Consider the following 72089-nt stretch of genomic DNA (forward strand, 5'->3'; position numbering starts at 1 on the left):
TGCTCGGTCGCTACGTAGCGATCGAGCTCGAGCCAAGCTCGGTCGCTACATAGCGACCGAGCGTCCGTCCGCTCAGTCGCTACGTAGCTACCGAGCTCGAGCCTAACTCGGTCGCTACGTAGCGAGCGAGCGTGCGTTCTGTTCGGTCGCTACATAGCGACTGAGCTCTTCCGAAACGTCGATACGACACCAATCCATGCATTCTCGTCAAAACCTTCAAATACTATTTCCCGAAGACCGTGGCAAGCTCAGTCCATGTTTTCCGCTATTCTAAATCATCGATCAAACTTTGATTAAAAACCGCGGAAAGTTCGTTCTTTATCGAAAGAACTCGTAGTAAGCGTGTCGAGTCGGAAGACGGCCCAAAGGGACCTAAAACACGACTCGAGGCCCATCCTATGATTTCTTAACCAAAAGCCCGTAAACCACAGCACGGTTTACGCTTGGTCCAGAAGGAAGGATAAATGTCAAGTTTCCGCGGATAAATACGTAAGTTTTGAAGATAATTGTGAAGATCGGGAAAAATGGAATATCTCCATTTTTATGCTATGACGGCTTAAGGGCAGAAGAGTAAAAGCGTAAACCGACCTTGGAGCTAGTATATAAGGAGTCCTAGGCGAGGAGCATAAAAAGAACTTTTTTCAGAGCAAACTTAGCACTTAGAGCAATTAGGCAACTTTCCGTTTTTGTTATTTCGAGCTGCGACTCAATTAGGTTTAGCCGTCTTAGGGTTACTAGAACTAGGAATCTCGCCGACAGCTCTCGAGCCCCGGCTTATACCTTGTTGTAAACGCTCATACGCAAATTCGGAATAAGACTTCTCTTTGCTCTCTTTTCACGATTTTTATACGTTGTCGTTGTTATCTCGTGTTCTGATTGCTTAGCGTGTGGTATTAGCAGATATCCGGGACCTCTGGGAAACTAGGGTTCTCCTACTTTTCTAATTTAAACGGAAATCGACAGTGCGAATTTCGGTTCCCACAGTGATGCTCCACCTTCGATCACTGAGCTCCACGAACGTCTCCTCAACTACGAAGCTAAACTGCTCATTGCAGGAGATGCCATCATACCACCAAGTCCTGTCACAGTCAATATGGCTCAGCAGCGCCACAACAACAACTCCTACAGAAACCAAACCAAGCCAAGGAACAACAACCAGTGGGCCTCTCAATCATATCAGTCCTCTCCGCAGGGTTCTCGCTCTGACTCGAAAGGACCACGTCCCTATCTTGGCCGTTTTCAGATCTGTGGTGTCCAAGGCCACAGTGCAAAGAGGTGTCCTCAACTCAACAGCTTTCAAACATCCTCTCCAAATCAGAACACCCCTTTCACTCCATGGACTCCTCGTGCTAACTACACTGCTGCAGCAACTTACAACCCCACCAATTGGATCATGGATAGTGTTGCCACCCACCACATAACCTCAGATCTCTCGAACCTGTCACTACACCAGCCCTATCACGGTGGCAGTGAGGTCATGATCGCTGATGGCTCCACCGTCCCGATACAACAAACTGGTTTCTCTACTCTTCCCACACCTACTCGTCCTATTGCTTTACATAATGTCTTATATGTTCCACATATCAACAAACATCTCATATCAGTCTATAGACTCTGCAACTCTAATGGTGTTTCTGTGGAATTTTTCCCATCCTCTTTTCAGGTGAAGGATCTGAAAACGGGGGTCCGGTTACTCTGCGGCAAAGCTAAAGCCAAACTGTATGAGTGGCCTCTGTCTACGCCTCAAGTCAATGCTGCCTCAGCCTATCCAACTTCAAAGACCACTCTCAGTTCCTGGCACTCAAGATTCGGTCACCCATCTTATTCTATCCTACAAAACATTGTTTCCAGCTTTACTCTTCCTGTTTCTTTACCATCACAAAAACAGTTTTCTTGCAATGATTGCTTTATCAATAAAAGTCATAAGCTACCCTTTTCTCAATCATCAATTACCTCAACTCAACCTTTTCAATACCTATTCTCAGATATATGGACCTCTCCTATTTTATCTTCTGATAACTACAATTATTATCTAGTAATCATTGACCATTTTACCCGATACTCATGGCCTTTTCCCCTTAAGCAAAAATCCCAAACAAAAGAAACCATTATTGCTTTCAAAAACCTTGTCGAAAACTTCTTCCAGACAAAGATTCGTACCTTCTACACTGACAATGGAGGTGAATTTATAGCATTGAGACAGTTCTTTCAAACCCATGGAATCTCTCATTACACATCACCGCCCCACACCCCGGAACATAATGGGATTTATGAGAGAAAGCATCGCCATATTGTTGAAACGGGCATGAGTCTTTTCTCTAAAGCTTTTGTTCCGAAACGATACTGGCCTTTTGCCTTTGCGGTTGCGACATATCTGATCAACCGTATGCCTACACCGAACTTGGAAATGCAGTCGCCATTCCTAAAACTCTTTGGCAAATCTCCTAACTACCACAAGCTACACATCTTTGGATGTGCCTGTTACCCATGGCTCAAACCGTACAATCGCCACAAACTTCAGGATCGATCCATTCAATGCGTCTTTTTCGGATACTCTGCAACCCAAAGTGCATTCTTATGCTATGATCGCAGCAATGATAGACTGTTTGTCTCTCGCCATGTTCAGTTTGATGAGCATATGTTTCTGTACTCTGATCGAAATGAATCGCCGACATCATCAAAACCCACTCCCGACCAAACACCATTTTACCCACCGGTTTCTCCGCTTCAATTGGCTCCGCAGCAACGACCCCAGCCATTAGATCCTCACCGCACCGCCGCTACGACCACAACTCCGCCACCGTCGTCTCTGCAACCCCAGGTATCAGGTATCGTCTCTGAACCCTCAAACACCTTCTGTTTCTTCCTCCTTTGAGCCCACTGCTCCAATTCAAAATGGGCCGCAACCCAGGGTCCAGACAACCCCAAACACATTTAATCAAATCCCAGCCCAAACAACACATAACCCACCGATACAACCAAGCCCAATAATGACCCAAACTGAAAACCCAGAAACAGAGACACAATCGTCTCCACACTCGGCTTCGCCCTCATCATCCTCTTCACCAACGCAACCACAGACCCAAGTACCTGACCTTGATCCCAAACCTCAAAATCATCACCCTGTGTCTACAAGAGCAAAAACGGGTATCTCCAAACCAAACACAAAATACCTTTATGCTACACAACTACAAACCCCAACAACCTGAACCTTGCACCATTCTACAAGCGCTGTCTGATGGAAAATGGAGACAAGCAGCAACTGCAGAATTCAATGCTCATGTCCGAAACCACACCTGGGATTTAGTTCCACCACCACCTTCGCACCACACTATTGTTGAGAACCGTTGGCTCTTCACAACAAAATACAATCCGGATGGAACCGTTAAATGTCCGAAAGGTCGTCTCGTCGCCAAAGGTTACAACCAACGCCCAGGTCTTGATTACGCTGAGACTTTTAGTCCGGTTGTCAAGTCAACCACGAAACGTCTTGTCTTGGGTGTTGCTGTTGATTTTAATTGGCCGGTGCGACAACTAGATGCCAATAATGCATTTCTTCAAGGGACACTGACCGATGAGGTTTACATGGAGCAACCTGCAGGCTTTGTCGACGCTGACAGACCGAACTACGTGTGTCACTTACGCAAGGCCATCTATGGTCTCAAGCAAGCGCCACGCGCCTGGTACGTTGAACTACAAACATATCTCCTTGACTCCGGCTTCACGAACTCTATAGCTGATACATCCCTCTTCATCCTCAAGCACGGTAAATCGATTGTCTACATACTTGTCTATGTGGACGACATTCTAGTAACCGGCAACGACAACAATCTGATCCAGCAGACGCTTACGGCCCTTGCTACTCGATTCTCAGTCAAAGATCATGAGGAGTTGCACTATTTCTTGGGTATAGAAGCAAAGCGCGGTCCTCATGGTCTTCATCTCAGCCAACGACGCTACATATTAGACCTTCTTGAATGCACCAAGATGATGGGAGCCAAACCCGTGACGACGCCGATGGCCACTTCACCCAAGCTGGTACTTACTTCGGGAACACGATTGTCTGATCCTCATGAATATCGAAGTGTGGTTGGAAGTCTCCAATACCTTGCGTTCACACGACCAGACCTCTCCTACACAGTCAATCGCCTTTCCCAGTTCATGCATGCTCCCACTACTGACCACTGGAACGCTGTTAAACAGACTCTGCGTTACTTGGCAGGCACGGCAGATCATGGCATCCTACTGCGACGCGGTAACACTCGAACCTTACATGCTTTTTCTGATGCTGACTGGGCCGGCGATGATGATGACTATGTCTCTACAAACGGCTACGTCGTTTACATTGGAAACCATCCAGTTTCTTGGTCCTCCAAAAAGCAGAAGACTATTGCTCGCTCCTCCACAGAAGCGGAGTATAGGTCCGTTGCCAACACATCATCTGAGCTGAAATGGATCATGTCCCTTCTCCATGAACTAGGTATACAGCTCATACATCCTCCAACAATCTATTGTGACAATGTCGGAGCCACATATTTGTGTGCGAATCCTGTTTTTCATTCTCGGATGAAACATGTGGCTCTAGATTATCACTTCATCAGAAATCAAGTCCGTTCTGGTACACTATGCGTTATTCATGTGTCTACTCGAGATCAGCTTGCCGATGTTCTCACCAAACCATTATCAAGACCGGTGTTCATTTCTTTTCGTGACAAGATTGGAGTGGCAAGACCCCCTCCATCTTGAGGGGGCGTATTAGGATATCATCATATCAATGATTGATTTAGTAGTCAATGTAAATATGGATACTCAATATATTGTCATTAATTCTAAATGTAATACCCTAGCTAATAGCCATGTATATAAGGCTCCTATGTACTCACGTTATATGCAAGACATTCTTTACACCTTTACACAAAGGACCACGATTACAAACAATAACATCTATGATGTTTCTCTCTTCCTTCAATTTCTTAGTCAGCTTTTCAACGCCATTGCCTTTGAAAGTAAACGACTTTGCCTCAATAGAATTATCTTTCACTTTGCCGTCATCGTCCAAAAGGATCTATGAGGAATGTCGTGACTCCGGAGTTTCTCCCCGGAGGTAAACCACTGTTTACCACAAAGGTAGTAGTGACCCTAACGAGTCATGACATTGACCAGAGCACCGTCTCTGATTGGTTCTCAAGCTAGAGACGAGTCGAGGGAACAAATTCTAATGTTTTTTTTCTTAAAACACAGAATTTCACTTATTTGAGATGGTCCGATAGAAAGACAATATAGCAAAACAGTTTGTGGTTAGAACAAAACAAATGTAATAACAAAACATTAAAACAGAAAAAAATTCCCGTAGGTACCATCAAAAGTCCATATAGAGCACCCAAAAGAGAAAGTGAATCTTATAAAGAGTGAGCAGAGAAGCATGAAAGGATGAAGATGTTAGTGTATATCCTATATTAGATAATTACGGTAGATAATTATCTGTACCTTTTGTTGTTATCCTATATCAATGGAATACACTTTGAAATCTATCTTACATGGTATCAGAGCACACGATCCATCTCTAAAATTTTTTTCTTCTTCTTTCGATACACATGGCAAACACAAACAATGCCTCAGCCATAATGGCTCTTGTTTTCAATCCTACTGATACGAAAACGTCGCTCATCTCGCTCAATATGAATCGGATCACCAAAATTATCTCAACAAACTTCATAACCTGGAGGCTTCAAGTCAAAGCGTTACTTGAAGCACACGAACTCCATGTATTCGTAGACGATACGGATCAAACCCCTCCGGAGACAGTCACAGATGCAAACAGAGTTACAACACCAAATCCGGCGCTCACAGTATGGAAACAACAAGATCGTCTTCTCTATAGTTCCATCCTTGGAACTCTGACTCTCAACATTCAACCAGTTGTTGCTCGAGCAACAACAACTCGTGAAATATGGACTCTTCTTCACAATACCTATGGCAAGCCATCAAGAGCACACATCAAGCAACTCAAACAGAGCTTGAAAAGAAGCAGCAAAGGAACACAAACGATCACTGACTACATGCGTGGTATCTTAGTTAAAGCCGATCAGCTGGCTCTGTTGGGAGCTTTTCTTGAACATGAAGATCTCCTTAACTACATCATTGAAGGTCTCTCTGACGACTACAAAGCAATCATTGACATGGTGAATGGACGGGACATTCCCATAACCTTGGAAGAACTCCATGAAAAACTTCTCATCGGAGAAAACTCTCTTGCAACTACAGAAGAGACCACTAACTCCTCTGCTCAAATAACAGCAAATGCAACTCAGAGTCGTCCGTTTCAGCAAAACCAGAGACCTCAATACCGTGGAACAATACCAACCCGTGGAGGCCATCAAGGAAGAGGCCGTGGCTATCTTTGTAAATGCCAAATCTGTGGTGTTCAAGGACACAGCGCAAGACGCTGCCCACACTACTCCTCTGCATCTACCATGCAATACCGTCCAGGAGCACCACAAATGCAAACGTCGCAATGGCATGCTCCTCCACCTATGCCACCACCTCAGTGGAATCCTCAAACTCACTACACTGCCGCAAGTCCTTCTGACATGTCTATGTTGCCTTGGCTTGGAGCCTCACATCACATTGCATCGGATCTCAGCAACATGTCTCTCCACACACCTTATGAAGGAGGCGACAACGTCATGATTGGGAATGGCACTGGACTCCCGATCACTCATACTGGTTCAACTAAACTTCCCTCTTCATCTAGATCCTTAGTTTTAAACAATGTGCTGTGTGTTCCTTCGATGAAGAAGAATCTCATTTCGGTAAACAAGCTATGTAAAACTAACAATGTCATGGTTTAAATGTGTCCCTTTGATTTTCAGGTGAAAGATCTCAGAACGGGGGAAACACTGCTCAACGGACAGGCCAGTAAAGGAGTCTATGAATGGCCGACTGAATCATCTTCTTCTTTCAATAATGTTTTGACTTTCTCTTGTTTTAAAACCTCCAAATTGGGTTGGCATTCTCGTTTAGGCCATCCGAATTCTCAAACACTTAATCAAATGCTTTTTTGTTTTCATTTACCAGTCTTTTATATGTTATCTCCACCCTGCAACTCTTGTTTCAGTAATAAAACACACAAGCTTCCATTTTCAAATACTACCTTATCATCTTCTCGTCCACTAGACATTCTTTTCTCTGATGTCTGGACTTCTCCCATTCACTCTGTTGATAGTTACAAAAAATGAAAACCAATCAAATAATAAATACACTAAAGCAGAAAATCAAAATATGCTTACATTCGTACCGGTACATACATATCTCTAACATGGAGATAAAGTTGGAAAGGTGGAATTTATTGGTTTTTGCTTTGAAATTTAGAAGTGTCATTTTGTTAAAGATAACTTGTCTTCTCCAAATGCTGAATTGTATAAAACAGACTGTTTTGATTGGTTTTCATTTTTTTTTTATTGACTAATGTGTTAACCTCCAAAAGCTTGAAAATGCAAGAGTGTCATTATCTATAGATACTTGTGATATTGTGGTGTTAATTTATTGTAATAGCAAAAAAAAAAACTGTATCTGAATACATCCCCTTGCAATAGTTTTAAGATCTAATATTTGTTGTATATAAGACATCCTCTAGAGGATGTTGTGTTTTTGACCCCTTTTTCTGTTTGTTTTTTTTCCTCTTTCCTTCTGTTTCTTCTCTTCAGTATTCTGCTCTTGGACTGACCTGAGTAGCAAAAATCGTTATTTCATGTTAGCCTCAGGATAACAACGAAAAGATAGAGGAAAAATGTTTTGGTGCAATCGTTTTTTACTCTAATTTTCCCAGTGGAGACTCATGAGAAAAATCATCGACTAGCCATAAACCAAAATCTTGGAAGCGTTTCAACTTTTGGTTGTAGCCGACAATGTAATTATTGTGAACTATCACATGTTTCCCATTCGTCTCATTAACCCATTTCTTGTTCTTAAAGTACAATCCTCCTGACGGGAAAGCTGATTGTGGAAGCAAGTAGACATCTACCTGGAGAATATAAAATCACAAAAGAGCTGACAATGGACAAGTAGTGAAAAACTAACTGAGATCGAAACCAACAAAGTCATCGAACATTCATGAGTTGATAAAATTAGAAGTCTCGAAGTACCAAAAAATAGTATAAATTTTATGTGTGATTCTAATATGTTCCATCAGGATGATGGATTTCATGGGAAATCTTGAACTGAATCACATCTAAAATCAACAATACATCTTACTTAGAAAATCTGATTTGACTTAACAAACTAATTATGATAATATTTTAAATTCATGGACATCTAACTTAATATCAATTGTGAATTTGTTCACTTATCACACTTTGGCTTTCTTCTAACTTCCAATAGTCATAACACATTCTTTTAAGATTCAAAGCTTTAATATCATTAATTGGGTAAACGAATCTTGGCAAATAAGTAAATGTGGAACATAGAGGAAGCAATTGTATACCTGATGAGTTGTTTTGTGAAGTGCCCGATTAAAAGCAGGTTGATCATGTGGTTTCTTTGCTTCGGTGTTAGACCAAGGCTGAGTTCGAATTTCTTCAACCCATTTCTTCAATAGAAGCTTTGCACCACTAGTGCAACGCAGGAAAATCATGCAGCTACATACATAAGTCACTCCGTTCCGGCTCGTTGGTAAACCATGAGAGTGATTTAAAGGCTTAATCTGGCAGCACCAAAATCAACCAATACTAAGGATAAATAAATACTCTAACATGCAAAAGCTGCAATTGCGTACCGTTGTCATGTCATCCATGAAGTATACGTCGTGGCCTCCCTGTAAATACTTAAATGGATCTTGTAGCCAGACCATATCAACATCATTGTACATAACATTGTAACCTAGCTCCAGAATGTCCAAGAGATGTTGTGGTCTTCGAGAAGTAAGGTTGTAGAAACCCTAATCAGAGATAATGAAATTTGTTAGAAGGTGGAATGATTCACATACACGTTATTTCTGTAGATTATCAATGGGTAGAGCTGGTTTTGGTATAAGCCCATCAAACATGTTATTCGGACAAATAAATTTAAACTAGGATACTATCCGCGTTAAAATGCGAGATATGTTTTTAAAATTTTTATGAAAATAAATTATTTTAATTCAACATGGGTTATGTTCTTCTTACAAAATCGAAAAATTAATTATTTAAGTGTATAAAACTAGTAAAGCATCTTTACTAATTTTGACTTTAAATTTTATTTGATTTGAATATAAATTCACGATTCTATTTTCTATTATTAGTTTCAAAGATTTTTCTCTGACAGTTATATACTATTTATATGAATAAATAATTTAAATTGTATTTCCGGACCTATTTTTAAATGTGTGAGATATATTAACTGTTTTGAAGAATTCGTTAAAAAGTTCTAACAATTTTTTAAAAAAAATTGGAATAAATTTAATATTTTAAGAACATTTAATACTCATATGATGGTTTCTAACTAAAAATATATTTACAGTTTATAAATTACACTAAAGTGTAGATTTTTATATTCTTAATTTAAATGATGAAAAATTTATATGTAATCTTGTTGATATAAGATTATAAAGTATTTTTATAAAAAAATTACTTTCATAGTTTAAAACATTTGGGATAAAATATATTAGAGTAATTTTATTTAACAATATAAATTTTTTAATTTGAATATTTTATATAACAATACATAACAAAAGATAATTATGAATTGCAGTTTTCATTTTAGATTATAAGATATACATATTGTTACATAACTATAAATATATATTACAAATAAAAACATATTTGAATTAAATATATATTTCTAAAGTATGATTCTTGGTATAGAGATATTATCATTTTATTAAAATAGAGAATTTAGAATATTTAAATATATATTATTACACATACATTTGATATGGATATAAGAAATCTGACTTTTTTTGTGGGGAAATTACATGTTTACCATTTCTATGCTACCACTTTTCATTTTTACCATCACTAAAGGGACATTTTCAAAAATGTATTTTTTATTAAATGACAAAAGACTCTTATGCATTTATTCTTTATATACATAATAAATAAAATTTTAAATAAATAAAAATCTGAAAAAAAAAAATTTAAACATTTTTTTCGAATTATGCTATTTCGAAATTCAAACCTGAAACCCTAAAACTCAACTCTAAACCCTAAACCATCAATCCTAAACCCTTTTTTTTGAAATACGAACCCTAAACCCTAAACCATCAATCCTAAACCCTATTTGTTTTTGAAATACGAACCCTAAACCCTGAAACATCAACTCTAAACCCTAAACCCCAAAACATCAACTCTAAACCCTAAACCCTAAACCTTCAACACTAAACCATGAAACATCAACTCTAAACCCTAAACTTCAACTCTAAACTCTAAATCATCAACACTAAACCTTAAACTATCAACACCAAATCCTAAACCTTAAAAACTAAACTCTAAACCCTAAACCCTAAAAAATTAACCCTAAAACATCAACTCTAAACCCTAAACCCTAAACGTTAAACTCTAAACCCTAAAACCCTAGAGTTGATGTCTTAGGGTTTAGATCTGAAGGTTTAGGGTTTTAGGGTTTAGGGTTTAGAGTTGATTTTTTAGGGTTTGAGTTGATGGTTTAGAATTTTAGGGTTTAGGGTTTGGATTTCAGAAAAATATAGGGTTTAGGGTTTAAGGTTTAGATTTGATGTTTTAGGGTTTAGATTTGAAAGTTTAGGGTTTAGGGTTTAGAGTTGATGTTTTAAGGTTTAGATTTGAAAGTTTAGGGTTTAGGGTTTAGAGTTGATGTTTCCTGATTTAGGGTTTAGAGTTGATGTTTCCTTGTTTAGGGTTTAGAATTGATGATTTAGGGTTTAGAGTTGATGTTTTAAGTTTAGATTTGGGGTTTAGGGTTTAGACTTGATGTTTTAGGGTTTATATTTGTAGGTTTTGGGTTTAGGGTTTAGAGTTGATGTCTTGGGGTTTAGGGTTTAGAGTTGATGTTTGATTGTTTAGGGTTTAGAGTTGATGATTTTGGGTTTAGAGTTGATGTTTTAAGTTTAGATTAGTTAACCATATGTTTTTTTGTCAAAGTTAATCAAAAGGTTATAAATGTCTTTTACCTTTCATTAAAGATGAATGTAAAAATAATTAGTGTAAACATGAAAAGTGGTACTTTGAAAATTGTATTTTTGGTAATTTTCCTTTTTTTGTTATAAATATTGATAATTATATAAGATATTTATATAAGTAGATTTCAAATCTTAATATATACTAGATCTTGAACTTCATATCTGTGCGGGTTCAATTCTTAGGATCTTAAAGAAAAACAAGATGATATCAGATCAACATATTAATTTTCAGAAATCTTCAATCCATTTTGGATATAAGATTGAGGAATGTATTCGACAAGATTTGAGGAATATTCTGGGTATTCAAAATGTAGGTGGAATGAGGACATATTTGAGATTACCACAAAGCTTTGGAAAATCCAAAATACAAGTCTTTAGCATTGTACATGATCGCTTGAACAATAGGGTCAATGGATTGGATTTTTAAATTTTTCACTAAAGGAGGAAATGAGGTGATTATAAAATTGGTGGTTACGTCCCTACCAAATCATAGGATGTCTTGTTACAGAATATTAAAGGCAATAGCGAAAAAATTGACTAATGCAGTATCACCAGTTTTGGTGAAGTCCGGGAGAAAGTACATAAGGTATGCACTGGAAGTCATGGGATAAATGATATGTAAATAAGGATGATGGAGGATTAGGATTCAAAGACCTTGCTGATTTAAATAAATCAATGCTTGGAAAACAACTGTGGCGTCTAATAGAGAAACCAAATACTTTATTTGCTAGAGTATTCAAAGGACGGTACTATAGGAATGCATCACTGCTGGAACTGATCCGTTCATACTCTCCGTCATATGGCTGGAGGAGTATTGTATCTGCTAGATCTCTGGTTAGCAAATGACTAATCAAAAGGGTGGGAACATGTTAATCTATCTCTGTGTGGAATGACCCTTGGCTCCCAACCACTCGCTCGAGACTAGCAAACAAAAATCTACAACACCATTACCCGGACCTCACTGTGGATTCTCTGATTATTCTGGAATCCCGAACTTGGAATTTACAGGCAATTAGGGCTTTGGTGGATCTCCATGATGTTAAAATTATTGAAAGTATCCCACTGAGCAAACATAAATTGGTGGACAGGAATGGATGATATTTTACCAACAATGGGAAATACACGGTCAAATCGGGATATCAAGTAAAATGAGTCTATCCAGACAAGGAAAAACCACAGGATTTTCATGGGCCAACTGTGGATATTTTAAGAGTGTTCTGTTGGAAGGTGTGATGCCTTCCAAAGATAAAGCATTTTCTTTGCAAATTGTTACGGGGTGTATAGCTGTCAAGAAAAATCTGAAAGCAAGAGGGATATATTTTGTGATCGATGTGGAGATCCAGAGGAGTCCATAAATCATGTATTTTTTGAATGTCCTCCAGCATGTCAAGTATGGGTGCTTTTCAAAGATACCATCAAATCCCGATATTTTTCCTACTAGGTCTTTTTTCGCAAATATGGATCATCTTTTTTAGAGTGTTATCCCGAAAATGGAAGACCATCAATTTGCATGGATTTTATGGTACATCTGTAAAGGAAGGAATAATAAAGTCTTTAGTAATGTGGAAGTTGATCCAAGAGAAACACTATAGATAGCGGAAACAGAATCAACACTTTGGACAGAGTCACAAGTGATAAACACTCAGCGGAGAGCTCCTCAAACACAGGATATGACCATACCTGTAATTCCAGAACGATGGTCATTCACGGATGGATCCTGGAAAGATAACGATATTTTTTCAGGTCAAGGATGGTACATCACCCTAGAGGTTTTGATGGACTGTTAGGAGCAAGGAATGTAAGTGCAAGTCTTTCACCTTTACACTCGGAAGTGGAAGCACTAATTTGGGCAATGGAATGTATGAGGAACTTACCGCAGTTTCGGGTTACGTTTGCGACGGATTGTTATCAATTGGTGAAGATGGTTTTGGAACCAAAAGAATGAACTACTTTTGACAGCTACCTGGAGGATATTAAGATCTTGAGAGCAAGCTTCCTCAACTCAGAAATCGTTCATGTACTTCGGACGAAGAATTTAAGGGCAGCTAATCTAGCACGCAGTGCTAGGAAACAACCGTCTTTTGTCGTTCACATGGATGCAAAATTACCGGGATGGTTCACAGAGTCAGTATGAGTCTGTTTGTGTTGATGTCAAAAAAAAGATATAATCTTTTTATTTTTTTATATAACTATTATTATCTTATTTTAATTGAGAAAATCTAGGATGATTCGAAAACAATCAAATATTAGGTTAAAACTTAAAAAAATTTGATTGGCTATATACTTATATTTTTGAACTTATATTATTAAAAAAATCAATTTTAGTTGGACTGTTATAACTAATTTGATAGTCCAAAAACTTGTCGATAAAATAGGACTATATTTAAATAGAGTAGATATAGAAAAAATGATTTCTACCTACAAGAACAATAAACCACTACATAGTCATACATCTGAAAAAGTATTGTATTGAATCTAATGAATCTCAATCCGTGAAATAATATGTATTATGTTGTTAATACAATAAATAAAATTTTGATATCGGAAATGTGTCAGATCTGAAATTTGACATCACTCAATAATTTTTTTGTTTGAGAAACGGATCATAACACATATTCAAATGATCATAAAAAATGGACACACATATATTAAGCATTCAAAAATTTCAATGTTATACACCAAAAACATGAAATAACATATTAAAATATGTTAAGCATCTTATGAGATATTGCTGGCTTATAAGTCCAACACACTTTAATAGCTATCGGAATTATATTAATGTTGTTAGCATCATAACACCCAATAGTTCATTGATCTTTTAATGTGATTCATATACTTCGTATAGTTTTTAATAAATCATTTTTGTCCAGATCTTTGGTCATATGGTGCAATATTTGTTAGTGTAGTAGCAATCATTTTTCTTAAATATAAAAAAAAGCCTTTGGTTTCTAAATATGGTTTCCGAGTTTGAAAGGGCCAAGTTGCGGTTTATATATTATTTTAAAATATAATATTCAAAAGTAAAAAATAATACTACCAAAATAGAATACATCATGATAAGTCATGGTAAAAAAAACTTCTTTTAACTTTCAAATTGTTTCTTGCATAAGTTTTTTTCCCCAGCTTCCTCTGTTTTATTTCTTTCATACAATTGATCATCTGGAGCATTGCAAATTTTTTTTTCTTTTTTTGATTAATAATTACATTTCAACAAAAATTAAAAACGTTCTAGAGAAAAAAATAAAAAGCTATATGAGGTATTACACTATTTTAGAAAAGGTATATAGATGATTGAATATTTTATAAAAGGTGTTGAATGGATTGTTGATTGTGTCAATTTATAAGATTAGGATTCAGAAATTCATCATAAAAGTTTGATGGATAAGTTTGCACGTCATATTAATTAAAATTATATACCAACATGTATTTTGTTTTAATATTACCTAATATATATTATTATTTCAAGAAATATATCTTGGATCTTCTTCAGTAAAAGATTTAAGATGGCCAAATATTTTCTAATCTCTTCTAACCAGAGAAGTTTCTAAGTAAATCAATCATTTTGGTGTGTATATAATAGTTAGCCTTGCATATTCGGTTTTCAATTCGGTTCTGATTCGGTTCTTTGGGTTTAGAGGTTTAAGATGCGTTCAGCTATTTAGAAAAAATCATTTTGGTTCAGTTATTTGGTTTTCGGTTTGGTTTGGGTAACAAAATTAGAAACCGACTAATATTCTAGGTAAATTTGGAACTTGATTTTGGCTTATAGGTTAATTCGAGTTTAAAAAAATTAAAAAATAGGTTTTTGGGATTAAATATCAGATTTGTTGGGTTTCCGAATAAATTTTTGTATATTTTTTTAATTATATTGGATAAAAGTATTCTGGGGATTCTTTTTTGTTTGCATTTCGGTTTGTAAATGATATTTTTAAATTATTTGAATGTTTTAAAAGTATAAGTACCTGATATTTATATGTATATAAGCTATATTATAAAAATATGGGTACCCAAACAATTTTCCGTTCGATTTCGATTCCATTTTGTTTGTTTTTCTTTTGGTTCTGGTTATGGGTAATGTCATTGAGGTTAAAGTTGTAACTGCAATGGAATCAGTACCGCATGGTAAAAAAGAGAGCTGATAATAAATAAGTAGCTACTAGCGCGGAGTTGTTGGATTATATTATAATACAAAGTTTTATTATATCGAAAAACATAATTTTTAACAGCTATATAATCTACAAATTAGTTTATTTGAGATTTTATATGTACACTTTTACGTAAGTTTCTTTTCGACATGAGAATTATATCCAGATCAAAAAAATAAAACGAACCGACCCAAAATTATAGGTTTAGTTCAGGTCCGGAGAAGATAACCTATTGGGTGCTGACAAAAAAAAAGAAGATAACCTATTGGGTTTTTTTTGACCCGCATGTCTTTGTTTGAGTCCGGGTCCTACCCTAGACCCGATCATAAATATGTGTTTATTAGGTATATTTGGATATTCCGAATATGTTTCCGGTATTGTGGATATTGTTTTTAAGTTTTTGGTTTACGATTAGAGTTTTGATTTCAGGTAAATTTTTCAAATTAAAAAAAAAAATTTGGTATAATATCTTAAACAAAGGGTATGCAAATATCATTAAGAAATTCAATCAAAAAGGGGATGAAAACCATTTAACAAATTTATGATCCTGAGTTCAAGCTCTAGACATTGCATACGAAAAGGTGAAACATCTCGGCGTACCTGGGAACCAAAATGATGTGCGGCTTTTGGATCCAATGCCGGAGGAATGAGAACGGCATGACCTGGCCACTTCTCGTTGACTTTGTACAGAAGAGCGTAATCTTCAGCGATCACTAGAACTTTTTCATGATGCTTCTGTCTAGAAATGCTAATCAACCAGTTATTAAGAAAAGGCAAGAAAGGATAACTAACTGCACAAACGATCACTGTCCCGTTCTTGGCCACAAACTTGGCTGCTTGGGCAAGAGAATAATAGCGCCAGTCAGAGACCACAAAAGAAGGAGAAGGAGGAGAAGAAGAAGAGGTTCTGTTCTGAAACATGAATAACGGAGACTCTGATAATGGTAAGTATACGCCGAGGAATACCAAGAGAACTAGAAGGAGGAGGAAAAGACCGTTGCGGTTTAGAAATGAAATGGGACGGTTTGAGATTGGGCGTTGTTGCTGCTGCGCCATTGTTGTAACCGGAGATGAATCAAAACTGGTGAGAAAATTTTCAGAAGTTGGGATCGGTTTTGAAAATTGGAAAATATAAGAAACAAAAAAGTCAGCAACAACGTGTAGAGATACTCAATCTCCATTCTTATTAATTTATTAATTTAAGAACGTACACCAAAATCAGTGATAACCTACAGTATTATACATGTGTTATTTTATAAGCAATATACATTATTATGTGGGTTTGATGTTTAGTGTTGCGTGCATTTATATGTGTAGATAAAACATTACAATAAGGCGAAAATGGAGTGGGGATTGGCAGAAAATTCTTCCTACTTCAGAGTTCAACAATCCAAGAAATGAATACATTAACCACGAGCGTGTGTTCCAATGGTTTGCATGAACAGAAGATGACTCATCACGATAAACAAATAAAAAAAAAACAAATCCAGTTAGTTGTTGGTACGTCTGTGTTACGTGCTTAATTCATTACGAATTAAATATTTTAGTGAAAAAGTTTGCTTGTCTGTATCTCTGTTTTCTTCTTGTTATCTTGAGATTAAAATTAATTTTCAGTTTACTGCATCTAAGTAATTGTAATTTATGTGTACCGTTTCTTGATAACCAGAGAAAACAAATTATTGAAAGATTAAAATAAAACTTGAGATTAACTAAATGGTAATCTCACAAAACGGGACAACAGAAAATTATTTATTTGAACGGTAAACAATGAGAACATTAGTACTGTTCGTTTGGTGGACGCAGTTTTCGGCGTCAGCGTCGGCGTCAGCGTCAATGAAAATAGTTGTTGTTCGTTTCGTAGATGCCGAAGCCGACGCAGATTATTGTTTGTTTAGAAGACGCAGGAAGTTGAAGCTGACGCCGACGCCGACGCAGGAAACATATTTTCATATTTTATTTTAAATTTTTTGTAAAATTGTATTTTAAATAAAAAATATAATTTAAATATATTTACATCCATTAAAATATTATGTTTACTTGGTATATAAATTTTTGGTCAAATATACGAATATAAAAATATTTTTTTATCATAAATTATAAGCTAAGTTAAAATAAAAATAATACTTCAAAATATTTATCATTAAACAAAAGCTAAATAATACATCAAATCTTAAATAATAAAACAAATATTTTAATATCAAGTAGAAATGATAAGCTAAGTTATAAGCAAAGAAAAACTAAGTTATTAACTAAAACATTTTAAATAAATTAAACAGAAATAATATATCAAAGTTATAAGTGGATATTCTCCTCATATATATACAAATCAGTCATCAATATTATCTAATGATGCTTTCCATAACAGAATTTTGACTGCAACTCTTTTCTTTTTATTTGACTGTAACTTTGGTGAACAGATTTCATTAGATGTGCCAGTTTGAGATTATGTTTACATGTTTATGGGTACAAAAATTTATCGACTGAAAAATACATCAGTTACACAATGTTTGGCTGTCTTCTTCAAAATCAAAAGACAAACAAATGAAAAAGAAAGGACACAAAAGAAGATATACACACTTCTACAAGATGGTTAGAAAACTGTAGGCATGCTTTTTCTCCAACCATACGGTTTCTGAGATGTCAACAAGGAATGATGCGTGAAGGCCAGACCAAACATCTGCACTTTCCACAACCTGAGTCATGTCCAAAGCTCGTTCACAAGTTGTAAACGCCTGCGTTTGGTGTTAACAGCGATGCCAAACTTCTGAAAAACCTTACAAGTACATCAGAAACAAGAGCAATAGATGTACACAAATCAAACAGATACATGAGTACTATTGATCAGAGAAAGCAGTTCCCTACAATACTATTCTAGCAACAACAAGACTACAATATGTACCTTCAACAACAAAGTATGTCTCATTTATAGCTCTTTTCCACTTAACTCAGTAGCAAGTGGCAACCTCTTCAGCTAGAACAAAACAAAACAAAAGCTTAGAACCTTCAACTTCAGATTCTATACGAGGAATACCAAGTATTCTAGATTCAGAACTTCAAGTAACATTAATATTCAGTCCCCATAAACTTCAAAAACAGTAGCAAGACACTGATAACAGAATCAAAATCAACACAAATCAACACATAAAATGAACAAAGACATTTGCTTAATCTAGAGAATCAGCTTAATTGTACACAAAAACAACACAAATCCTATCAGTCTATCACAAAAAGTATTCAAGACACAAAAGATTACATCAGAACAAACCCATTCTCTTGGATCCCCATCAGATCCAAAACCCATTCTCAAAAACTCATGAAACACAAAAACAGCTTCTTCTTGTCTCAACAATACTTGAAACCCAAATCGGAGGAGATGAGAGAGCTCGTGGTCTGCGTCAGAGAAGAGAGGGCTCGAGTCGGAGAAGAGAGGGCTCGAGTCGGAGATGAGAAATCTCGAGGTCTGCGTCGGAGATGGAGAGGAGAGAGCTCGAGCCGGAGAAGATGGAGATGATAGAGTCGATGCGTGAAACGAGATGAGATGGAGCTGCGTCTTCCCGTGAGATGGAGCTGCGTATGCGTCAAATTAGGACTTTATTCTATTATACCCTACTACCTCTTACAAAAATTCTTATATGCCCCATCTTAAAATTGATTTTCTTTTCTATTTTTTTTCAAAGCCGAAATGTGGTTAAAGACTCAATAACCCTTAATGAATCAGTATAATTACTGACCCAACCACACCAAACTTCGGGTCACCCACCCATATTGAATTAATTTTTTTTCTTAAAAAAAACAAACTCTAAAATTATTTTCTCCTTGGTCTGTCGTCGTCTTCCTGCTTAGATACTTCGATCTCAGAATTTTTTTCTGACGATGAACTGGTCTGATCGATTCAGACTCCTTCGCGTGCTCATCTACACTGGTCTGATCGATCCGGCGTCGCATCGGTTGGAGGATATCGACGCTCGCTCAGCGAAATGTGAAGTTCAGATCGCAGAGGAATGGCTCGAGAAGCTCTCTACGCGTACGTACGTACGTACGACGAGGAGTACGTGCTGAAGCGTAAGTTGAGATCTCGGGTCCTGAACAAGCACTCACGTGTTGGCTGCCAAGTTGTGTTAAGGCAGGAGCTCCAAGGAATGGTCGTCGCTGCCCCTGAAGCCAAGCCGTGTGACATTGCGTAAGTCTTTCTTTACTTGGATTTTCTATTGTTATTTAGCTTTGTGCCAATAAATCGCTTTGGAAAGCTCAGTACTTTGTAGATGATTCCCTGCTTCAAGTATGGGATGCCTTTCAATTGAATGTTGTTTTCTTGGTTGATTCTTCTTCCATTTGTTGGTTTCAATCTCTTAAGGGATTTTGTTTAAACTCTAGCAACACGATTAAAGTTGGAGGGGTTAAAGATTATGGTTTTATATCAAGTTTGGTAAACGCAATTTGGAAAGTTCAGGAGGATAATGAACACGTTGTATTGAATTGTGGCTACATGCTTTTATAGTTTTGGTGGTCTTTTCCGCTCAGTTCGCCAAGTAGTTAAGACATGATCAGCATAGATTTCGAGAAGAGTTTCCCATGTAGAATGATGTGTTAGAACTTAGAAGCAAGTATTGTTTCAGTAATGTTGTGTGTTTATGTTTGCAGAGTTTCATGTTGTGTGTGTTGACTTGTGGTTAACCTCATGGAGAACTTTCTGTCCAGTGTGCAAACAGGACAAAAAAAACTAGCAATGGCAAGCCACTAGCTTCAGAGAGCACCCCATTGCTCTCTACCGCTGCGTCTTCTTTCCACTCTTCCTCTGCACTCTCTTCATTCAGATCATCAGCAGTGTTGATTGGTCATTTTTGGGTTCTGATCCTGCTGTTAATTGATACTGATTAGGTAAATTACGATTTGTTCTAATTATGAAAGATTAAGACTTTATGTTATTCACTCTCTTATGAATGGTTTAAGCTTATGTGTCTAAAATTGTTGTGTTATCTGTTTGTTGTAATAACTTTCAATTGTGTTCTGTTTTTTTTTTTTTTGTGTTCTGTTTTTTCATGTGATTCAGTGATTGTTAGATCAATGAGGGGAGGAAATAAGCATAATAATCACCACTCGAGAATCATTTTTCTTTGTCATATGCAAAACAGAGGCGAATACAAGAGGATAATAAGGCCTTACGTCAGCCAATTCCTCGTTGAGATTATTGTGTTAAAGAATAAGCCTAAAATACGAGAGGTTAATAAGGCCTTACCTGAGCCAGTAACCAGATGCATTTTCTGTCACTTGCAAGTTGCAACTAAGTGGTGTGACAGATGAGGAAGTAAGCAACATAAAAGATGACATTGTTCAACGAAGCTGTCTAAGCTCTAAGATATGTATAATCATTGACTATTACAAGATTTTAGAGTTTTTTTTGGAGGAAGAGTTGTACTACTAACTTTATTAGGTATAATTAAGATAAATAAAAGCTATTTTTTGTTTGATCAAAAAATAAAAAAACTACTAAAACATTTCTATGAAACATATTCAACACATGTTTGAAAAACTATTAAACATTTCTATAATGTATAAAATATATTATCACTAAGAAAACAAAAAAAAAATGAATTTGTCTAAAGCGTGTCAAAAAAATTCAACAAAAAATTTCAACAAAAAATATATATCTAAAACGTGTTAAAAAAGAAATAATACATATTTGAATATTTACACTTAGTAGTACACAAGGTAGTAGTAATATTTTCTTCTTCATAGTAATACTTTTGCAAAAGACAATATTTTTTAGTAATACAATATCAAAAAATCAAATTTATTAGTAATACCAATGTGTTTAGACAGTTTTAGATTGTATATAACACATTGCCAAAAAGAAGTTTCAAAAAAACAGATTTTTTGTTATTCATCTCATTATGACATTCCCATCAAAACATTAGTATGGAAGTATAAGGATATTTTCTATGGAAATGAAATTTTTTCTATCAACTAGAGAAATTAAGAGTATCTTATGTCTAATTTGACAAATAAACACATATATGAACATATTATCACGTAATATATGATATATATGTTCCAAAAATAAAAAATAAGACAAAAATTAAAGTTTTTATAAACATGCATAATACATAGTAATTCAAAGTATTTTAAGGTAGTTCACAATAGTACATAGTAGTTCATATTAGTAGTACTAGTAATTCCAGTAATTTTTAGAAATTTTCATTTTCATTGATTTAATTTTTTTTAACTGACCACGAGGATGTTATTCCCACCACTGAATGTATTATTTTGGTTAAAAAAAGTGCAAATAAGCATAAATATACAAAATAGTCCTTAAACATCATTTTCGTTTTTGTAGTCAAAACATATGATTGTCATAGGAGAGGCCATAGAATTCTCTAGAAAAACAAAATTATGATTAGTTGACCATTTAGTGAATCTATGTTGTTCTAGATCTTTGGTACATAGTCGAACCAGTAAATACTAGTAATATGTTTCACTCATAGAATGTAATTTTGATATTTTTCACAAAGTTTAAAAATGATTTAAATGCATTAATGTTTTCAATAAATACATCTATCTAATCAAAAATCAAAAATTAAACAAATTTAAGACAAATATATTTATAAAATCAAAGCATGGTGTAAATAATATTAAAGTAAAAATAGATATAGCTAAATTGGAATCTTAAATGATACTCTTTACATAACAAGAAAAAGTGTCAAAATTACCTTTTATGAAACAATGAGAATATTATTTATAATTTATACAGATTGTTAATTTAATTACAAATATAAATAGTAAAACTATGAAATATCTTATTTTAAATTAGAAGGCTATATAAAATATATACAAAGCTTAATTAAGGAAAATAATTTAAATAAATATTTTATTAAATTTATTTTTAATTTAATTTCTGATTAAAATATAATTGAAATTCATGTTTCATTAAATTATTTATTTTTGAAATATTTAATGCAACTCAAATTTATATAAATATTTTATTAAGTTTATTTTTAAAATTATTTGTTGATTAAAATTTTATTTAGATATATATTTTATTAAATTTTCACTTTTTGAAATAATTTATATAAATATTTTTGAAATTAATTGTTTATTTTCAATATGAAAAATATTATTTTAATAATTTTTTTTATTTAGTTATTTATAAAATATTATTTTTGGATAAACATTTTTTTCTCATAATTTTTAGCTATATTATTAATCATTGAAAAATTTAAAAAAAATTAAAGGGATTTGGGAAAAAAAATCTGGGATCCACTCGAAAGAAAAAAGAGAATCTGAAAATATTGTTTGGTCAACAGATAAAATAATCTGGGATTCACGGAAAAAAAAAAGAAAAAGAGAAAAAGAAAGAGTAATGGTAGGTCCCGCAATATTTGAAAATAAATAAATCAAAAAAGAAAAAAATAATAAAGAAAGAAAGGGCAAGAAGGGAAGGAAGAAAGAGAGGGGTTAGTGAGAAAATAGATGGGGCAGTTAGAATAGAATTTTTGTAACTGGGGTAAATTAGAGCACTTTCCGTCAAATTAGGTTTAGGTCATTTTTTAAATATTGAAATATTGTAAGGGCACAAGGGTAAATTAGTTTATAAACGCAGAGTTTAAGTCTTGGCCGCTGATTTTATTGGCGTTCAAATTTTATCGACGCCGGACAAAACGTTTAGACGCAGCGTCCAGACGCAGCTATCTGCATCAATCAAACGAACTAGCTTTATGAAAAAGATTGACGTAGACGCAGCCGCAGGAAGCTGCGTCAACCAAACGAACAGCACTATTTACTAAAATATTGAATTCGTAATGAATTAAGCACATACCATAGTTCCGTATATATCTTTGTTTCTGCCACGAACTGGTCCCAAAGATTTTCGTAAGTAAGTATATTCACAATCCCGCAGAAGTTTGATTGGCTTTCTTGCCGAGTTCATCATATATTTACGGTTTCATCGTTTTTTCTCTACGATCATCTTTTATCAATAAATGTCTTTAAAGTAATTCACAACTGAATTTGTGCATTGATCTCGTACGTACCGAGTTCAGATGAAACATATCCCATCAGGGAGATTATATTTAATGAGCTAGACATGGGTTAAAGAGACAAAAGGAAAATATGCCATAATCCACGATAACTACATTATTGACTGCAACGAAAAGATGAAAGGTTTCTGCAATTTTGGCAAAAACAAAGATATATACGCGACTATGATTTAACTATAAATAAATACAAATGGTTTCACTTTCTTTACAACTTAAGATAGCATACGTTCTTTCAACAAAACGAGTGAAAACAGTCTTATAATTTTTGATTTATAGAATGGATGGATCTACACATTGATTCGATCCAAATTGTTTCAGAAGAGTTTATGAAAAGTTGTAAGGAATTTATTACATTTGCTTGTAATCAAAATTCTTTTAAAAGAGGTAAACATTGTTATGTCCGTGTGCACGATGTCAAAACCGAAAGCAACATGATGCAAGAAAGAACAGTATATATCACCATTTTTTTCAAGGCATATTCAAGAATAGTTATTATGTATGTCACGGAGAAGTTTCGACAAGGTTTGAGAATCATAGACAGGGGTAAAATTTCTGGAGAATAATAAACGATATGTAAATTTACTGAAGAAAGACCATATGCAGAAGAAAAAGCATATCAAGAGAACACAAATACGCATATGGTAGAGGACATTGTAGCGCCACACATGATGGAGGACATATGTTTGGTGGATGGATCATGAGCTTCCCACCTCTAAGTTCAGTGGATGCGGATGAGTTTTGAAAGACATCTCTCCACAAATCTAATTAACGGAAAAACAAAATATAAGACGACATGAGTCAATTTTGCATTCAGAATTAGAAAGCATTGATTTGGGCAATGGAGAATATGTTATGTCATTCAATTTGCCAGAATTTTGGAATAGACTGCAACGTACATGCTATGATTAAAGAACCTCATGCATTGCCAAACTTCTCAATAGAGCTAGAAGAAATAAAGACTCTTCAAAGGTGATTCCAAGAATTCAAGTTATCTTATACCATCATTATCCAGGGTTTCTTAGGGCAGAGTTTTTAAGAGAATATAATAAACTGTTTCTTAATTTTTAATTTAAGAAACAGTTTATTATATTCCCGTAAGAACCCCGCCCTAAGAAATCCTGGATAATGATGCTCTTACATTCCTTGATGACAAAATGCAATTTCAGATTCTCTAGTTAGAACTGTAAGATCTTTCCATAAGAAACTTTATTTTGTTGGATGTTCTATTCTAGTTTGATTGCCTATACACCTCAAGTTTAACTAATACAATGGCCGTCTCATGTCAAAAAAAGAAACAATGTCGGACCCGTTATTTCAAGAGAAATTGCCAAAAATTCCATTTTCAAGTTATCACTTTTCATGTTTATACTAACCATTTTTATCATCATCTTTAATGAAAACTAAAAGACATTTAAAACATTTTGATTAACTTTGACAAAAAACAACATAAGGTTAACTAATCTAAACTTAAATCATCAACTCTAAACCCTAAACCATGAAACGTCAACCCTAAACCCCGAAACATCAACTCAAAACCCTAAACCCTAAACCTTCAAATCTAAACCCTAAAACATCAACACTAAACCCTAAACCCTAAATCTAAACTTAAAACATAAACTCTAAATCATCAACTCTAAACCCTAAACCATAAAACATCAACTCTAAACCCTAATCCCTGAAACATCAACTCTAAACCCTAAACCTTCAAATCAAAACCCTAAAACATCAACTCTAAAACCTAAACGTAAACCCTAAACCCTATATTTTTCTGAAATCCGAACCCTAAACCCTAAAAACCTAAACTTTCAAATCTAAACCCTAAAACATCAACTCTAAACCCTAAACGTAAACCCTAAACCTTAAACGTAAACCCTAAAACGTAAAACCATAAACCTTCAAATCTAAACTCTAAAACATCAACTCTATGGTTTTAGGGTTTAGAACTTAGGGTTTAAAGTTGATGTTTTAGGGTTTAGGGTTAATTGTTTAGGGCTTAGGGTTTCGAGTTTACTTTTTAGGGTTTAGTGTTGAAGTTTAGAGTTTAGAGTTGATGTTTTAGGGTTTCAAGTTGAAGGTTTAAGTTTAGATTTGATGCTTTAGGGTTTATGGTTAATTTTTTAGGGTTAATTTTTTAGGGTTTAGGGTTTAGAGTTAACTTTTTAGGGTGTGGGGTTTAGTGTTGATAGTTTAGGGTTTGGTGTTAGATGGTTTAGGGTTTAGAGTTGGAAGTTTAGGGTTTAGGGTTTAGAGTTGATGTTTTAGGTTTATAGTTGAAGGTTTAGAGTGTAGGATTTATAGTTGATGTTTCAGGGTTTAGGGTTTAGAGATGATGTTTCAGGGTTTAAGGGTTCGTATTTCAAAAAAAAAAATAGGATTTAGGATTGATGGTTTAGGGTTTGTATTTCAAAAAATAATATAGGGTTTAGGATTGATGGATTAGGGTTTAAAGTTGTGTTTTAGAGTTTAGGGCTTGAATTTCGAAATAGTATAATTGAAAAAAAGAAAAAAAATTTAGATTTTTTATGTATTTAAATATTTATTTTATATATATATAAAGAATAAGAGCATAAGAGTCTTTTGCCACTTAATGAAAAATGTATTTTTGAAAATGTTCACTTAGTGGTGGTAAATATAAAAAGTGATAGTATGAATGTGGTAAACATGAAATTTTCCTTTATTTCAATTATCTATTGAAGAGAAAAAATAACTTTTGCAATGATTGAAAAGTTATAAAATTTCCTAATAGGTACTCTTCCAAATTTAGTAGTCGTTTTTAGTGTTTTTACTTTTTAGTATTATATGTAGTAGTAGGTGATAGGTTAATGTATTTTGTGTTTTTTTTCTAGTAATGTGTTGTTGTGTGTATTGTACTTATTAGTAGTGAATTGAGCATATAATGTAAAAGCATATTGAATTTCAATAATTTTGCATTTAGGCATTTGTCAATTTTAAGATTAATGGTTTCAACGTCAAAATTGTATCTTTTTTTTTTCATATTATTGAACATTATAACTTTTAAGATGTTTTTTTTTCTTTCCATATTTTGACCTTAAGCCGTCACTATCTCTGTTTTTTGTTTATCTTTCTCTTGTTCTTAAATATGATTTTCTGATGATGTGATTATGTGGTCACTATATTTGCAAAGATCATTATTTGATATTTTATTATGTTATGTAATAGTAGGTAATATGTTAATATATTATGTGTTTATCTTTTTAATAATGTGTTGTTGTATGTATAATACTATTTGTTAGTGGTGAAGTGAGTTTCTGATGTAAAACATATTGAATTTCAATAACTTTGTCTTTAGGCATTTGTTGATTCTAAGATTAACGGCGTCAAAAATGTATTTTAACTTTTCACATTCCTCTTTTTAGATGTTTTTTTCACTCTTTCCCATCTTTTGACTTTGAGCCATCACCATCTATGTATTTCGTTTACCTCTCTGGTGTGAAGTGCTTCTCACCATCACTCGGAAAAAACTCACCTTTGTGCTTTTGTTTTTTCCTCACCTTCTTTTATGTGAGATTATCTTGTATTTGTTATAGATCAAACATATTAGTTCCATGTTGTGCGGTTGTTTCTTACGGCGTTGTATGTTATTACGGTCAATATTTGTCCTTTTTTTTCTTAGGTTTTGGCTAAGGTTAGAAACTACATCTCATTGGGTTGGGTTAGAGTTTAGTTGTCATTGATGTTATTTTCCTCGTCGCTGGTTTGCCGTCAATAGTCTCTGCTCGTCTTGGTGATCTGACGTCTATGCTTTTTTTTCATAGATCGAGGATGATTCCACAGTTTGTTGATTTCATTTTGTCTCTTTTTATCGCTTTGTTCTCTTATCTCATTGCACCTTTCATCTCTGATCACGTCTTTGGTGGCTCTTCTAAAAAGCCATTATTGTCACTTAATCATGTACTGTTTTCTTCTTTTTCTATTTAAGGAACTACTTCCAAAAACTTTCCACATTGCAATCTCAGGTGAATAAATATAATAACTTTTCGCCATTTATCCGTCTACTAAATTCATGTTACTTCTTAAGAGATGGGACACTTATTCTCGGATATTTCATCCATGATATTACACAACAAAGATGTAGCCATATTGAAAGAAAATATTGTTGTGAAGAATTGTAATTTGGAGAAGATTTTTTCACTTTCATTTTTTATTTTTTATGTTATGGAATATCTGGTAGTGCATCTAGGAGACGAAGCTCTTTTAGGTGGTGCAGCTTAGATTGTTGTATACATATACCATCTTAAAAAAAGAGAGAGTTGATAACAAAGCACACACTAAATGTTTCATTATTGCATAATATGTTAATGAGAAGATTTCAAATGTTTCGGTGAATTTCAAATGTAATAAGGATCATCCACTGAGGTTGGGTTTCATTTCTTTTATTAATTTTTGCACAAAAAGTAACGTTTCATTTTTATAATAACACCAAAAATATACAGAAATATAAATGTCTGAGACATATTTTTAAACTTTAAATGTTTAATATTTTTAATTATTTTTCATTATATCTTAGATAAAAAGAACTCTAAATCTTATTTATAAAACTGAATTGTTTTTTTTTTCAATGTCGTAGATCTGTTAGTAAAAATCAGATTTTCTTAAATAAAAAGTATAAATTTCCAATATGTAAAAATGTAAAATTTATGTAGTTTACTGATAAATCTCTCAAATAACATATTACATTTTATTTTAACTGTTTTCTACTGAAATAAACGATACAGTAGATAAAAGGTAACACTTAACGGTTTGTAAATGGGCAAATCTCCAAAATAGCACATTTCTAAGTTTAAATCACAAAAATAGCACTCAAAAACTAAAATGACCAAAATAGTATTTTATCTTTTGAAAAATTTAATTTTTTTTTATTTTTCAAAATTTGAAATCTTATCCCCAAAACCTCACTTCTTAACTCTAAACCCTAAAACCTAAACTCTAAACCTTTAACCCTAAATTCTAAACCCTAAACCCCACCCCTTGAGTGCTATTTTTGTAACTTTTAACCTTAAGTGCTAGTTTGAGAACAAAAACTTGATTTAGTACTATTTTGGTATTTTTCTCTTTGTTAAATTACAGATTTAAAACGTTGAAAAACTAGTTAAGAAGAGCTTTTTTCCAGTTCAAAATAATTTTATTATACTAATAAAATTTTATGTTGCTTAAAAATTTTGTTGACAAAATCAGTGACGGGAGAGTAAGCAGAGTTTTTATTTAACAAATTCTCTAACTACACTATGTTCATTTCACCCACGAAATTAAAAATTCTTATTGTCTTTGTACTTCATAATTCCATCAAAAATAAAAGCTTTGCTAAATATGAGAAATTTACACTTAGCTTTTCCCAAGATTAGATGTTAAGAAAACAAAACGCTTATCTTGAAGACAAAAAGAAAAACATGACCAAATGTACCTCTAAAAATATATTTATCTACAAACACACGCAAGGACATTATCATCATCATATTCATATCATCATAATTGCTCTTTTTTATATATGAGCTAATGAAGACATAAGAAAAAAGCTAGTCCCAGAAATGGGGACCAATCCCAAGAAGGAAAACAAAAGAATGTGTTTGTGATAACATACCTGTGAAACAGGTTCTACTAATACCTGTAAGATGACCCACCAGACTGTGGTGGTGCCGGTGGGAGCCTGTTTGGTGTGGTGCGACGGTTGCTACCACCAGACCCAGAAGAATCATCCTCACCATTCTGAGCTGGATCACTGTACCGTCGGCTGTGACCACCAGATCCATACCTCTTTAATGAGTCCGGTCCACTAGCAGCAGCGTTAAACGCATTCATCCAATCCTCCCCAGCAGACCCTCCATTGGTTCTCGGGCTGCTTTCTGCAATAATACAACACAAGAAAAATAAGGTTACATGCTAGCACAATATTGAGAGACCATATGTGTATTTATTAATATATATTTATACCAGTACCGCTGTCAGACCAGCTTGAAGCAGCAGCTGCTCGGTTATCGTGAATGCTAAGCTGCCTTGTGAGCTTTGAAAGAAGAGATGACTGCTTCTGGTAACGGTCTCTTTTTCTTTTGACGTTCTGATCCTCTTGAATCAAAGATTCAATCCTCTCATTACCTATCGCGCTGCAGATCAATGCAAGAGAGAGACAAATAAGCACCCCATCACAGTCGTATTGAGTTACACTACGACTTATCGGATAAAAGATATGAAACCTTATAGAACTATAGAGCTGGTTCAGCATGTCTTCCTTTGATTTCTCCACTTGACAAAGAACAACGGCCTGTTGAAAGCAACAAATGGGTTTAAGTAATGTGATCCGAGTAATAAAAAGGGAGAAGATATACATGGGAAATCTTTCATTTTTCAAGAATGCTAATTAGTCTAGTCTACCTTTGGAACATTTGCGGCAAGGCTATTGAGAACAGCTTCAACGTAACCCCGTACTTCTTGGGACATCCACCGCAATTCCTCTTCCGGGTCAACCGGTTTTCTAACCATCTTATCCTGAACAAGAAACGAAATGCGGACAACCAAAGCAAAACCGTATTTTATCACCACATCATTTAAACCAAGTCTACGGGTAAAATGGTTAACCTTCTTTCAAGTATGACCCACAGAGACGTCAGTTTATACTCATTCAACATTGAGCGTTTCAAGCCATATAGGGAAACTAACACTAAAGACTGTATCATCATGATATTGGTACTGGATTAAGATCAGCTAACCGATACAAGATAAAAAAAATTCACTGAACAAGAGGGATGTTGTCCTCGTCTGACTTACAAGTGAACCTTCTGAAAGACTTTGTCTCATGGAAGCGCCACCTACTTGGCCTCCTCGGGCTTGGATAACCTTTTGCAGCTTATTAATCCATTCATTCTTATCGACCATGCTCTCAGCCTTCAGAATCAGTGCATTGTGCGCTGCAAATTAATAGTTTTTTTAAGACTTGCTCATACATACAGCACAAAAGAAGAGGGTCAAGCAGCTAACTTTTATAATAGCTCGACATACCTTTAAGTACAGTCTTATATGGAACTCTGCATGTTATCTTAAATACAAGGCCTGGTCCTTTTGAATCTGGTCCATTTGATTTCTTATCTTTCGAGCTCTTTGATTTCTCTCCTTCATCATCAGAAATTTCTTCAATACTGCATTCCTGAACATAACAGCGTTTCATGAGACAAAAATGTACGTATTGTGAATCTTGATAAAATTGCGAAAGCTAAACGTTATTTATGAAGCATCCAGGTTTTCTCAGTGGTAACGGTAATTAAACGTTTTGCAGAGTAGGCTTCACAATTACAGGTAAACATAATTCATCAACAGGTGGCAGAGGACCATTTAATACGAAACCCTATTATTAATCTTTTAATTGCAGATACAACTTCGACCAACGAAATGTAAATACTGGAAGAGAATGATACCTCCAAAGTTACAGTGCCACGGAAGTTCCTTTCTTCTTGCTTTTTCGTATAACCAAGCTGAGGAAAGATAAATGCAAAGGCAGATCACTTCAGCAACAATCATAACTAAATTGTTCTAAGTAAAAGAAAAGTATAATGTTAATTATGGAGCATCTATATTTTGTCATCAGCACTAACGTAAAGAAAACGTTTTCTGTGTAAATGATTATATACTGCTAGCATAACAGTTAAAATTAAAATGCACACAGTCTCTTTTGCAAATATTTGAATAGCATGAAGGATATTTGTTATAAACGCTAACCTTTCCAGTCTTTTCATTCAAGACAAACCATCGCCTACTCCAGCCATTTGTCTTTGCACTTTTCTTCATCAAGTACCCTGCGCGACAGAGTAAAGTTAAGTTGAAGACCATGGAAGCTGGTTTTATAACAAACTAAAACCATGAAAGTGCATCTTGCACTACTTCACGCTAAAGTCGCAGGCAAAAAAAAGAAAAAAAAAAGATATCGTCAACTGAAAGAAAAACTTGAAAGCTGGTGATTTATCAACAAGTAAATTCAAGAAAAGCCGATCCTACACCAGTCCAAAGCTTAACTGGCAGTTAGGAAATAGAAAAGACGAAGAAATCACGCAATTGAGCTGAAATCACGCAATTGAGCTGAAGATAAGCTTAGCAGCAATAAATGCAAGGTCGGAGCAAAAAGAACTACGTTAGAAAGCCACTGTGAAGAATTATATTAAAGTAAAGACCTGCTGTTATCTCCCCCTCAGGTCCCGCAGTCTTTAGACCAGAGACCTCTGGCGTTTCTTTATCTTTGTCTTTATCTTGCGGAAGAAATTTGTCTTTCAATGATTTCAAGCTACCACCAGTTGAGGACCCATCTGGCTGAGGACTAGATGCCTGGTTTACAAGGAGAAACGAGAATTGTTACATCATTAATTTATATAAAAAACTTGAAAGCAATATCCAGTGTGAAAAATCCAGATCTATTATGAGATAAAGGCAAACCCTGTTTAGGAGAGATTGCTCTGCATCTTGTCCCTTTTTAGATGAACGACCTTTAAGCTCGTCCTCACGACGTTGCCTTTCCATTCTGATAACGATAGTAAACCGTGCAGCCAGAGGACGTAACAATAATGAGATATGCATCAAAAACGAAAACAATAAAAGCATGTGCTAATGAGTATATTATAAATATCAGGACTTGTGCGGCAAATTCTGCAGCTATGGGACTACTAAGAAAGGTGAATATGTAACTGTAGTGAAGGCATGTAGAAACATAAATGTTTAATTTACAGGCAAACATACAAAAACAAAAAAAGCAGGACACCCAAAAAAGTAGATCCATTCGACATGTTTAAAACTGTCATAAAGTAAATAAATTAAATTAACCAGTTCGATGAGCTAAAGCCACTCGAAATGACAGAGCCGAAAAAAAAGACAGGAAAGCTGATGTTACCTTCTTTGTACGAGGCGGATGAAGTGCTGAGGTGGAACAAACGCACGCTCCATATCAACTAGTGCAACTACCATCTTCTTAGCTTCATTCTTGAATCCATCAAGTGCGGCACTTGCTATAGCAACGACCTGGTTCATAAGCATATTAAGAAAAAGAATGCGATTATGAAGATGAAAATGCTATTTAGCAGTGAAAAGCTCTAATACCTCTCTCTTAAAAGGAGGATATCTCCCAAGACCAGGTGTGGCATTCGCGGAAGCTGAAACTATGTCAACAAGCACTCGGTGAACCTAATCAAAAGTTCAGACGGTAAGCAACCAGTTATGAAAATAAAAATGAAACTTCACAGTATTGCCAATAAGACTGAGTAGGACTCCAATGAATCTAGATCGTGACAACTAAAATATTATAGTAATGTGTTGAACAGACCATGAGTAACAAGCAATGGCCAATGTTCCCAATTAGTAATTTAGGCATTTCAATCCTACGCAGCTGAAGGTAGAGGAAGCAACACTAGATAAACTATAAATACTAACATCGACACACCTCATCAACGCATAGTCGTGCTGGGTCTTTAGCTAACTCAAGAACAATCTTTATCAACGATCTCAACCCTTTCTCCGGAGATATAAGATAAGGTTGATAACCATCTGCCTCTAATACAATCTGAAACGGTTAGGAAGTCAACTGTCAAACTCCCATCTAAATTTTTATTTGTTCATATGATTTGAGGCAAAAAAATCCAGAAACCCACCCTTTTAACATTATTCAAGTCAAAATATCTATCCAATGGAAGATGCTTTATACGGTTGGGGAAATTGCCTTCAAAACTTGCAACAACTTTCCAACCACTTCCCTGCACAAAATTTTGTTAAAAACAACAATAATTTACAGAGCTCCAAAAGTGGCTTCACCACAAGAAACACACAATCACAAGACATGCAATTCAAAAACTTGTTCAGTGAAAAGAGTATGCAAATCCAATATTAATTTCATAAAATTCCAGCTGATATTAAGGCAATCGTCCTGAAGTTTTTTATCCTCTCTACACTAAAACAGCACTAAACCTTTTCCGTTACAAGTAGCACAACGAAAACGGTAATCAGATATTTTACTAGGCAATCAGGGTGCTTATTTGAAGTTTCCAGACTATAGTATTATTCAGCTTATGTAGGAAAATACTCACTTCACCACCAGCCAAGTGGAGAAGAAATTTGTCCTCAAACTCACGGCAAAGCTCCAAAGCTATAGCCCTTGTACCTTCAACACTACTAACTAGTTGTTCGCCAAGCCTTGCTAATTCGTCTTGCACTACTTGAGACTTACCCTGGAGTCTGTAAGCACAGAATTTGAATGTTCAGAGGTTTCAAAAGAACCAGAATTATGTCTCTGAATAATCATCCAGAAAACTAAAACAAAAGACAGTATGACACGGGAGATGGAAGAAACATATCAGATTCACAGACGATAAGCATAGACCAGCACATATTGGGAAAAAGCTTTCTAGTACATATCATGAGAAGTGCGCTAATAAGGATGGGAGCTTGAAAGATCAAGTAACTAAACCTAAAGACTACTTCCACTTCAAAGATTAAGAAGCGGGTAGGCTTTCATGCAGCAAACTGCATGTCTTCCCTAAAGTACAAGTATAGAAAATATGCAAAACAAGCAATCCATTTTCATTTGCAAATATAGCATCTTAAAGCAAACATATAGAGCGAGAAAATACCCAGACAAGATATTTGGTAGCCTGAGCTTCATTCTGCTACGAATCTGGCTAGCAAGAGTGTCCACCAGGGCAATTCTGCCAAGTTTGCTTTGTGGAGCACCAGTTAAAATGGATTTGAGGCTTTCAGTCTCAGCACGCCAAGCAGTTTCTAAAGAGTTCTCACTGCCTCCAGACTCCGCTGATGCGATTGAGACAGATTGACCAATAAGTGCAACCCATGGAATATCAGTTGTTTTCGGAGGTCCCTGGTTTGAAAGAAGAGCCTGAACTGCTGCAAGCGCTTTTGGGTTCTCTGCTGCCTGGTCAATTTTGCTGATAATTCCTACGGTCCTAGTGCCTATAAACAGGGAAATATGTGAATATTTTTTTGTTCTAGTAAATTTTAAGAAAATCCAATGGTTTAGTACGGCCAATCGCAATACTTCAAAAATGTAATGAAGGGTTTCAATAATGAAATTTTTAATGCACTCACTGTCTGGATCATACTCCTTTGCGGTCTTCAGGGCTCGACAGGAAGAAATCTCAGACGCCTGGCTAGCAGGCACAATAACCAACAGTATGGCATCGTTGTGCTGTGCATGTTCACCAATCTTGCCAAGAGAGTAAAGGAACAAATTACAAGAAATAAAAATAAGAAAATGAATCTATGTTTCCCTTTCAGCCAGAAAATGTCGAATAAAAATGTTGAAAATGTGTATGGTTGACAGGTGGACCAGGGGAATGACAAAGCATCATGCAGTTCATAATCTTACCATTGCGTCATCAACAATTCTCTGGTCCAGTCCAGGCAAATCAATCAATTTCAGTAGTGGAGCTGCAATTTAAAGGGGACAAATATGTCATGATGATTAAAGAAAACAGTAAGGAAGCAATTGATATGTAGTGCTTCATAGCCTTTGTTTATACATATAATCCGATATCCACAACTTAGCTTAGATTCTATCTACCCCAAAAAAAAAAGTGAAGCTGCTAATGTGCATTTTAGTTAGTGGTCGCAACACATTACAGCTGAGTCGTTCACTGATGTCAGGGACATATTCAGATACCCAAAACTTAGCTTCGATAATATGAAGGCTAAATTGACCAAAAAATGCGGCTTCAGAATTATGATTGTCTAAGTAAGAAAGGACTTACCAGTGCTTGTACGAAGCTTTAGGTATATTTCATCACGACCCCTCCCTGTGGCTCCTTTGCTAAGCCTATCCTGTAGAGAATGTCTTAGGGCACCTACATAACATCCATGCAGAACAAACGAAAACATTACATACACTGTATCCTACATGCAGAAATAAAATTACAAATCAATTCCAAATTACATAGGTGCATATAGGGAGCCTTACTTGCAGAAACTTGTTGAGATTTATTGTCAATTTGCAAGATTATTGCCTTGCTGCTCAGAGATTCCTCCCTACTGAGGTCAATGATGATAGGAGCCCGTGTAGCACCATTCTCACCCGTCGGCTGTCCATCGTAGTAGGTCCCAAACAGAGACAGAAGAAGGGGGTTAGCTTAAAGAAATTGCATTAGCTTAAAAAAAAAAACTCCCGCACACTCTGTATACAAGTTACCAGAACTGGATGTCCAATTAAGGTATTCAAAACTGCGGACTTCCCAGCTCCCTGTTCCAGCAAGCAAAGCGAGAAAACTTAACCCTTATAGGTTCCAGTGACATCTTCCAGCAGACAAGTGACAACAGAGAAATCAATCTGACAAGCAAAGCTCATACTTTGTGCAAGTGAAACTCTCACATTTTCAAATATCAAACACATCAACCTTATTCCTTCCAGGTATTAACCTCATAGAATCAAACAATTCATGATGAAGACAACCACAGCAAAACAAGCTCCGAACCAAGAATGCATCCTACTAAACTCCTAGATTACAGGTATAAATATATTTCAACAAACCTCATTGAGATCCACCATACGGCATCCAAAATCTACACTAACTAAATACAAACACACATCGAAGAGAAAGGAAACCCCCACCACATTTCCTAGGGCAACAACGTTGAGAGAAGTAGCCGGGCGTCTAGAAGAAGAGCTCTCCTCGGGATCTTCGTCAGCGAGCAGCGCCGCCGCTTGTCTCATTGAATCCGAAAGCTGAGACAACTCATCGATCGCCTCCATAATAGAGCTCGAATTATCGGATTCAATAGTACGAGATCTACACGAAGAAAAGCCACTAGATCCGAAATGGATGACTACACAGGGCGCTGAATTTTCCGGCGTTAAAGATCACCGGAATTTCAAATTCGGTCGCGACGGTGCTAAGCTAAGATGTGCCTTTTCGTCGGGGTGAGAATGAGCGAAGACGACTCATACAACACCCAAACTCGTTTATTCGTTATTAATTATTATTAATTTACAAATATTTCAAATTTCAACAAAAAAAGAAAACTGAATTTTACACAAATGTAAAAGGACAATTGCATTTTAAATCATAAAGTTGGCAAAAGTTTGGACTTTAACTCTACTGCTAACGCTTAAAACACTGAAATTTGTTTCAGTAAGATATTAAATATTGAAACTAATTTATTTGTTTAACACATCAAAACTGGTACTCTTACTAGTCAAAATAGGTGACATGATGGTTTATTCGTTTAAATATATACTTTTAATTATTTTAAGAGAAAAAAACCAAAATAGCACTAAATCAAGTTTTTGTTCCCAAACTAGCATTCAATGCAAAAAATCACAAAAATAGCACTCAAGGGGTGGGGTTTAGGGTTTAAAATTTAGGGTTTAGGGTTTAGAATTTAGGTTTTAGGGTTTAGAGTTGAGAAGTGAGGTTTTAGGGATAAGATTTCAAATTTTGAAAAATAAAAAAATTTAAAATTTTCAAAAGATAAAATGCTATTTTGGTCATTTTAGTTTTTGAGTGCTATTTTTGTGATATAAACTTAGAAAGGTGTTATTTTAGAGATTTGCCCTTATTTTAATTAGTATAAAAAAATAAATTAGATAAAAATTCAAAATAAATTTTAAAACTTGATACAAAAATTCAAAAAAACACAAAAAAAATTCAGTACAAAATTAAAAAATAAAAATAAAAGGGGGAATTTCATGTTTAGCACTTTCATTCTACCGTTATTCATCTTTACCACCACTAAATGAATATTTTCAATATTGTAATAGAGAGATAGGCAACAAACATAAAATGCTCTCGATGGCGACACAAACGGCGATCTAGGTTCTACGCTCTCGATGCCTTCTCACCGGTGGGATCCAGGAATCGGCGGCGAAGTTGGGTTAGGAAATGAAAATCATGAAGAAAAGAAAAAGGAAACTTCAATAAGGGGATCTTTTTCAAATCTCCGATGTTGTAGATCGGGTACAGGAATTTGGATTCAATGGTTTTTATGGAAATCAAGGATATCTGCGAAATGGATCTCGATATTGGCAATCATATCGATGAAATCGCATGACTACTCAGGTATTATCTCTGATCAATTTTAAGGAATCTAATATGTTATAAGGACAACGGAGGAATCATTCACGGATTTGATTTGATTGATATATGGAGATTGGTGATTTTCGATGGTTTTGATAAGAGGATCTCATGGAAAAGTCGGGAGATGCGATATAATCTCGTGTTAATTTTGAGATATTTGGCATTAACGAGGGAAATTATGGGGGGGGGGGGGGGGGGGTGGAGAGAGAAGAATATGGAATCAGTATAAAATGCTCTGCGGTTTTCTTCTTCGTTGTATCATATTGTTAAGCTTCTTTGCAATTATCCACAACAAAGAAATAGTTATTTATCTCATTTGGCTTTCCATGACGCAGAGCCAGTTACTGGGAAATGGTGGGGATTTGAAGGATGGAGAGGGTACTAGGAAAAGGCTGAAGATATCAGCGCCGCACTTCGACAACTCGGCTCTCATCAAAACTTATTCCAAAACTTTAATTGGAAGATGCATGAATCCACCAGAGCAAGACATGAAGGCGCTTAATATTCCAAAGATCTGGAAGCTGGAGGATCGAGTGGTGGGGACAGATCTAGGGCTTGGCAAATTCCATTTTGATTTTGAGAAGGAGGAAGAGATCAAAGCGGTTCTGAAGCTGCAACCCTATCATTTCGACTACTGGATGTTGGCTCTTGAACGCTGGCAACCGAAGAAGTCTCAGTTATTTTCATCATAAATAATGTTTTGGGTTCGAGTTCTTGGAGTTCCGATGGAGTTCAAGACGTTTCCTACCTTTGAAAGCATTAGTGATGCTCATGGGCGAACGGTATCAGTGGACCTTGATCATTCAAGAGTCCAAGTGGTGGTGGATGTTTTTCAACAGCTATGCTTTGAGACCACTGTGGATTTTAACGGAGGTGAGTTCTACGATGGTGAGGAAGCTGCGATATCACTGAGGTACGAGAAGCTCTTTGGCTTCTATCCACTCTGTTCCAGTTTATGCCATAAGGAAGAGAAGTGCCTGTAGAACCTAAAATCTACACAAAGTATTTGATAGTGATCGGGGTTGATCTAGGGAAGACAAATGATGTGGGCAACGTTATCTTTAGAACACAACGATGTTAAGTAGTTTCCGGTAGGCGAAAATATACTTTTTTGATAACTGGGATCGAATACAATGAATTGAACTAGATCGAGTGATAAAACCAGGTCGATAAAGAGAGAATCTAAAAGTGGGAAGACAACAAGATCGATGTGAATGTGTAGCTCTCTCTAGGGTTTTCAACGTGTCCTCTTCCGTGTTTCTTCTTCTTCCTTTATAGTAAATCGACTCCGAGATCCATGTGGTAGCTCCGCGATCTCAGCTTCTTGTTATGCGATCTTTGCGACTCCTTCTTCGAGCTCGATTCTCGTTGTGGGCCTCGGCCTGTCTCGGCCCATTCCTTTGATCGTGGCCCATTTTGGTCTTGACCAAAATTGGGTCCAACATTTGTCCCCCAGCCTCTTTTGATTTGATCGAAAGGAAAAAGAGGCGGTTATCCTGCGGTCTGGATTTTATGGTTGGATAATTGAAATCGTTCGGGCTCGGTTTTAATGATCGCTTTTGAAAAGGGTCGTCTGTCGGCGCGTTTTCTTTAATTGGTAACGGCTACTTTAGCCGCCGCTAGGGCGTAGACTAAGTTATAATTGCTTTACTTGATAGCGATGATATAGTCGTTAAGATGGCTTATATATATATACGTGGGAGGTTTTTCTTTTAGCCTTATCTCCGTTTCCAATCTCAAATCTCTTTCTCTCTTCCTCTGAATCTTTCTATTCTTCGAGCTAAAGATGTGTTCGTCTCTCAATTTTCCTCATCCAACTACTACCGCAGATGATCTCGAGAACCTTTACGAGTTTTATGGAGTTGATCGTTCTGTCGTCCTTGATTTGGCCGGTACGAATGAGACCCCTCAAACCGTGAGAGCCTATCTTTCCTTTTTTCACTCCTGTGGTCTTATCTTCCCGATCCCGGAAGCGATACTTGAGATCTTGGCGGAGCTTGGGCTATCGCTTTCTCAGCTTCTCCTGAACTTTCTCAGGCATCTTGTTGCCTTTTTGGTTAAGGCTAGAGAAGAGGGTCTTGCTTTCTGTTGGGAGAAAATATTCCATGAAGAGATTACTCCATCTTCCGTCTTACAGGTCCCTGCCCCCAGGGTCCGAGTTCCTTCCTCTGGGTCCCGGGTCCTTATCCCCGAGTCTGGGACCTTCCTCCGTCTTCCAGGCCAAGTGATTTCTCCTGCCTTAAGATAAATGTAAATCTTCTATTTATCAGGTAACCAGCTTGGGCAAGAAGGATTATCCCTAAATCTAAGAGAAAGGCGAAGTATTCCAATACATACGACCTCCCTTAAAAATGGAAATATTCTATTATCTAAGGATATAATGAATATTTCCAAATCCTAAGAAGGGAGGCACGACCTCTTCTATAAATATAGGTTTCTAAACCGAACGAGGAGGAGGCCAAGACGTCCATAACCAGAGCTCACCAATTCTAAAGCCGCCAAACCAAGATTCTACACATAGAAGACCTTCTTCTCGGACAAGCCTAGGAGAGGCTGATCCCGGCGGTTACTATCGACCAGGGGAAGATATATGCTCCCTGCAGCACGTTTACAACTCTACTGACTGGCTAAGGTCACGATCTCCAGCTCATCAGCAAGGTCCATCCATGCTCACTGAAGCACATCGACGCTCCATGCTCACTGCATCATATCGACAGGTTTACCATCTGTTCGGGCTATGTGCCCCCTAGAACGGATGACTCCAACAACCTACAGAGCTACGTGCTCCCTAGGCCACATGCCTCCATTAAGGCTACACGCCTCCATCAGGCTATATGCCTCCATCAGGCTACGCGCCCATCTAGGCTCTGTGCCGTCAAATACATGAACTACGAACGGCTTGATCCCTCACTGAAGAGTACGTAGGCAATCCTCATTGAAGGATGCAGCTATAAACCCAAACACCTTCCATGGTTCCACCCCTAGACGCTCAGGGACCGCCCGTGGTGGTCAGAACCATCAACTACAGATCAGGAGGCATCCAAGGACCGACCCTGGAGTCGGGACCATCAATTGCAGACCCAAAAGTCCATGCGATCTTCACTACAGACAGGCAGTTCCTGCCTAACAGCTGACCTTAATTTCTTACTGCTACTAAGGCACTGACGACATATACCAGCCCATACCCGTATGGCACTACCCTCAGAGCAGGATCTCCTGGCTTATCCACGAGCGAAGCAGGAGAAAGTATCCCGACGACCAGTCTCCTTCTTCCTATTATTCCGTAGTGCTGAGCACGAATCACTTGTACAGAAAAATCCCCTAACAGTTTGGCACTAGAAGGAGGAGCAGTAATATGCTACGTGATGATGGTGATAGGCGGAAGAGACGTTACATCCATTCCTTCAGAATATTTCAACCCCAGCCATCTAGGGGCAAACGACGTATTCTCACCAGATCTAAACCTCACAAAGCTGGAAACACCTCTTCAAGGGAGGAAAACACAACACTAAACAAAAGTAACAAAACCCAACACAGGAATTACCAACTGGTTCCTACTAGTTCCTACTGGTTCTGGGTCCTATCCTCAGATCAGACTTTCTGTAGTCCCTGGTTCCTGCTGGTTCCAGGTCCTATCCTCATATCAGACTTCTTGCAATCCCTGGTCCCTACTGATTTTGGGTCCTATCCTCAGATCAGACTTTCTGCAGTCCCTGGTTCCTACTGGTTTCGGGTCCTATCCTCATATCAGATCCCCGCAGTCTTCGGATCTGCCGGTTCCGGGTCCCAACCCAAAGCCGATGTCTACAATTATTGACTCCTGCTGGTTCTGGATCTTCACTACACAACAAGTCTCAACAACCTTCAGACCCAATGGGAGCAGCCATCACCAAGCAAGTCCTAGACGACATCCATACTTCCAGACTCACAACTCCGCCTCATATGAGAAAGATGCAAGGTTCTCAAGCGGGACACAACATTTTCCGCCCGGGTTCCGGGTTTACAACTTGGACGAATTCTAAAGACAGGAGGAGTCAGACGAAGAGCTCCTGGAAATACCACGGGCGTACCAAGCAACCACTGTTGGGGAATAATATCTCGGTATTATTTCTCCCAGCCTCCAGGCAGGACTCATATCCCCAGATCCCTAGTAAATGGGTTCCCCGGGTCCCCCCTTAGAGGGAACCCTGGACTCGGTCCCTGGACCCTACTCACTCTTAAACCTACCCAACAAATCAACTTGTCCATCGTTCCGTGGTACTCTAAAAGCGCCTACACAAAAATCCCCTAACAGTTTGGCGCTAGAAGGAGGGGAGTAATCTAACTACGTGATGATGGCGTTGGATGAGTGCTTCAAACCACCCGAAGCTGTTCAAGGAGGAGCCAAGCCCCTTGGATTATCTACTAACCATCAAAGTCGAGCAGATAATCCTATCGAAGCTGAGTCCTCCCTACAACACTCGCAAGAGGAAACGACTGACGTCATATCCAGAGGATTAGAGACGTGCAGTGCAAGTCACTCAGCCACCCCGGAAAACACCAGGAGTACTGGGAGCAGTTCGACAAAAATCAAGTAGGAATCCTCTCAGACCAACGAGATAAGTTTCACAGCCGAAGAACGAGAGAGAGTCATGTTACCTCATCACGATGCTCTCATCGTAACACTTCCAGTAGCAAACTGCCTGGTCAAAAGGATACTGGTAGATAGCGGTAGCTCCAGTAACATCATCTTCCAAGCGGCGTACCAAAGTCTGGGGTTAGAAGAAGGAACCCTAATACACAAAGCGACCCCCCTGATAGGATTCAGCGGGAAAGTAAAACAAGCAACCGGAGAAATTTTCCTCCCCATCTATGATGAAGGAGTCAGCCTCCTTACTAGGCTTCTCGTCGTCGACTGCCACTCCTCTTATAATATGATCTTAGGCCGGGCATGGATTCATGGAATGAGAGTAGTTCCCTCGACTCTCCATCAGATGATAAAGTTCCCCACCTCTCAAAGCATTAGAACAATCAGAAGAGATCAGGAAACCGTCCGCCATTGCTATCAGATCGCCCTAAAAGAGTGAACCAAAACAACATTGCCCCCGCAAGTAAAATCCCAAGCTCCACATACAGAAGAACCAGAAGTCGAGGATATGGACGACGTACCCCTAGTAGAAGGTGACTTAACTCGCAACCTCAAGATCGGATCTAAGCTCTCCGAAGGATTAAGAAGAAAACTTTTAGACTTCCTCCAGTCCAATTCCGACTGTTTTGCATGGTCACACTTAGACATGTCGGGGATCGATCCCGAGGTTATCATGCACCAGCTGCAAGTGGACCCCTTGAACCAGCCTGTAAGACAGAAACAGAGAAAGTTTGCTCCAGAAAGGGACGTCATAATCAACGAAGAAGTCAAGAATCTACTAAATGCGGGGTTCATCCGAGAGGTCCAGTATCCCGAGTGGCTGGCTAACGTCGTCGTGGTGAAGAAAAAGAACGGAAAGTGGCGAGTATGCATCGAGTTTACAGATTTTAACAAGTCTTGCCCAAAGGATCCTTTCCCTCTACCACATATCGACAAGATGGTCGACGCCACGGCGGGGCACCAGCTAATGAGTTTCATGGATGCTTTCTCCGGCTACAACCAAATACTTATGCATCCCGAAGATCAATAGAAGACCTCTTTCATGACATCCCGAGGAATCTATTGCTACAAGGTCACGCCCTTCGGATTGAAGAACGCCGGATCAACGTATCAAAGGCTGGTAAATATGATGTTTGCAGACCAAATAGGATAAACCATGGAGGTCTACATCGACGATATGCTAGTGAAATCCCTAGAGGCAGAAGACCATATCTCGCACCTACAACAGGCTTTCTCTACCCTTCGCAAGTATAACATGAAACTCAACCCAGCCAAGTGCTCGTTCGACGTCAGCTTCGGAAAGTTTCTAGGGTACATTGTAACCCACCGGGGCATATAAGCCAATCCGGACCAGATCAGGGCTATCCATTCCATCCCTTCCCCAAGAAATGTGAAGGAAGTACAGAAATTGACCGGCATGATGGCAGCCTTAAGCAGATTCATCTCCAAACTCTCCGACAAGTCTCATGCCTTCTTTGAAACCCTTAAGAAGCCAAAAGATTTCGAATGGACCGAGAAGTGTGAATCGGCCCTCGAGGAGCTCAAAACCTATCTTACCACGCCTCCCCTCTTATCCAAACCCTTGCATGGCGAAATCTTGCTGTTGTACCTTGCTGTCTCGGAGCATGCAGTCAGCGCCGTCCTGGTCCGGGAAGAGGGGACCAAGCAGCTACCAATCTACTACGTAAGCAAAGCCCTCCTAGACGCGGAAACTCGCTACAGTCATCTAGAGAAGCTATCCCTAGCTTTGATGGTCGCCGCTCGGAAACTACGACCCTATTTCCAAGCTCATTCGATTGTGGTCGTCACCTTGTTTCCTATAAAGTTGGTTCTACATAAGCCCGAGGTCTCCGGAAGACTAGCAAAATGGACAGTCGAGCTAGGGGAATACGACGTGATCTTCAGTCCGGCCACATCAATAAAATCCCAGGTCCTAGCGGACTTTGTAGCTGAGTTCTCTCCAGATTTACTCCCGGCTCTCGAACAGAAGGTACGCCTCCAGAAAGAGGCCGACGAGGAAGGAGAATGGGTCTTGCATGTAGACGGCTCCAGCAACATTCGAGGAGCAGTAGTGGGGATCGTGCTCACATCGCCAACATGAACGAACAATGAATGTGAGTACGAGGCCTTGATTGCAGGACTATCGCTCGTCCACCAGCTAGGTGCCAAAAATATCCAAGTCTACAGTGACTCCCAGCTAATTATCAACCAGGTACAAGGAGAATATCAAGCCAAAGACGACAGCATGATCCAATATCTGGCAGTCGCTTAGCGCCTCATAAGCAAGTTTAAAAGCTGTAAACTCACGCAGATCCCCAGGGAGCATAATTCACAGGCCGACGCTCTGGCTAACCTAGGGTCGGCCCTCCAAACGCAGACTCAGATGAGCATCCCAGTATTAGTGTTGCAAGGGCCGGCCACCCTAGAACCGCCGAACGAAGAGGTCTCTGACATCAAGGAAGAAGAAACCTGGATGACCCCCATAGTTCGGTACCTCAAAGATGATATCCTCCCCAAAAATCGCAATGAAAGCAGGAAAATCAAGAAATAGGTCGCTAGATATTGTCTATCTCAGGGAGTATTGTATTGCAGGTCATTCGCCGGTCCATACCTAAGGTGTGTCACGCCCCGTGAAGCAGCTAGAATCCTGGTCGAACTACATGAAGGAGATTGCAGATCTTATTCCGCGGGACGAGCCTGGTGCTGAGAGCTAAGAGAGCAGGCTATTATTGGCCAACAATGGCGGAAGAAGCTAACAAGAAGGCTAAACTCTGTGACAGATGCCAAAGACACGCGCCAATCCCCAGGCTACCTCCGGAAAACCTGAAGTCCATAAGTTTGCCATGGCCCTTCAGGAAATGGGACATGGACATAGTAGGAAAATTCCCCACAATGCCGGGGCAGAAAGTCTTCATCCTAATGATAACAAATTACTTCTCAAAATGGGCCGAAGCAGAGGCACTCAGCAGAATAACCGACCTCTCGATCAGAAAGTTCATATGGACGCATATGATCACACGGTTTGGGGTTCCACAAGAAATCGTCACAGAAAACGGCCCCCAGTTCACAAGTCATAATTTCAAAGAATTCTGCAAAGACTGGGGCATCAAACTCTCTTTTGCTACACCCCAACATCCCCAGTCCAACGGGCAAGCGGAGTCCACAAATAAAACCGTGGTAAAAATGCTAAAGAAGCATCTGGAAGGATCACATGAGAATTGGGCAGAAGAACTACACGGAGTTCTTTGGGCCTACCGAACCACTCCAAAGACGGCAACCCAGGAAACGCCATATGCCCTGGTATACGGGGCAGATGCAATAATCCCAACCGAAATGCACGTGAAGACCACGATCTCAGGAACCACCTCTCAAGAGGAGAACCACGAGCTAATGTCGCTGAGCCTCGACCTACTCGACGAAAAGAGAGAAGCCGTTCGGCTAAGAAATCGGGCATATCAACAAGAAGTAGCCAAAACCTACAACAAGAAAGTCAGAACCAGAACCTTTCAGCAAGGAGACTGGCTTCTTCGACGACCAAAGAAAACAACTGGAAAACTGTCCCCCACATGGGAAGGACCCTACAAGATAATCGAGGTACGAGGAGCATGCGCATACAGGCTGCAAGATATCCCATGTAAAATACAACCAAACTGTTGGAATGCCCTACACCTTAGGATTTATTATTTCTAGAATCAATCTCTAGATCGTATTTCTATTATTTATTATTTTAAGCATTATGTTTTCCTACTCCTATGTACGCTGAACGTCTCCAGACAAAGCCTATGTAATAAAGATAATTCCGACTATAAAAGAGTAGTATGAATCTCATAATACTTAAAGGGGCAAACGAGCTGGATCAGGTCCAAGAGACCTCCGATCTTGGCCAACCCTCGACAGTAAGTGGCACGACCACGCAAAAACCTACGGGTATGATAAGTGGCACGACCACACAAAAAAAAACGAGTATGAGACATAAGGTAGGAATGGGTCTGCGCAAGACCGAGTATGCCGTCAATACTACCTAAAACCCCTGTATAGCCTCAGACATATCAGGGTCCCAAACTAAAATACCAAAAAAGTGAAAGGTACATGTGTTAAAACGCTAAGTGCTAAATTAATACAGAGGACACGAGGTATAATTGCCACTGAGCAAGTGCAAAAGTCCGGGAGCACCTTAAAAATATCATGTTTCTCCAGACGTGAAAAACAGCGTAAGTCTGGCATTTGGGTTTTCACCCACACCATCACCCTCTAAGACTGATAGTGGCTTTCTGCAGAAAGCAGAGTGCAGCACGGGAACTCGATAGTGACTAGCTTCCGAGCAGTAGAATACGAAATCCCCACAGGTACCGGTAGAGGCCTCACCTAGGATGGCAGCATATGGTCCCTTTAAAATACAAACCGAATGCCCCAGGGTTATCGAGAACTTTCGGGTCCCCATGAAGTCTCCGGGTCTTGAACAAATTTCTTCAGGACCTGGAAAAGGTACACCTCCAAGTTCTTTACAATGCTCGAGCCCAACTCCAATACAAAGACGAAACCCGCGGGTTATATCAATCTTTAAGAAGACCTCAGGGTCCAAAGACGACGAGTCTAAATCCAAGACCTCAGGGTCAAGAAACCTACGGGTTTTATAGACAAGATTTCAGGGTCCGGGGACTACGAGTCCATTTCCGGACCTCAGGGTCTGGAACCCATGGGTACCCTAAGAAGGGACCTCCGGGTCCCAACACTATTTATACTCTCTAAGCGATCCCAGGGTCCCCAAAAGAGATTCAATCCTAGGAGACCTATGAGGTCTGATCATCTTATGGTCCAGAGGTTCTAAGGAACCCAGACGCCTAGGATCCCTGAATCCTCCAAAAAACATCTGAAAGGCCTAGAAAGGCTCAAGGCTACCAAACAGTCGGATCAACGCCCAACTCTCCAGTTTTTCAATGACAATTCAAGACTCGGAGGTCATCTGAGCAACCTACAATCTTCCGAAAGAAGAAACATGCAAACAAAAGCACCATATAGAGAAAAAAAAGAAGAAGGGAATCTCCGGATTCAAACTCCGAACCCGAAAGAAACAAGCTTTGCAAAGAAGTTCGATACAAAAGTCTTTATTCCAAAGAAAATCCAGAAAAGCAACAAGAAGATAATGAAGGAAAACAATTTCAAAGCATCTAGAATGGCGGACCAGCTGAAACCCGAGACTCCACAGCAGACTCATGACCGACTCGCAAGGAAGGATCGGCAAGACGCGTCGGCTCTGCAGACCAAAATAAATACTGGCTGTACTCTTCCGAAGGGTCCCAATGCTCCATCCTTCTTTCTAGCCATTCCTTCATAAGCTCCCACCTACTCGAAACTCTCACCTGCTGAATCAGCAAGTCGCGCTGAGCAGCCATATCACTCACCCGGTTATGAAGGGAAAATAGCTCGTTAAGAAGCCTTTGCTGAATACCTACTAGCAGCACATCTCCGATCATATTCCCAGGGGGAATGGCCTAGATCCCATATCTAACGGCGCCATCTTAGTCAAACGGGGTGGAGGCGCATAGAAAGGACACCTTCTTTGTGTCCCAGCCTGCTGATATTCATCATAGAGAACTGAAGCAGGAAGCCTCGCAATATTACCTGAAGAATAAGATATGAGATTTTACTAAAGGGAGGATGCACTGAAAAGGGATTAAGGAGTAAAGGTTTACCCCAGAGAAAACTATGGCGCACGACTTCCTTGCTCATCAAAAAGTGCACCCCACGAAAGCGCCGAGGAATCATCAACATCTTCTTCGCCACCACTTCCCCAAGAAAAGATACCGGACGAGATACATCTGAAAACAAAACCGACTATCAACAGATCGACTACAAAAGGAAAAAAGTGCAGGAAGCAAGACTCACCAACAGTACGCCAGAAAGTAGGGTAATGGAAGGGTTCCTGGATCTTCATAAACACGTATCGACTACTCCAACTATTTTCGAAAGAAGAATTACTCCGATACCTCTCCGAGGTTTCTCAACTAAAGGAGCACCATCACGAGGTTGAAGGTGGTAAAATTCAGGCACGATCCTCCAAGGGGCAAAGCGATAGGAATATAGCACCTCGTGAATCCCGGTCTCAAGACCTTGAAGCTCCCCGAGTACCTGGATTGACATCAAAATCTTCCAGGACAAGGGAGTAAGTTGAGAAGGGCAGAAGCCGAAAAACGAAGACACTTCAGCCCCCAGCAAAGGAACAATCCCCCGGAATCCTGCTACTAAATATGCCTCATAGATAGCTATCCCTCTCGGTCCTCCATCCGGCGCTCGTTCGAACTCGGAAGGACTCTTCATATGCACCAAGGAATGGATCCCATACTTCTTCCGTATTGCCTTCAAGCCTCCCTCATAAATCTCGGAGCGCGGGCCGTCGTCAAGAGTAAAGCGTTCGTGTTGCTTCAAAGGCGCCATTGGGATCGCCTCACTACCTGTTTTGGAAGCCGTTCCAAAGGAAGCAATAGGCGATGAGAATGGATCAGCAAACAGACAACAAGGCCTTACGCGACCGCCCACGAACGAAGCAGGGAGATCGGAGATCGTCTTCTCATGCTGATGATGAATAAAGCTCTACGCATCAGAAATCCTAAATATACGCCTAGCTCTTTCCTTTCTTGGAGCCTGGAAAAAGGAAGTCGGATATTTCCAAATCTTCAGAAGAATTCCTTGCGACTAGACTGAAAAAAAAAGGGAAAGATGCCACATTTCCGCTCTCCTCCACGATCTAACGGACCCCCGAAGTGAAAATCTGCTCCGACCCGCATGTGGATTACACGACCAAGCTCCGGCCTCACCATTTCCAGAAAGGCAGAAGAAACTACTATCAGACATCTACTGAACACGAAGGAACCAGTCCTTACCTGGGTTTAGAATGAGTTCCGAATTGAGTGGAACCTAGGCTAACAAGACTAGCGGAACAAGGTCCTACCTAAAGGGAGCCTGCTGAGAATAAGCAACCCCGGTTGACTTGAGTGCACAGGTTGTTCCCCGACTTCGATGACAAAGTCAAGAAATAAGCGGAAAACTGTTGGGGAAAAATATCCTGGTATTATATCTCCCAGCCTCCGGGCAGGACTCAGATCCCCGGATCCCTAGTAAACGGGTTCCCCGGGTCCCCCCTCCGAGGGAACCCTGGGCTCGGTCCCTGGACCCTACTCCCTTCCAAGAAATGGAAAACTTCCGACAAGGAGAACCTTCCATATTTCCGAATATGGAAGAGTTTAACCTAATGAAACCGACTTCTAGACGACTATATAAGAGCGACAACAGCCCTTAAGCAAGGGACAAAGACCTTTTGACTTGGAGATTATACTGGCGGCTAGGGTTAGGGTTCATATGAATATACTTGTAATCCTTGCATGTTCTATGTAATAAAGATCTCTTCAAGTCTATATTTTCCTCAATCTCTCTAAATCCTCACGAAACACTCTTAAACCTACCCAACAAATCAACTTGTCCATCATTCTGTGGTACTCTAAAAGAGCCTACACAAAAATCCCCTAACAACCACAAATAGGTAACTGGAGAACCACCTTTCTCTTTAGGCTTTAGAATCTAAGTGGTAGTGGAATCCTAGATAAGCCTAATAGCTGGGTGGATAGAATGCCTTTTAGTACTCATCAACTTCCATTGGAGTTGTTCCGCGAAAAGATCCCTGCCCAAGCGCCGGGAACACTGCTTCTCTGCATCCTGCAAAGGAGCCGAAGAAAAACACGAACTCTACATTAAGACATGCTGGCCTTCTGATTCTTGGGTCCAATTAGAGCAAAGGAGAGTAAAAGAAGCCGGAGAACACACGTTCCAGCTACTATTCATCTTTGGGTTCAGGGATCCAGCTTCCAGGTCCCAGGTCCCGGATCCAGGTTCCGGGGCTCCGGCTACCCACCTTACATGGAGGTGAAATCCAATGACTCCACGAAAAAGCAAGCTCCGACCACCTTACTACCGCTTTTCCCGGAAACAAACCCTGATATACCTCTAAAGGAAATTAAGGCATTTTACCCCCTACAAACTCCCGGGAAAACTCCGGATCCGTGCCTCTCCAAGTCTCTAAGGCTGCAACCCTCGACAAGTTGTAAGAAACGGGAATTCCCAGTGAAGGAGTCAAGAATATGCCAGTATACAAGGAAGTAGGTCCAAGGCCTTGTAATCTTGTTCGTTCTATCTAATAAAAGTCTCTTCAAGCCTATTTCTTCATTATCATCTCTAAATCCTCACGAAATACATACAAACACCCTCGGTTTACTAATTTTTTTTTGAAGGCGGTGAACATCTCCTCGAACGCTGCGGTGTTAGCATTAGTGTTAACCTCGAATACGTTCGCTGCTGGAGTGGTGCCAATGTTGTCATTTTCGATGATATCTCCATCAACACGAGCTTGGTTGTCGTCTGTTGCCACGTCTGATCTAACGTTTGTGGCTGAGAGTTAGATTTGATCCATACCCGCCCCCCTCCTTCTAGCGCCAAACTGTGGGAACCAAAATTCACGCCGTCGATTTTTGTTAAATTAGAAAAGATAGGAAATCCTAAATTTTCCAGAGGTCCCGGATATCTGCTAAACTACACGCCAAGCAATCATAACACGAGAAACATGCTAAGTATAAAATTGATGAATCGAAGAGAGAGCAAAGAAGATCTTATTCGAATCTGGGTAGGAGCGTTTTGCAACAGGTAAGAGCCTTGGCCACAAGAGCTGTCGTCGAGTTCTATAGTTCTAACAACCTAAGGCTTTGTAACCTAGTTGAGTCGCAGCTCGATAACAAAAACGAAAATTGCCTAAATTATACCCTAAGTTCTAAGTTTTCTATGTGTACAAAATTCTTTCTCTTGCACCTCTCGCCTTTGCATCCCTTATATACTCCTTCTCGGTCGGTTCAGGCCTTCCTTTTCTGCTCTTGGGTCGAGTCTATCCTTTCGCGGAAATATTCCATTTTTCCAATCTTCATGATTATCCCTTGAAATTTGAACATTTATCTTCGAACTTTACATTTATCTCTTCTCGCAAATATTCGATAAACCGTCATAATGACTTTGGGCCGATTTTTGGCAAAAAATCGTAAGTGGGCTTTTGCGGCGTTTTAGACCCTTTGGGCCGTTATTCAAAGAAAACACTTTTACGATTTCTTTTCGAAATAGTAACCTTCAATATGACGCTGGTTTCACGAGATAGTACAAATCAATTATATAATCGGGATAACCATGGTGTTAAGTTTTAACTGTTATCGTCTTTATACGAACGATCCGAACTTATATGAGAAAATAAGTCTTTGTCGTTTTTTTTCTCATAAAGTTTCAACGCTAACTCCAATCTAGATGAAACGAGAGACCATTTGACCAATACCCTAAAGGTGGGTGGGGGGGGGGGGTTTCTGGAGACGAGAATGCATGGTTCTGGACTGATCCGACTCCGCAAAGGCAAACTTGGAAGGGACTGATCCAACTCGCCCAACGGCGAGTTGGACTTGGTTATCCAACTCGCCGTTGAGCAAGTTGGAAGTGGTTCATCCAACTCGCTCAACGGCGAGTTGGATTGGTTGATCCAACTCACCCAACGATAAGTTGGATTGGTCGGTCGAACTCACCATTGGGCGAGTTGGCCTTGGCTAATCCAACTTCTCTGATGGGTCGGACGATGCTGGTTTGGTTGTTCTGATGCTCGAGAATTTTTCGTTCGATGGTTGAATGATCCTTTGCGAGGAGATTGCCTTGTAATAGTTTTAAAAATACGAAGTTTTAGTTTTCGTATTTTTCTTTTCTTTTTAGAAAGTCTTCTCAGAACTTTCCGACATTGATTTCGTCGTTACTGATTTTGACACCAACAGCAGCTTGAAGGTTAATTTAAGCATATCAAAAGTGAAAAGAGAATGAAGACAGTCCGAAGTTGATAATATATTGAACTGCTCTAAAAACGGCTTTCAAGTGAGTGTAATCATGACCTCCCATGAACTTTTGATCCTATTCAGACGATTCAGAAGTCGTCGACAGACCGTGTCAGATGTAGGCAAGTGGCGTCTTCTTTCCCAAAATCACCCGCAAAGTCAAGTTAGTTACTTGAGGGAACGTTGGATTGGCCAGAGCTTTCGCACTTTTAGATTCTTGACCACACTAAAACGGCTGGGGGACAATCGCTGAACCCAATAAACACTAGAGGTAAAAAACCGACGACTTAAGTTTATTAGCATTTTACTTCGACTAAACTTTATTTAGGAGAATTGCAGATGGCAAAGTCAGCATTTCGATCTAAGAGAAGACCGGTCAAGAAAGGCCATTAGCAAGAGGAAGACAAGGTCAACACGACGAGAACAAGATCCTGAGTATCTAGAGATCGTTGAGGAACCTTCGTAGAGGGCACAACATTAAGAAGAGAGGACACCGAAGTAGAGAGCAGACGTGAAAAATCCTAGAAAATTACACCACATTCATCGACCTCGACCTTGAGCTCTCTTATTTTATTCCATTTTTCGTAATCGATCTTAGTTGTATCTTAATCTCATTTCCATAATTGTATTCAACCACATCTAATCAATAAAAGTCCATTTATGTCAGCCGGAATCCATCTAAAATCCACACTAAGTATTTGGTAGTGTTTGAATTAATCAGATTCCGGTTGACATAAATGGACTTTTTTCTTATTCTGAGGATATTATTCATACCTTCTTTTTTCTGGACTTTTTTCTTATTCTGAGGATATTATTCATACGTTCTTTTTTCTTCCCTAGTTTTTTAATTCAAACACTACCAAATACTTAGTGTGGATTTTAGGATCCACAATAGGAACTTCCTGAATCCATGTTCCTTCATGAACCCATTGAAACTTTTATTCCACTTCCTTGGCGACTACTTAAGACCGTAAAGATATTTCTTCAACAGATAAAACATATCTTCCTTCCATTTAATCTTGGATCCCTCTGGTTGTTCCATATCAATTTCTTCATCTTGAGTTCCATTTAAGAAAGCCGTCATCACATCTAGCTGCCTAGATATAGGTTTTCCTTAACCACCAGTGACAAGATGAACCTGATCGAGACATGCTTTACAACCGGAAAACACATTTCATTGTAGTCAATCTATTCAACCTGTAATAAGTATTTGGCGACCAATTTAGCTGTAAACTGTGGATCCTCAACACATGGGATGCATGGTTTTCTTTTGTAAATGCACTTACAATCAATCACACTCTTCTTAGTAGGTCTTTCCACAATTTCCCACGTTTAATATCAGTCAAGTGAATCCATCTCTTCTTCACTGGCTGAACCCCACTGATCTCTTTCCTTAGATCCCATAGCCTCATGATAAGACTTAGGTTCATAAATATCACTGCCGCTTGCGGCTGATAGACATAAGCTACTACATCGATATCATCATATTTAGATGGTAGTTTTGTCTCTTTGGTCTCATGTCTCTAGCCAATATTTAGTGATCTAGATCATGTTCGGTTTCCTCTTCCAGACCAGCCGACTCATCCTATAAATCTGACGCTGCTCCACCTGAAACTGAACCCTATGTCTAGACTAAATCACCTGAAGTCGAAGCCTTTGAATCATTAATCCCTTTAGAGGGACCCTGAATAAAATTAGGACTGAATGACACACACTTCTTCTTCTCTTTCAAAACAGACTTCCCTTTGTAAACGCTAGAAAATTCACTCTGATCTGGTTGAACAACATCCTTTAGAGAATCCTTGTACACTTCTTCCTCATGGAAAATCACATTTCTGCTAATCGTACAGTTCCCTTCTTCTTGCATCCATATTCTAAACCCCTCTGTTCCCTGAGGATAACAAACGAAGAAACCCTTAACTTCTCTCAGAGTTGTCTTCGCATTAACCGTGTGAACATAACCAGCATATCCAAACCTTTCAAATGCTTTAACCATGGCTTAGATGATGAGCACAATTCCTCTTACAGCTTGTACTCAATAGCAAAACTAGGAGATCTATTGATCAACTAAGCAACAGTTGAAGCAACCACTGCCCAAAACTTCTCCTCCGTTCCACTTTCAGTGACATACATCTGACCCTTTCCATGATAGCCCAATTTACCCTTTGAAACCCCTTTATGTTGCGGTGTGTAGACACATGTTCGATGCCTCTTAACACCAGCACCTTTACAAAACTCGTTAAACCTCTTGTTGCAATACTCCAATATGTTATCAGTTCTCAAACATTCAAGTTTTTTCCCATTTTGAGTCTCAACTTCAACTTTCCATTCCTTGAACTTATCAAGCATCTCGTGTTTAGTTAATGGGAAGTAGATCCAGAGTTTTCTTGAGTAATTATCAATAGAAGTGATGAAATATTGCTTCTCTGCTAAGTTTGAAACCACATATAGAGTTCCCCAAAGATTTGGATGGACATACTGGAAAGTTTCCTTAGAAGTATGGTTTCCCTTCTTAAAACTATGTTCGTGTGCCTCTCCAAACACGCAATCCTCACAGAACCCTAGTGTGTCAACATCTTTGGCTTCTAGATAAACCTTCTTTGACAAGTAATTCAAGTCCTTTCTGAATTTTATGTCCCAATCTAGAATGCCACTTCTTCGTGTTACTAACTTTAAGAACAGCTCAGTGACTTTCACAGTTAAGAACAATTCCCTCCAAGTAGTACAAACCGGATGCATACTTTCCAGTCAACACTTTTTCACCATCTTTGAGAAACTTAATTTTGTACTTTTTCCCTCACCATAACACATCCCTTCTTACAATTAAACTTATCAACCAAATGAGCGGAATAGTGGAAATGGGGTTATGAGTGATGCTTGGGTAAATCTCAACATGTCAAGAGATGGAAGGCCAATCAAACAAATATAAGAATATAGTAAAATGGACCACTATACAAGAGAAAGGTAAACGAGGTCGTTGTGGTAGCGGGTACCACCTTCCAACTCCTTGGTGTTTCCTCTTTCTTACTCTTCTTTTGGACCATAAATTTTCTCCTTTTCTAAGCTAATGTTTGGCTTAATATAAGGCTTGTCTCAAGTTTTATAGTTGTAAAACCATACTATGTATGTTTTTATATTTTTTTTCACTGAACTATACTTTCAGTAAAGACTTCAGCCTGAACTTACAACAGGAATACCAAATATACAACACAAACTTCTCAAAAGATTGAGAAACTAAGCGGGCAGATAACATGTTATCTCCTGAAACTAAAGCTCCACACAAGGAGATTGGTGAAAGTAAGAGAAAATACCTATACGCTCAGTCAAAATCCACAACACTTCCCTCGTAAACCAAGGCAAAGGACCGCTGGGAACATTAAAACCAACGATCTACAAGGAAAGGACCAGCAGAAAATAAGAATATGGAACAGACCCCAATATTGTATGACCTGGCGAGGCCACAATGATAGTTGTGGGAGACCAACAACTTCTGCTAGAACTATCACAAAAAAAAGGCAAGATCTTTAGGGGGCAAGAGTAACCACCAGGACAAACCTCACTAGAAACACTACCGGCAACCGCAATCAGACGAGCCATTGACTGCGGAGAGAACCCAGGCCGGCAAGATCACCAACGTCAAATAGGAGGTGTGGGAACCGAAATTCGCACTGTCGATTTCCGTTTAAATAAGGAAAGTAGGAGAACCCTAGTTTCCCAGAGGTCCCTGATATCTGCTAATACCACATGCTAAGCAATCAGAAGACGAGATAACAACGACAAAGTATAAAAATCATAAAAAGAGAGCAAAGAGAAGTCTTATTCCGAATTTGCATATGAGCATTTACAACAAGGTATAAGCCTGGGCTCGAGAGCTGTCGGCGAGGTTCCTAGTTCTAGCAACCCTAAGACGGCTAAACCTAATTGAGTCACAGCTCGAAATAACAAAAAAAAAATGGAAAGTTGCCTAATTGCTCTAAGTGCTAAGTTTGCTGTGAAAAAGTTCTTCTCATGCCTCTCGCCCAGGACTCCTTATATATTCGCTCCTAGGTCGGTTTATGCTTTTCCCCTTCTGCCCTTAAGCCGTCATAGCCTAAAAATGGAGATATTCTATTTTTCCCGATCTTCGTAATTATCTTCAAAATTTCGTACTTATCCGCGGAAACTTGAAATTTACCTTTCCTTGCGAACCAAGCGTAAACCGTCCTATAGTTTACGGGTTACTGGTTAAGAAATCGTAAAGTGGGTTTCGAGTCATGTCTTAGGTCCCTTTGGGCCGTCTTTTGACTTGAAGCGTTTATTACGACTTCTTTCGATAAAAACGAACTTTCCGCGGTTTTTATTGTAAAGTTTGATTGGTGACTTCAAATAACGGAAAACATGAAATGGGTTCGCTACGGTCTTCGGGAGATAGCATCAAAGGGTAGACGAGAATGCATGGATTTGTGTCGTATCGTCGAACGGAACGCATGCTCTGTCGCTACGTAGCGACTATGCGACCTTTATTTGGGCTTTTCTCTGATGTCTCGTGTTTCTTCCACAAAGCTTTTCGTAAGAACAAATCTTTTTCGAAAAAGTATTTGTCGTAGAAAAATTCTTACTTTCTTCTTTGGACGTTTTGAATGTTAACTTCGTCGCAATCGTTTTTGACCCCAATAGTTTGCCCCCCAGCTCGTTAGAATCGTGGATCGAGAGACGTGATTCTAGCGCGCGGTTTAGCGATTTAGGCAAAGATAGGCGTATCGGACGAAGTTTATACTCTAAACTCTGCGGAGGAAAGTCATAAAGAAAGTATATGTTTAGAAATAAAAAAATTCTAAGCCTATACTTCTATAAGTAGTGAGCTCTTGTCATTCATTTCCTTCATACCTTCCCTTCTTCAAATCTTTTCTAGCTTCTCTCCTAAATTTAAGCTTTCAACATGTCTTCCTCCCAAGGTTGCAACAGAAGTTATGACGTTGAGATCGGCGAGGCCGCCTCCCCGGCTCTGATTCCGACTTCTTCCGTCGAAGCGCCGGCTTGCGTCGCCGACCATCTTTCCTTCCGAGAGAAACTAGCTTGTTGCAAAGCCAAGAAAGAGCCGGTTCGAGCTGGAACCGAGTTCCCATCCTCTTCTGCCCTGGCCGTTGCTCCGGATCATGGGACCGAGGTCAAGGTTCAGCCAGACGCAGGAACTCTTGCTGGCTCGAGCGTTCCGGATACTTCGGTTCTCCCCGCCGGATCGTCCACGACTCCGATTCTCGTCGAAGATAAGGAGAGGGCCGCTGAGTCTATGCCTTCCTCCTCCGGTCAGAAAAGAGATCGCTCTAGCACTGCGTTCTCCTAGTACTGTTCCGTTTGCTCAGCATAAGGGCCGGAAGAGGAAGTTTACCAAGGGCGGTAACGGCGAATCTTCGCAACAAGGAGGCTCGAGTCTAGCGTCGGGGATCCGGGGAAAGGTTTGTCGCCTGTTCAACTTTTTTTTTTATGATGAGTTTTTTTATCTCTAACTGTTTTCTCGTTTTGCAGTTCATGTTGTTGATCGACAGGATGATCAGCGAGTGCGGTTCTGAAGCCAGTCGTCTTGCCGGGAAGTTGTCGGAGCTGCAAGGTAGATGGTCTGAAACTGAAGCCATGCTGACGGCTGTCAAGGATTCTCACTCCGCGAAAGTGTCCAAAATCGAGGTCAAGATAGGGGAGCTCGAGAGGGACCTCGGGAAGACGGCAAGCTCTCTGCTTAAGGAGAAGAAGGCCAGGAAGGCCAAATCTTTGGAGGTGCTTCGACTTCAGCGTCAGATCGAGGGTGACGTAGGATTAGCGAGCCGCGGGATCCGAGAGGCCACGGATGCTCTCTGCTCTGAGTTCCAGGCTCGTTTGGCGAAGATCTCTGCCTTTCTTGGCTCCCTCGAGTATGTCCGGAGCAGGGATTTGGCCTTGGCGACGATTGAGGGCGGGATGGCCGTAGTTTGGGCGTTCCAGAGTGAGACTCCTCCGTCCTTAGAGGCCGAAGAGACCCGGTTGTCTGACTGCAAGGGGGGATTTGGCAGCCGTGGATGGAGATTTCGATCTCGTCCTAGCTGACCTAAAATCCGTGTGCTTCCTTCCGACGTGTTCAGAAGACCCAAAGGGGAAATATCCCGTGGTCGGAGATAACGGGGGTGATGCGGCTCCAGGCTTGCCCGAAGCGATGGGTGAAGAGGGAGCGAGAGTTCAGAAGATGGCTATGGTTTAGATCTCTCGGTGTTTTGGCTATGATGTTTTTTACGCTAACGACATGTTTCGGGACTGACCGTTTGTGGCTTTGAATCCCTGCCGTTCTGCGGCTTTCTTTTTATGACAAGATGATCGAGTTGCGTTTTTCGTGAGTTAGCGTATGGTGTAGAAGGAAGGTGATGAGTTGTCGTCTCATATCCTTCTTCGATGTGAACTGTTTTGTTCGAGATCTGTTTCAAGAGTTTTTCCGCGAGATATTGATTTCGTGGGATGTGTGAAGATGTCGAATATAAACATAGAGGCATGGTTTTAGGAAAAACTTGAGGCATTTTTTGCGATGTCTCGCGATGCCAAAGGTTGCTTTTCCCTAACGACTGGTTTATTTTCGAGGACCTGAAAATAATTTGCGGATAAAAATGTTTCGCTTGGTTAAAATATGTCGGAGACATCGAGGGCGTGGTTAGATGTTTTCGAATTTGAGAGTATACCGAGTATACGTATCCACTCCCCCCTTTTTAGTGAGGGGGGACAGCTGAATTTGCTTTTCGGCAAACTTCCTACGTACTCCTTATGGAGATCAAGCCGTCTCGTAGTTCGGTAATTGCGAGGTGGTTTGTTTAGCTCCAGTATTTTTTGAGATGCATTCCGTTCCAGGTTCTTGGAATTTTAACGCCTTGCATGTTGGCTATTTCGTAGGAGCCTGGTCGGACGACCTTTTCGATTTTATAGGGTCCTTCCCAGTTTGCTCCAAGTTTTCCCGCGTTTCGGTCAACGGTGTTTTGGAAGACTTTGCGAAGGACCAAATCCCCTTCGTTAAATCTGCGATTCCGTAGGTTGGAATTATAGTACTTTGCGGCTGTGTGTTGGTAGTTTTGGATTCGAATGAGTGCTCGATCTCGACGCTCGTTAATGAGGTCAAGATCATCTAAGAGCATGACGTCATTAAGCTCTTCTCGTTCGGGTAGTAATCTTCTTCGAACACCGGGGAACTCGACTTCTGCGGAAATCATACATTCCGATTCGTATACGAGAGCAAAAGTTGTTTCTCTCGTTACTCGCCTTGGGGTGGTGAAATGGGACCAGAGGTCTCCCTCGAGTTCGTCGGCCCACCTGCCTTTTTTAGCCTCTAGGCGTTTCTTGAGTCCGTCGCGAATGGTCTTATTGATCATTTCAGCTTGTCCTTTGCATTGCGGATACCTGGGCGTCGACTTGTTCAGTTGTATCTCCAATTTTTTTGCAAAATGGCTCGAACCGGGTGGGGATAAACTGAGATCTGTTATCGGTTACGATTGTAACACCCCCGAACCGTTTTCGACATTGGTCAGTCAGTCGGGCAATAATCAAATAAGAACATGCCCGAACGACCATCCTCTGCTAAGTCCGGAAGTGTCACAACGGGTTTAGAATAGACTTTCCAAGTCACAAAATATAATTATGTAACCCAAAATATCCATTCAAAACTCGTTTCCTCTAATCTTCGGCCCGAGGCTTTGCAACCCGTACCGAGTCATAGAGTTGTGTTAGGTTGGACTAACCTAATATCAGATTCAACACGTCACGAATATTAAACATACTTTATTCCATATATATAAAACATGAAGTTCACGAGCCCAAAATATTATACATATGGTCCATGGACGCAGTCGAAAGTAAAACATACTTCATATATCTTGAAAACGAGTCTTTAGCAAAAGATGTCCAATCTACACCAGCTCCTACAGTTCCGCGAGTGCTACAGTCTTTTCTACTGGTCACCTGCAAAAGGATGTGAGGAGTGAGTGAACTAGTTTCACTCAGTGAGCCAGGGTTCCCTATCTAGGATATATAACTACCCGTCATTCTAAACCCAACCCCAAACACAAGCAAGACGGGTAGTTCAACAATCAGTATTCAAGATCATAAAGCAATACCGATTTAAGCAATAAAGCTTTAAACCATATTAAATCAAAACACTCTTTATGAGTGTCATTTCAATAAACCATATACATGTACTCCTAGGGCCCAACAGAATCATTCTTCCTCCACATAAGGGACACCGGCAATCCCTTCACTATTACACCACACAGGCGTAGGTGCTCGGGAATCGCCCGGTCACGGTCCTCAATCGGAATCGCCGTGCCCCGGTCCTCTATCAGACTCGCCGGGGGCTGTCACATCCACGTGTGACACTCGGCCTTGGTGATCAAGCCAAGTTAAACCGAGCCCACCACTTTCCGGACCACGACCGGCTTAGTGGTACCGTTTGAGAAAGCAATGACCTGCAAACTACTACTAGAACCACCACGAGGTTCTCACACAACAGTACCAACACGAGGTACATACTATAACAACATATAATAATCACACAATCACAATAATCCGGGTGCTTAGACTTGTCTTGCTATCCACTTAGCCCAGACATCGTCTCAAGCCTCGGATCCACAAACTGACACCTAGACCGGTCCAGCTATCTTAGCTCGAAACCGTCTCCGTTGTCAAGAATCTGCATTAAAAATTTGTTAACAAACAATTAACCGTGACTCACAGTGATTAACCGATGTGGCTTGACTTTCTGATTCCGGAAGCTGACGAAACCCTTTTTATTCTTCCAAATCCTCGTCTTGATTCTGTACCGTTAATCCCGCAATCTTGTAACACGTCTTGCCTTTCTAAGCAGCTCCTTAAATTATTTATCATTATTTTTTTTTTCTATTTCTTTTCTTCTTTTCTTTCTTCTCTTTATTTCTTTTCTCTTCTTGCTCTCCTTTCTTCTCTCTTGATCCCGTAAGTGGAGAAATGGAAGAGGTTGACCTTCCTTTTATAGTTAACCAAGATCTATGAGGTGGTGACAAGTATCACACTCTCTCCTTCCCATCTTTGACCACGTTTCCAAGACAATGACTCAGGTAAGTCATTTGCTTTCAAGTTGGCCACGTGATACTCATAAGCATGAGTAAGCATATTATTTATTTTCTTCCTTTCTTGTTTAGACACCTGATGATGACAAAGCAAGCATGTATGATTCATTCTCCTTTCCTTCCCATCAAACACGTTGATTGCAGCCAAGCCATAAGAAATATAAAATATTTCTTTATCTCTTCTTTTCTTCTCAGCTTGATTAATTAATCCAAACTTAGTAATCAAAACACCATTCTCATCGATCACTTTTCTCTTTTTAAAAGAAATAGCTTAATTATCCAATTAAGCTACTAACTTACTTTCAATGCATCGATCACTTCTTGTCTTTAGCTTTGTATTTTTCTTTCCAAAAAAAATTATTTCTGAGAATTTATTATGTTGATTTATTTATTTAAAAATAATTCTTTCTCAGAAAGACGGGATATTACATCCTCCTCCCCTTATTAGAATTCGTCCCCGAATTCTCTAGGATGATCCCTTTTCTTCCATCACTACATCTTCATGGAAGAATTCTAGATGCGATGCTTTGAATCTTGACTCATCCTCCCAGGTCACAATTACACGGTTTCGCTTACCCCAGAAGACTTGGACTTGAGGAATCTCTCGGTTCTTTAGTTTTCGTATTCGACGTTCACCTATTCGGATCGGTCCCTGTGGATAAGTGAGATTTGTTTGCAAGTTTTCAATTTGCTCCGTCTCAATAGCTTTGGGATCATGAACATGCTTCCGTAGCATTGATACGTGAAACACCGGATGTATCCGCATTTCTTCGGGCAGGTTGAGACGGTAAGCAACATCTCCGATTCGTTCTTCAATCTGGTAAGGCCCAATGAATCTTACCGCAAGTTTCCCAACTTTCCCGGATCGATCTTTTCCTTTCTGAGCTGACACTTTCAGATAAACCCAATCACCAATACTGAACACCACTTCTCGCCTTGATTGATCGGCGTACTTCTTTTGTCTATCCTGCGCTTTTTTCATATTGGTTTGAATGATCTCCAATTTTTTCATCGTCTCTTCTACAATTTCGGGTCCAAACTCTCTTCTTTCTCCAACTTCGGTCCAACATAAAGGTGTTTTGCATGGCCTCCCATAAAGCGCCTCATATGGTGCCATACTTATGCTAGAATGAAAGCTGTTGTTGTAGGAGAACTCGATTAATGGTAAATGCTTTTCCCAGCTTCCCGCCCAATCCAATATACACATCCCCATCATATCCTATATGGTTCGAATGGTTCTTTCGGTTTGGCCGTCCGTCTCGGGATGATACGCGGTGCTAATAAACAACTTAGTTCCCACTGCTTTTTGTAACGCCTTCCAAAAATTTGAGGTGAATCTAGGATCTCGATCAGAGACTATATCTGTTGGCACACCATGCAACTTCACAATCTGATCCACGTACATCTCTGCCAATACTTCTACCTTATCAGTTTCCTTCATAGGTAACAAGTGCGCCACTTTTGTCAATCTGTCGACAATCACCCATATTGCATTATTTGATCTTCCTCTAGCCGGCGGTAACCCAGTGATGAAGTCCATGGATATGGAATCCCATTTCCACTGAGGTACTGGTAAGCTTTGTAATAATCCTCCTGGAATCTGATGCTCGACTTTGACTTGTTGACAAGTTTGACATTGAGCCACCCATCGCGCCACTGACTTCTTCATTCCTGGCCAATGATAATACCTTCGGATATCTCGATACATTTTCGTACTCCCGGGATGGATACTGAGTAACGAGTGATGCGCCGACTTCAAAATCTCATCTCGTAGCCCTTCTCCCTGTGGTACTGATATCCTCCCATTAAGTAAAAGTGTACCATCTGCCGCCACATGATAGCCACTTGGGTTTGTACCTTCAGGATTCTTGACTTCCTCGATGATTATCTTTAGCTTTTCATCACATTCTTGCTCTTTTCTGATCCGTGCGAGTAAACCTGCTTGGTTTACGGCACGCGTGCCTAAGGACTCACTTGGTTCTCCTTCAATTGCCTGTAACGTCATCAACTTGAGTTCATTTGATAACGCTTCCACTTCCTTTCCAACATCGGACGCCAACTTTCTACGACTTAGTGCATCTGCGACAACATTAGCTTTGCATGGATGATATTGAATCTTCAAGTCGTAATCCGCCACAAACTCCATCCATCGCCTTTGTCGGAGGTTCAGATCAGGCTGTGTGAACAAGTACTTGAGACTCTTATGATCTGTGAATACTTCCACGACTTCTCCATATAAGTAGGATCTCCAAATCCTTAACGCAAACACCACTGCCGCCATTTCTAAATCGTGTGTTGGGTAGTTCTCTTCATGTTTCCTGAGTTGCCTTGATGCATAAGCAATTACTTTGCCTTCCTGCATCAACACACAACCCAACCCAACCCTAGAAGCATCTGCGTACACAGTGTAAGGTTTACCTTGTTCAGGTAATGCCAATACCGGTGTTGTGGTCAAAGCTTTCTTCAGTCTCTGAAATGCTTCCACGGTTTCTTTTCCCCAGATGAACGGAACTCCTTTTCCAGTCAACTTCGTTAGGGGCTTAGCGATTGAGGAAAAGTCCTTGACGAACTTTCGATAATACCCGGCTAACCCGAGGAAACTTCTTACCTCAGTTACCGTTGATGGCCTTTGCCATTCCTCGATGGCTTTCACCTTTTCCGAATCTACAGAAACTCCTTCTCCAGACACTCGGTGCCCTAATAATCCGATCTCTCTTTTCCAAAAAGAACACTTACTGAACTTTGCATACAGCCTCTGGTTTCTTAACCGTTCCAACACTAGCTTCAAGTGTGCTTTGTGCTCTACCTCTGTCTTGGAATATACTAAAATATCATCGATGAAGATTATCACGAACTTGTCGAGATAATCGTGGAAGACTTCATTCATCAATCTCATGAAGGCCGCCGGTGCGTTAGTAAGTCCAAATGGCATTACGACAAACTCGTATTGTCCATAACGAGTTCTAAACGCAGTCTTCATGAAATCACCTTCCGAAATTGGAATCTGATGATAGCCCGACGCCAAGTCGATCTTTGAAAACCAACTTGCTCCCCTTAACTGATCCAACAATTCGTCTATCCTTGGGAGAGGATACTTGTCTTTGATTGTGATATTGTTGATTCCTCGATAATCAATACAAAGTCGCATGCTACCATCCTTCTTCTTGACAAATAAGACCGGAGCTCCCCATGGTGAAGAGCTAGGTCTTATGAAACCTTTCTCCATTAAATCTTCAAGTTGTTTCTTCAACTCTGCTAACTCTGCAGGTGCCATGCGGTTAGGAGCCTTTGCTATTGGCTTATCTCCAGGTTCCAAGTTAATTATGAAAGGGTTACTCTGAGGTGGAGGTAACTCTTTTAACGCCGCAAACACATCCTCAAACTCTTGTACGACCGCAATATCCGAAATTTCAACTCCGTTGCTAGCGGGTCCTTCACTAGCAGTCACTGTTACCAGATACGCTTCTCCATCCTTAAGCAAATCTTCCACTCTCAAGGCAGCTACTAAAGACACTGACTTGCTTGGACTGATCCCGTAAAATACTATTTACCGTTGCTCGTTGTCCTTGAACAAAATACGACCTTTTCCACAATCTAATTGAGCCCAATAACTGGATAACCAATCCATGCCCAGAATAACCTCATATCCTTTTAAGGGCACCACCAACAAATCTGCCAAGAACATTTTCTCGCAAATGACTAACGGAACTCTTCTGAGGCATTCTTTTGCTTGAAGGGTTTGGTCTCCGGGAGTCATCACAGCCACATCCATCCTGTCAATCATAAATGATCCCACAAACTCGGCAGCTACCTCAGGGGCCACAAAGCCATGTGTTGCCCCCGAGTCGAACAATACATGTGTGGGACGCCCCGCAACATGTAAAGTTCCTGCCACAACATCAATATATATCAATAACATAAAAATTATCCAATAAAGGTAACCAATCCATCACAAGCAATAACACAACACAAAATAAATCTAGTAAGGTTAAAGAACCCAAATACCTGTGATGGGACCCTTAGATGGGCCTGGAGGTTTAGTATCCTCTAGTTCTAAAGTGTAAACTCTACCTCCTATAGCTTGCCTTTTTGGCGCTGGTGTGATTGCAGGTGGGGCTGGGGGAGGATGAACAGTGATTGGCGTAGCTGGGATAGGACGATTGACACTGCACTGGGTAGAGATGTGTCCTTTCTTTCCACATGTGTAGCATGTAGGATTATAGGAATTTGACTGAAAGGATCCAGGTTTCTTTCCGAAGCATTCACTTGACTTATGGCATATCTTGCCACAATTAAAGCATTTTCCTGTGAACAGAGATCGTCGACTTGGCCCTCCTGATTCCATTTCCTTATCTTTACCCTTGAATGATCTTTGATTTCCACCATACTTTCCTTGTTCATGCTGCTTGGACTTTTTACTTGCCGCCTTCTCAGCTTCTAATCCGATCTCTACATTCACAGCTTTTTCCACTAGCTCGGTGAGACTCTCGTAGTTCCCGACTGCCAGTCTATTTTCTAACTCTGGTTTTAAACCAAACATAAAGTTGGATATCATGGTTTCTTCATCATCTTGTCCCCGCAGCATGTGTCGTCGCAGTCGCATGAACTCCGATTCATATTCTCTAACTGTCTTGTCTCCTTGTGCTAGGTTAGCAAACTGACGTTGAAGCCTTCGCTTGGACTCCGGGGCGAAATACTTGCGTTCAAATTCCTTTTTGAATGCCGCCCAAGTGGTGACCAGATGTCCTACTTGGCGATCCCTACTTTCCCACCATTCGGCCGCATCTTTTTCTAAGTAATACACCGCCATCTTTTTCTTAGACTCTTCAGAACACGTCAGGGTCTCAAAGTTTTTCTCCATAGTTCGAAGCCACTGGTCAGCTTCAAATGGGTCTGTCCCTCCTTCAAAATGTGGTGTCTTCATGTTCTTCATGGCAGTTATCAATGGTAACATCGGTGTAGCCACTGTAGGTTGTGGTGGTACGAGTGGCTGAGGTTGCACCTGAGGTTGTTGTAGTGACCTCGCTATCACGTCATGAAGCATCTTCAGAGTATGCTCCATTCCTATTCCTTGTTGTGGTTGATCATGAACTTCTTGTTCAATCGGGTTGCTCCATCTTATTGGTCTTGGTCCTTGGACACTTGACTCACTATCATCTGTTTCTGGTCTTTCCCTTACACTACGGTTCGGTGGAAAGTGTTCTTCTTGTGGCCTCGACTGGTCGTGCCCAAACAGATTGTCGTTTCCCACTATGTTATCTTCGCTGAACTCCTGGTTGGTGTGTGCTAGCTCTTACGTCGGATTCATATCCCAGCCCTCGTCTTTTTGAGATTCTTCCTGTACCCAGCATCCAATCCTGTCCCCCTTCACTCCTTCCCCTTCTTGCCATCTGCAATCCATAAACAGGGAATTTCCTATTTAGAATAATAATTATAACGGAACTCTGCTGGTTTCCTAATACATCTTTTGCGACACATTTAACTCGATAAAACACGAAAAATGCGTGATTGACCGCATGATCTAAACCATGCTCTGATACCACCTCTGTAACACCCCCGAACCGTTTTAGACATTGGTCAGTCAGTCGGGCAATAATCAAATAAGAACATGCCCAAACGACCTTCCTCTGCTAAGTCCGGAAGTGTCACAACGGGTTTAGAATAGACTTTCCAAGTTACAAAACATAATTCTGTAACCCAAAATATCCATTCAAAACTCGTTTCCTCTAATCTTCGGCCTGAGGCTTTGCAACCCGTACCGAGTCATAGAGTTGTGTTAGGTTGGACTAACCTAATATCAGATTCAACACGTCACGAATATTAAACATACTTTATTCCATATATATATAACATGAAGTTCACGAGCCCAAAATATTATACATATGGTCCATGGACGCAGTCGAAAGTAAAACATACTTCATATATCTTGAAAACGAGTCTTTAGCAAAAGATGTCCAATCTACACCAGCTCCTACAGTTTCGCGAGTGCTACGGTCTTTTCTACTGGTCACCTGCAAAAGGATGTGAGGAGTGAGTGAACTAGTTTCACTCAGTGAGCTAGGGTTCCCTATCTAGCATATATAACTACCGGTCATTCTAAACCCAACCCCAAACACAAGCAAGACGGGTAGTTCAACAATCAGTATTCAAGATCATAAAGCAATACCGATTTAAGCAATAAAGCTTTAAACCATATTAAATCAAAACACTCTTTATGAGTGTCATTTCAATAAACCATATACATGTACTCCTAGGGCCCAACAGAATCATTCTTCCTCCACATAAGGGACACCGGCAATCCCTTCACTATTACACCACACAGGCGTAGGTGCTCGGGAATCGCCCGGTCACGGTCCTCAATCGGAATCGCCGTGCCCCGGTCCTCTATCAGACTCGCCGGGGGCTGTCACATCCACGTGTGACACTCGGCCTTGGTGATCAAGCCAAGTTAAACCGAGCCCACCACTTTCCGGACCACGACCGGCTTAGTGGTACCGTTTGAGAAAGCAATGACCTGCAAACTACTACTAGAACCACCACGAGGTTCTCACACAACAGTACCAACACGAGGTACATACTATAACAACATATAATAATCACACAATCACAATAATCCGGGTGCTTAGACTAGTCTTGCTATCCACTTAGCCCAGACATCGTCTCAAGCCTCGGATCCACAAAATGACACCTAGACCGGTCCGGCTATCTTAGCTCGGAAACCGTCTCCGATGTCAAGAATCTGCATTAAAAATTTGTTAACAAACAATTAACCGTGATTCACAGTGATTAACCGATGTGGCTTGACTTTCTGATTCCGGAAGCTGACCAAACCCTTTTTATTCTTCCAAATCCTCGTCTTGATTCTGTACCGTTAATCCCGTAATCTTGTAACACGTCTTGCCTTTCTAAGCAGCTCCTTAAATTATTTATTATTTTTTTTTTTCTATTTCTTTTCTTCTTTTCTTTCTTCTCTTTATTTCTTTTCTCTTCTTGCTCTCCTTTCTTCTCTCTTGATCCCGTAAGTGGAGAAATGGAAGAGGTTGACCTTCCTTTTATAGTTAACCAAGATCTATGAGGTGGTGACAAGTATCACACTCTCTCCTTCCCATCTTTGACCACGTTTCCAAGACAATGACTCAGGTAAGTCATTTGCTTTCAAGTTGGCCACGTGATACTCATAAGCATGAGTAAGCATATTATTTATTTTCTTCCTTTCTTGTTTAGACACCTGATGATGACAAAGCAAGCCTGTATGATTCATTCTCTTTTCCTTCCCATCAAACACGTTGATTGCAGCCAAGCCATAAGAAATATAAAATATTTCTTTATCTCTTCTTTTCTTCTCAGCTTGATTAATTAACCCAAACTTAGTAATCAAAACACCATTCTCATCGATCACTTTTCTATTTTTAAAAGAAATAGCTTAATTATCCAATTAAGCTACTAACTTACTTTCAATGCATCGATCACTTGTCTTTAGCTTTGTATTTTTCTTTCCAGAAAAATTTATTTCTGAGAATTTATTATGTTGAATTATTTATTTAAAAATAATTCTTTCTCAGAAAAACGGGATATTACAACGATCTTGTAAGGAACTCCATGCCTATAGATGATGTTTTTCTATACGAAATTTTTGACTTGGACATCTTTTATACTTGCGTATGAATTTGCCTCTACCCAATTTTGAGAAGAAATCGGTGAGGACTAAGAGGAAATGCTTTTGCTTTGAATTATGAAGAAGTCCGATGATGTCCATGGCCCAACGCATAAAGGGATAGGGTGATGTGATGGAAGAACGAACTTCGGCTGGTTGTCGGATGGTTGGAGCATGCCTTTGGCATTTTTTCGCATTTTCGCGCGAATTTCTCGCAATCTCCGATCATCGTTGGCCAGTAGTATCCATGGCGTTTGATTTTCACTGCTAGCGATCTTCCACCAGAATGGTTTCCGCAGGACCCAGAATGTACTTCTTCCATCACTTTTCTAGCTTTTTCTCCTTTCAGACATGTCATGAGTGGTCCGGAGAATCTCCATTTGTAAATTTCGCCGTCGATTGTTACATAACGTGCAGCCTGCGTTCAGACTTTGCGGGCTGCCTATTTTTCGGTAGGTAGCTTTCCGTCGGTGATGTAGGCTCGAATCGTCTGCAGCCATGGGGTATCGCAGCCGTAATCGGATTACTCTGATTCTGGTTGTATCGTAATTTCTTCTTCCTCGTCATCTTGACTATCTATGAGGTTGACGATGATTGGTGGTCTGATACTCGGGTGTTCGATGAACTCGACCGTAATCACTCTTTTAAGACGCTAGGGCCGTGAGAGCATCTGCCTGGACGTTTTCAGAACGATGGATTCGCGTAAGAGCAAAACAGTCAAATTCTTGAGCTAGATTTTGGACCAGTTTGAGATACACGTCCATTCTTTCGTCCCTTGCTTCATACTCTCTGCTAAATTGACTTTCCACTAACTGGGAATCGCAGTAAGCGTGGATATTGCGTATCTTCAAGCCGTGAGCTAAATGCATACCTGCGATGAGTGCTTCGTACTCGGCCTCGTTGTTTGAGGCGTGAAATTCCAGCCTGAATGATTGTTCCAGGATCTCGCTTGTCGGAGATGTGAGGCGGACTCCGATGCCTGATCCTTGCTTGGATGAGGATCTGTCAACGTGAAGGAGCCAGGTGGAATTTGGTTCCTTGTTGGTTACGGTCCCCGTTGGTAGTTCGACCAAGAAATCTGCGAGCACTTTAGATTTTGCACTCGTTCTCGGACGGTGCTCGATATCGTACTCGCTCAACTCAACTGCCCATTTGGCTAGCCGACCTGACTGACTCGGGCTATGTAGGTCGTGAGGATGACGATCGTGTGGGATTGGAAATACGGTCTTAGCTTTCGGGCCGACGTCACAACTGCGCATGCCAATTTTTTCCATTAGCGGATATCTGGATTCGGCTTCCAGCAAGGTTTTGCTTATATAGAAAATAGGTTTCGTTTGCCGCGTTCTTCCCTGATCAGGACGCCGCTCACAGCTGTTGCCGATACAGCGATGTACAAGAACAAAGGTACCCCCTGCACGGGTTTTGCGAGGACTGGAGGAGAAGCTAAATATCGTTTCAGCTGTTGGAAAGCGTTTTCGCATTCTTCCGACCATTCGAAGTTTTTGTTTCCCCGTAGGACATCGTAGAAAGGCAAGCACTTGTCCGTCGACCGTGAAATGAATCGGTTAAGTGCTGCGACTCTACCTGTCAGCCTCTGAACTTCCCGCTTATTCTTAGGTGAAGCCATCTCGATCAATGCGTTGATCTGTTTAGGATTAGCTTTGATACCGCGGTATGTGACTAGGTAACCGAGGAATTCCCCTGATGTCATGGCGAATCTGCATTTTGTCGGGTTGAGCTTCATGTTATGAGAATTTAGCTGCGCGAAACATTCCTCGAGATGTGATACGTAATCTTTTTGCTTGGAGGGATTTGACGAGCATATCGTTGATATAAACCTCCATTGTTTTACCGAATTATTCGGAGAACATACGGTTCACGAGTCGTTGGTAAGTTGCGCCAGCGTATTTGAGGCCGAAGGTCATTACCCTGTAGCAATAGGTTCCGCGATCTGTAATGAATGCAGTCTTCTCGTGATCGTCGGGATTCATCATAATTTGATTGTAACCCGAGAAGGCATCCATGAAAGACAGAAGTTCATTTCCCGCCGTTGCTTCGACCAGCCGATTGATGTGTGGTAAATGGAAACTATTCTTCGGACAGGCTTTGTTTAGATCGGTAAAGTCCACGCAGACTCGCCACTTACCGTTTTTCTTTTTACTACTACAGGGTTGGCGAGCCAGTCTGGATATCTCACTTCTGTTATTGACCCGACCTTGAGCAATTTTTTGACCTCGTAGTTTACCGCGGAAGCGCGCTCGGGTCCTAGCTTTCGTCTTTTTTGTTTGACGGGTTTGAAGGTCTGATCGATGTTAAACTCGTGACATGTTATGTTAATGTCGATCCCTGGCATATCCTCCGCATCCCATGCGAAAGTATTGAGGTTCTTTTTCAGACAGGTTATAAGTTCTGTCCTTAAGGGCTCGCGGAGATTGGCTCCGATCTCGACACACCGCTCCGGGAATGCTTCGTCGAGACACACTGTCACCACAGGTTCGTAAGTTGGTTCGCGTTTTTCCTCAAGGGCCGCGATATTACGGGACTGCCAGAAGAGTTCCACTAAATACTGACTTCGCGAGTTTTCGTCAGAGATCTTTTTCTTCACTTTTCTAGGAGTGGTTTCGAGGTCTGGTCTTTTTCGTTTTTGTTCCGCGACGAAACACACCTGCGATACTCTCGGATTTCCCCATATTAGCTCGATTCCGTTAGAAGTTGGGAATTTGAGGCAAAGGTGGTATGTTGATGGGATTGCGCGCATGGAATTCAGCCACGGCGTTCCCATGATAACGTTGTAAGATGTGGGATGATCTACGACTCGAAACTCTGTGACTTTTGTCACGGTCCCAGCTTTGAGTGCAACATATATCGATCCGAAGGCCATGGTGGTTTCTCCCGAGAGTCGCAACAGCGGGCTAGGATGTTTTGCGATTTTGGATGGATCGATCTCCATATTTTCGAGAGTATCTTTGAAGATGATATCAACCAAACTTCCAGTGTCAATTAGCACCCTAGCGATATCAATATCGCGAACCGTTGCTCCCCCCTTGAACGAGATGACGTTCGTGCAAGTCGAGTCTTGCATATCGTTTCTGATCGTTGAGTGGCTCTTGCGGGTTAGATTAATCCGTACCCCCCCCCTCCTTCTAGCGCCAAACTGTGGGAACCGAAATTCGCACTGTCGATTTTCGTTTAAATAAGGAAAGTAGGAGAACCCTAGTTTCCCAGAGGTCCCGAATATCTGCTAATAGCACAAGCTAAGCAATCAGAACACGAGATAACAACGACAAAGTATAAAAATCGTAAAAAGAGAGCAAAGAGAAGTCTTATTCCGAATTTGCGTATGAGCGTTTACAACAAGGTATAAGCCTGGGTTCGAGAGCTGTCGGCGAGATTCCTAGTTCTAACAACCCTAAGACGGCTAAACCTAATTGAGTCGCAGCTCGAAATA

The 72089-nt window shown here is 39.7% G+C and overlaps 2 protein-coding genes and 1 long non-coding RNA gene across 11 annotated transcripts; 1 reads left to right on the top strand and 2 right to left on the bottom strand.

Annotated features, from left to right (window-relative positions):
* Positions 1-6985: 6985 nt before the first annotated feature.
* On the bottom strand, positions 6986-18893 carry LOC106374293 (UDP-D-xylose:L-fucose alpha-1,3-D-xylosyltransferase 3-like). Of its 7 annotated transcripts, none has more exons than XM_048767616.1 (7): positions 18542-18893; positions 18176-18247; positions 15877-18040; positions 8774-8935; positions 8483-8701; positions 7815-8023; positions 6986-7726 (listed from the first exon to the last, which is right to left on the bottom strand). In XM_048767616.1, the coding sequence occupies exons 3-7, from the start codon at positions 16330-16332 to the stop codon at positions 7633-7635; spliced, it is 1140 nt and encodes a 379-aa protein (XP_048623573.1). In that variant the 5' UTR covers positions 16333-18040; positions 18176-18247; positions 18542-18893; the 3' UTR covers positions 6986-7632. The 7 variants fall into 7 exon arrangements, with proteins under 7 accessions (XP_048623573.1, XP_048623576.1, XP_048623578.1 ...); XM_048767619.1 differs by having other exon boundaries at positions 18530-18893; XM_048767621.1 differs by having other exon boundaries at positions 15877-18049; positions 18530-18832.
* A 137-nt stretch (positions 18894-19030) lies between these two features.
* On the top strand, positions 19031-20728 carry LOC125592449. Its single transcript, XR_007328430.1, has 2 exons — positions 19031-19456; positions 19918-20728. It is a non-coding gene; the product is annotated as an uncharacterized LOC125592449 (long non-coding RNA).
* Positions 20729-28726: 7998 nt separating this feature from the next.
* LOC106375550 (dynamin-2B) lies at positions 28727-36256 on the bottom strand. 3 transcript variants are annotated; one of them, XM_048767630.1, is made up of 22 exons: positions 35911-36255; positions 35491-35541; positions 35263-35383; positions 35057-35149; positions 34675-34736; positions 34395-34512; positions 33923-34259; positions 33380-33527; positions 32948-33049; positions 32740-32859; positions 32400-32483; positions 32194-32321; positions 31743-31827; positions 31484-31634; positions 31035-31111; positions 30734-30790; positions 30321-30465; positions 30090-30229; positions 29697-29810; positions 29519-29586; positions 29265-29428; positions 28727-29170 (listed from the first exon to the last, which is right to left on the bottom strand). In XM_048767630.1, the coding sequence occupies exons 1-22, from the start codon at positions 36049-36051 to the stop codon at positions 28926-28928; spliced, it is 2751 nt and encodes a 916-aa protein (XP_048623587.1). In that variant the 5' UTR covers positions 36052-36255; the 3' UTR covers positions 28727-28925. The 3 variants fall into 3 exon arrangements, with proteins under 3 accessions (XP_048623587.1, XP_013670948.1, XP_048623589.1); XM_013815494.3 differs by having other exon boundaries at positions 29259-29428; positions 35911-36254; XM_048767632.1 differs by lacking the exon at positions 28727-29170 and adding an exon at positions 29901-29989 and having other exon boundaries at positions 29378-29428; positions 35911-36256.
* Between the last annotated feature and the right edge of the window lie 35833 nt (positions 36257-72089).

Source organism: Brassica napus, chromosome A3 (assembly GCF_020379485.1).
Source record: "Brassica napus cultivar Da-Ae chromosome A3, Da-Ae, whole genome shotgun sequence".
In the NCBI taxonomy this organism is placed as follows: Eukaryota; Viridiplantae; Streptophyta; class Magnoliopsida; order Brassicales; family Brassicaceae; genus Brassica; species Brassica napus.

Excerpts from the sequence above, each read along its gene's own strand:
- LOC106374293 (XM_048767616.1), bottom strand. The coding sequence starts at position 16,332 with ATGGCGCAGCAGCAACAACGCCCAATCTCAAACCGTCCCATTTCATTT. Across the intron at positions 8,936-15,876 it reads CACATCATTTTGGTTCCCAG|GGTTTCTACAACCTTACTTC; the intron begins GTACGCCGAGAT and ends ATCTCTGATTAG. Across the intron at positions 8,024-8,482 it reads TTCACAAAACAACTCATCAG|GTAGATGTCTACTTGCTTCC; the intron begins GTATACAATTGC and ends TATATTCTCCAG.
- LOC106375550 (XM_013815494.3), bottom strand. The coding sequence starts at position 36,051 with ATGGAGGCGATCGATGAGTTGTCTCAGCTTTCGGATTCAATGAGACAA. Across the intron at positions 34,513-34,674 it reads GAATTGTTGATGACGCAATG|ATTGGTGAACATGCACAGCA; the intron begins GTAAGATTATGA and ends TCTCTTGGCAAG. Across the intron at positions 32,860-32,947 it reads ACTTGAATAATGTTAAAAGG|ATTGTATTAGAGGCAGATGG; the intron begins GTGGGTTTCTGG and ends TAACCGTTTCAG.